The 63829-nt window shown below is 38.4% G+C and overlaps 2 protein-coding genes across 3 annotated transcripts in view; both read left to right on the forward strand.

Moving 5' to 3' along the window:
* The first annotated feature begins 374 nt into the window (after window positions 1-374).
* fgd5a (FYVE, RhoGEF and PH domain containing 5a) lies at window positions 375-48356 on the forward strand. Of its 2 annotated transcripts, none has more exons than XM_088338707.1 (21): window positions 375-600; window positions 3954-6522; window positions 14741-14855; window positions 15355-15413; window positions 16061-16091; window positions 21883-22034; window positions 22111-22267; window positions 31307-31397; window positions 31497-31547; window positions 31647-31705; window positions 33522-33593; window positions 33682-33750; window positions 40561-40644; window positions 40722-40801; window positions 40894-40990; window positions 41613-41750; window positions 41839-41941; window positions 42036-42172; window positions 43554-43682; window positions 43877-44031; window positions 46225-48356. In XM_088338707.1, exons 1-21 carry the CDS (start codon window positions 591-593, stop codon window positions 46259-46261), a joined length of 4395 nt encoding a protein of 1464 aa, XP_088194833.1. In that variant the 5' UTR covers window positions 375-590; the 3' UTR covers window positions 46262-48356. The 2 variants fall into 2 exon arrangements, with proteins under 2 accessions (XP_088194833.1, XP_088194834.1); XM_088338708.1 differs by having other exon boundaries at window positions 43554-43655.
* A 10044-nt stretch (window positions 48357-58400) lies between these two features.
* The window catches only part of LOC148364563 (protein kinase C delta type-like), a 20918-nt gene continuing 15489 nt past the window's right edge, over window positions 58401-63829 (forward strand). The window contains exon 1 of the mRNA XM_088338709.1: window positions 58401-58628. The gene's annotated coding sequence lies outside the window, so the exon portion shown is untranslated. The remainder of the gene's footprint in view (window positions 58629-63829) is intronic.

Below are 63829 nucleotides of genomic sequence, written 5' to 3' on the forward strand. Positions count from 1 at the left end.
CTCAGGTTCGACTCAAGAACTTTTCTGGTGAGCTACATCAACCGAGTTTTCAGAGTTAACGTGTATGAAATATGGAGAACACCCCCACGGTAGTTGTATTTTCCTTTAATATTCTTATGCTTAAAAGTACAATTAATTCTACATGCTAGGGAGGATGGTGCGTTGAACACGCAAAACATTAGATGATAAGTGTTCCCGTATATTCGTTCTTAACACACGTAGTCGATTTGTGTGCTGATAAAAAAACAAAAACTTAAAATACGCACAGTGTTGCGATCGCTTAGCATTTCGTGAAGTCACAGCTTCAGTCAGTCAGGAAGCTAAGGAGCACCTCCCGATCGCGCACACAGGAGCTCATTTGAGTGGAGCAGCAGAAGAGGCGCACCAGCTCAACGCACATCTCTGCGCACCCAGGCGAATCATCATCATCTGCCATTACCCAAAAAGAGACGATGTGATCAAAAACTGCCTTTGAGACTTGATTTTTCCCCCGTTCCCTTGTGCATGAGGATTAACTTTCTCGGAGGATGCAATCAGTGTGGCTAAACATGAGCGTAACTCGAGGTTGCCGTGGATGATGATGCCCCAGAATGAATACAGGTTGGTCGCTTTTTAACATACATTTTAATAGTTTGTCTACATGTTTTGCTGTCGAAAAATTTCCAAATGTGTGCAGTGCTCGTGGTTGTAAGAGTGTAGCCCCAATGGATGGATACATCCATTTTCAGATTGATTACTGAAACACAGAAACCAGTATTCCCCGCCCCAAGTGCAGAGAAAATTCAACTAATTAAATTGATTTTTTTATTTTTTTAAAAAAGCGAATCGTACACCAACACTGCAAAAAGTGATGCATTTTGACTAAAAATAAACAAATTAACATTAAATGTTAAATCTAATGTTATTGCACTATTTTCATAGCACTACTGTATTTTCTGATGCGCTTACAATTAAGGCCAGTCTACAAGCATTACCTTAGATATAATGCATACTTTTCCCAATATTCCTTTTTGATCTCTTTTTTCTTTCTTTGGAGTGTTTTGAAAAATGTAGAGTGACACCGCTAATCTTATTCAGAGCAACGTGCACTATGGTGAAGTCATTTATAATAAAGACTATTCTTATTCTAATAAAAACGATTTTAAGTCTTTTAGTAACAGTTTTTCTTCATTCAGAGCACATTCACTGTTCAAGAAAGTGAGTTTTAGAATCGAATGAAATATAATTGATTGATTAGATTAGACCTGGTACGTCAGGATAAACATGTAATTAAGTCAAGTCATGTTTGTATGAATAGCCCTAAATCACAAGGAGTCTCAAAGGGCTGCAAACTACGGACTAATATTACACCATCCCCTGATCTAAAACCTACATGAGGGAAAGGAAAAACTCAAAACCTAAGAAAAATGAAGAAACCTCTAGAAGGGGCTGCACATGAGGTAATCCCCCTTCCAGGATGACCAGGCTGCAACGGTTGTTGGAATAACAAATAATACACTGATATTGTCATCAAAATATAAGTCATTCATAAGCTATAGAATTTAAGTGTGTTTAAAGCTTAGAGTTAAACAGCTCCACTGAGGTTGCAGATCAAATCTCAGGGGGCAGAGCATTCCACAGCACCGGGGCCCGAATGGAGAACGCTCTCAAACCTGCGGATCTCTTCTTGGCCCTTGGGATAACTGGTAGACCAGCATTTTAGGAGCGAAGGTTCCGGACCAGAACATAAAGGGAAATCAAAGAGATTACCTCATGTGCGACTCCTTTTCAAGAATTCTTAATTATGTTTTTCCTTGTCGTCATGTAGGTTGTAGATCAGGGGATGTTTTAATGGTGGTCTGTGCAGCCCTTTGAAACTCTCTGTGATTAAATAAATGTAACTTGACTTTATCCAAATAAAAAAAGGAAATAAATAAATTCTAGTGGCCATTATTTACATGGCGCTTGTAGGCTGGCCTTAGTGGGTTAGAGTTTGTGCATGAGAAAATAGTGGAATGTCATTAGCAGAAAAATTGTGCAAAAATGGTTGACTTCACTAGCAGGTACAATTTGTTGTAGAATGGTTTTAAATGTTCTTGTGTTGTTATGATTGTTGAGGTCGGGCTTCGTGATGTGCAACTATTTCTTATTCCATATCCTGTGTTAGAATTGCCAAGGTCTTAGAGTCTGACACCTCTTTTGATTTTAGACCATTAGCTTTACTTGAATTCTTGTTGCATAATTCATATCCTGTTGTTTGCAGTTTGGTGCTTTGTCAGCCTGGGACCCTTGTTTTCTTTTGTTTTATTGTTCTTTGACACACTCAAAGAGCCTTTTCAGCAACTTTGTGTGTATGTGTGTGTTGTGTCCTTACGTGAGCATGTTTATGTACTTTCAGTGGAAGAATCACAAGAAGGAAGTCCATTTGTGTTGTGAAAATGTGTACTCCTAGACATTAATGGGGAATGGCTGCTTATGTCCTTCCTGTGGAAATCCTGTGTGAACCTAAAAAAAAGGCAAAGACTAAATTCCAATAAAATAATAAGTGTCTCAAATAGCTATTAGGTGCAGTAGACCCCTGGGATACAACATTAATCCGTTCCAAGGTCAGGATCGCAAAGTGAAATTGCCATATAGCGGGAGTTAGAAACATATGGTATTTAGCGATTGCTACCCCAGGTAAAAACCTTAACATTCCAAAATAGTTTATTCTAAGAAATACTTATGTGCACATTATAAATATATTATTAATAACAACTTTTTAATAATAAAATAAAATAACTTTATAACCATACATGGAAATAAAAAAATGAAATCGTATTGCCCTTTTGTGTGACGTAACTCGAGCTGGTCGTGTGGAGAAGTGGGTGGATGCAGATGGTGAAGGAGTACAGGAGATAAAAATGACACTGATTTTAAAACTTGTACTTTCTGCAATTGACCTGCCTTTAGAAGATATGCTTGTTTTTATTGCCCACCTATTTCTAATAATAGTCCCGATCGTTAATTTGTTTTGGCCATATTCTTTAGCAAGGCTAACAAATATATTTCTTGATTATTATTGTTTTTATTGTTATTATGTTTTTTCCTTCTCCCTTTAGCATGACTGCATGTCTTGGGACCCATATCTAATAAAGAAATGTACAAAAAAAAATACAGTATTGTATCACACTATCTTGCAAAGTCTTAACTGAGCAAAAAAAAGGCCTTTTTGTGAGGGAGTTTAGCCAATAGCATATTGATATCTTCATGATTCTGCGAAGCAGACCAATGGCAGGCTTTTTTTGATGTTGACAGAAAGCAGACAGCCATCTTAGAGACTTAACTCGTCCTACGTACGAGGGCTGAAAAGTTAGAATTTGATGTTTTTGGGAACACAAAATCATTTGCATTTGATGTCGGATAGTGGGGGAAAAACATCTTATTCCACATCATAGTAAAAACCTCATAAGGCCGTGTTTTCTTATCCTTAGGGTTGATGGTACAATAATTCACAAATATTGATGGACACATCAAGACCCAGTGTCTAATAGGATGTGCGTCAGGGCAGGTGCTCAATAACAGGAAGCGTCAAGGGGCGTGCACACTTTTTTGGTAACGGGTGTATCTCATGCAACTGTAAGCTTCATAAACAGAAACCTTCATTGTTAGTATCTAATTCTGTACATATTCTTGAAGATGAATTTACATGTTATATCATAAGTTCTCGTATTTACAACTATGAGGTTAAATATCTATGTCAGGCATTTGTTATTTACCAGAGAGCGAGATGTTATTGTTTCTCCTCTAGGTATGCTGTGGTTCTATTGTTTTTCCTGCTGATAATGTTCCCTGCACTATTCTGCATGTCAGTGACTAGTGGATGGCTTCCCTTTTACATTTTCCAAAGAAACAAACTAGTTTGCGTTAGTCTGCATTAGGCCCAAGAATTATTTTTATTGACTTTATTTGGCATGATTTTTACTCTTTTACAGATTTCCAGAATCCGCTGCAAGGCCCTCGACCAAAGGTCCGAAGTCATTTGGCCATCAAAGTGCAGTCGAAACTGATGCCTTGTGACCCGGCACCTGGGTTGAAACCTCCTGTTGCCCCTAAACCCAAAGGCATTTATGTGTTTTTGCCGCAGCTGGAGCAATGCTCCCGAAGGTGCCTCACTAATGGAGACCTGCTGCACTCTAGTGAGCAAACAGATTTTATAGAGAAGACTGACAAAAATCTGGACAATGAGGATGTGGTCAATGATATAAAAGGAGAAGTTAAGGGTCAAACAGAAAATGGGGATACAATTAATAATAATCCCGATGATGACATGGAGAGCATTGGATCCGAAGGCACAATTATAGCAGAGGAGGGTTCGACTGCAGACGGCACCGATGATGAGAATCCTGATAATGACATGACTCAATCCTATAACTGCCAGAGCAATGAAAATGAAGAGAAAGAAAGAAACAATCAAGCGTCAAGTGGAAAAAATAACTTTGTAGATCAAAATCTTGATCAAATGCATTCATTAAGTCTAGATGAGACAAGCTTTAATGACTGCATTTTGCACGAGGATTACAATGAGCCTGAGACTGGAAGATTTATATTTGGATTCCGCACACTTCCAACCGTAACTGAAGAGTATCCATATGATGTGATTGGCCCGAAAGATGACGCCAGTGACACAGGTGAATCTTTTGACGCGGCTGAAAGTGGAGAAGTATGGCAGCCAGAACGGGCTACCAAAGATGTGTCGGGCTGCTTCCGTTTCACTTCCAGCACTGAAGATGTGTTTGGCCCTTATTCCGTGATTGAATCTCTTCCATCAAGTAAAACGTGCACTGCCGACCCTGAATGGGGGGAGGATGACACTGATGAAAATCATCCAAATGTTCAAGAAACAACCGTGGCTCCAGATTCAGAGCCTTTTTATGTGTCATCAGAAGATGTGGACCAACTGGAAGATAAGCAAGCCCTCTCTAACGAGGCAGAAGCTGAAAACTGGGTTCAGCATGAAGACAAAGCAAAGGAGTCAGCAGACGAGTATGCAGACATTGAGGAATCTTCCTGTCCAGTAGGTGATGAATTTGAGCAGTTGGAATGTGTCTCGTCAGAAGATTATGTGGAAATAGGCGACGAGGATGAGGAAGAGGAGCCAGAAAAGAAGCAAGTCAAAGGAAAAAGTATAAAAGAGAGAACAGCTCAACGAGAACAGGCTCTGCTGAATCAAAGAAGAAGTTGCCAGCCTCGGCTCCGGTTATGCAACATCACCGTGCCGAAAGACTTAGACCTGGGCCGTACCCCGGAGCTCACCAACAGGGTGGTATTTGCCCACACCACTGAGGCATTCGAAGAAGACATAGAGGAACTGGATTGCCATATTGTGCCTTTCTTTGATGACAGCGACTCAGACAGCGAAGAGCATATTTACGAGGAGGCAGGGTTTGATTCTGAGGGGGAGAATTTTCTGAATTTAGAGAGGAAAAATATGGTGACACGTTCTCGTTCTTATTCTGGTAAAATTACAGGATACGTCCCAGAAACTGTGCCTGAAGAAACAGGGACTGAGTACCAAACGCACGACTACTGCACAGTGTCCTTGGATCAGAACAGTGAACCAGTCATGAAGTCCCAAAGCCCTGTGGACCAAAGCACGCGTCCATCTGCAAAGTCCCGCCAATTCCTTTTGTACTCGCACTCTTCAGGGAGTCCAGAATTGTCCTTGGCTGAACACACTCTCCTCGAAGAGCTGAAGATCAAAAGGAAAGATGATACACTTTCACTTCCATGTGTTATGACTTCTTCTGGAAGTTTCTCTCAACGTAGTCATCAATCATCCAGTGGTGTTTCTACGCCAACCTCTGTAGCTGACATACCTCCACCTTTTGAGCTAGCATACATAACTAAGAGACCAGTAACCAAAAGCTCCCCTTCCCTTTTGATCCAGCACGAACCTGACGACAAGCTCAAAAAGAAAAAGATCTCTTTCAAACGCTTTTTGGCTCTCAAGTTCAAAAGGAAGACGGATTCAAAAGGATTTAGTGACGGTTCAGTTCGATCATCTCGATCTTCTTCCGAGTCCAGTCATCATGGACCCGCAAGAGTCATTGACATTGACCGTAGAAGCACCTCCAGCTCACCTCAGCTCCATTCTCATATTGTAAACAAGCAGTCGCCGCCCGTGGAAATGCCATCTTCGTTTGTATTTTACAAAGATCACCAGAGGAGAAAAGGGGACCACAAAGGATATGGTAGAGGTGTATCCAGGGTTGAGTCTTTTGAGGAACGGTCACATCGCTCTGCCAGAGTGCTGCCTTTAACTAAGCCTCGCTCGATTTCGTTCCCCAGTGCAGACACCTCTGACTATGAAAACATTCCCGCTATGAGTTCAGACTATGAGAACATCCAAATTCCAGGCAGACCGACCAGATCACATACTGTGACAGAGTTTTTTGAGGATCAGAGTCGCGCAGTGGCTCCCTGCAACGAAAATGATGGATATGTGGACATGAATAGTTTTCCTGGGATTGAAAGCAAATCTGCAAAAGGAGACGCTGAAAGGTAAAATTGATTTTAAGAATTTGTCGTTTGGTTTAATCTTCTCACTATTTTTCGTCTTCTTTTTAATAATTGTCCCTATTGTCGGTTTGTTACATCCATGCAGCTTAACAAGGGATGTCATTTGTGATCTTTCTATGTATTTCTTGATAATCTTAACTTAAAGATTCAGAACCGAATAAAGAGAAAGGCATTGTGGAAGGTTTTTCAGTCAAAAGTATATTTTCATGATAGCGTAACACAAACCCATGGCGGACCACCATTTTGTAAAACTTTGACCTTAACCAACTTGCATCTGAGAGACATAACTCACAGAGCGACAAATTTTGAATTTTGTATGTTTTTGGGCACTCAAAATAATATTTTGTTGACGTCGTATATTGAGGAAAACGCCATAAAGATGGGTCCAACAAAGATGTTATTCAGCACTTAAAATGGAAAACTTTGTGGGGCCGTGACGCTGTACCCGGGGGTCTACTCTATTTGCCAAACCAAGCCAATTGAATCACTTTATTGTAATTATTAAGATGCTTACAGTAATAAACAGAGTGACTTTACACAATCATTAGACCCCTGCACGGCTACTTAATTTCAGAGATAGAAAATTCAAATATACAAATACATTCTGCTGATAACCCCTGCTCTGTTTATCAGCATAAAAAGGCAGGCGGTAACATATTACAATGCCTATTTTTATCACACGGTTCTTGAGATAACTCTTGCGAGGAACATTACAATGTTTTGTGGATTTAAAGGTCAGTGTTTGCGTGTCTGCCTCCTGCAAAGCTTTGAAATTATAGAACGTATGCAATATCTCACTGTGCAGAGAATTTCATATTATTAGCTGCAATTAAAAGTGAGTGGGAGGGAAGTGGGGGCATGGTATTAACAGTAGAAGAACACATTTCACAGAATAAATTAGATGATCAGTAGAAGGGCTGAGAAAAAGAGCACAAGTGTGAGAAAACAAAGACAATACAAAGTAAACGAACAGGCAGCCAAAACAAGAGAAACGGGAGAAAGCAGTTTGGCTGTAATTGCTCTCCTGCAACCGACAGTTATGTTTAAGTTTAGAAGTGCTTTTATTAAAGTAGCACTCTCGCGGGTGCCGCTCTCTCGTTCATTGGGCCCTCGGGGGACCACAGGCTTTACTGCCGTGTGCGATGGACTAAGATATCACCGTGGTCCGACTGTGCCAAAATTACCTCTGCCTGACCAGCAGCTTCGATAGCTATGTGGCCGCAATGTTTCCAGTGCTTAATTAAATAGTGTTTGATCTCTTGTGGGCAGTAAAAACATGGTCAATTATTGCATTTGTTCCAAAAGACTTTACGAACTGGATGCACTTTCTCATCATCGTCTTCGATTTTTTGATTTTGCAACTAATGCTATCTTAAGTACTCTATATATTGCTTAGAGACTGAAAAGCAATGGGCAGAATTAGGAAATATTCTTCTTCAACGAAGGGAAATTTGAAATATGGTAATTGTTTTTAATTTGAGTACAAATTGAAAAGTTGGAGCATTTCTGTTGCCTCATATGAGACAATCATTTATTAATTCATTGTTTGGCCTCATCCCTTTATTCATCCTTTTTCTGCTGTTCATACAAGGTCCACTATTTTATTTAAAAGGGCTAGTGCATTGGTTAGCACATTCCCCAAACACGCCAAAGATCCCCGGTTCGAGACCGGGTACAGACATACTGTATGTTGGCCTGGAGAGGGATTGGTGCCACCAGGCTGTACTTGCCCAGGACACACAACAGAAAATTGTACCCGCTCGACCCTAGTGGTTCATGGATCCAACCAACCAACCAACTTTTATACATTCACTTATACTCACTTATTGATTTTATCAAGTACCTCTTGCGAGGTAAAGAGATCATAGTATTCATTCACTGTAGTGCAAACAGCCTATCGTTTCCCTCCCTTCAACTTCACACACATCTGGAAAGCTTGGTTTTGGGAAAGTCGCTACAGTAGACCCCTGGGATAAAACATTAATTCGTTCTGAGGTGGGGGTCGTTAAGTGTAATTTCCATTTAGGGAGGGTTATAGAAACATATAGTAAATACCTACTGCTAAATCCCAGTACCACAGATTACCAGCTCGGTAGCCTAGATGGTAGGGCGCCCACTCCAAGACTGGGAGGTCGCTGGTTCAAGCCTCGGCCGAGTCATACCTAAGACTTACAACATTGGTACTCATTGCCTCCCTGCTTGGCCTTTTGGCTGAGAGTAAGAGTCCCGGCTCCTTGGCTTTGTAGCGTATTATGAACTGACCGATAACGGATAATGGATAATGAATAACGAAGATAGAACAATAACCCTTAAAAACCCCAAAACCCCCACTCGGCATTAAGGGTTGGAATTGAGGGGTTTGGTCACCTAATGACTCTCAACACAGCAGTTGGGTTTAAAATGGCGGGGCCCTGTTTGGCTGCGGCTGCATCGGCTCGTTACAGTGTGACATTTTGTTCTGTGTGCATGGTTACAAAGAATGAAGCTAAAAGTGAATTCTATTCTTCTATAAATAAAAAGCAAAATATTATCTAGTAACTACTTCTTATTTGTAATATATGTGTATATGGTTGGATGAATAAATAAAATTAATGAAATAATAAATAAAAAACGCAATATTATTTACCATTGTTATGAAGTGAATTGAAATGCATTTCTATTTACCTTTATTATGATGTGACCTGAGCTGGTACAGTGGAGTTAGTGGGTGGATGCAGAAGGTGGGATGAGACAGCTGATTACAATTGATTTTAAAACTTATACTTGTGAGGATTGTCATGCCTTTAGAAGACTTTGTTGCCTACTTATTCTTGTTAAGGTAAGAGTCATATTCCTTCCCAAAGGTAAGGATTCATGTGTCTCCTTTGTTTTTCTTTAGTATCTCAAGCTTTGTTTTCATGGTCATCATTTTCTTGCTTTTCCCTTTCGCATCACTGCATATTAAAGTATGTTCCACAAAATTCTGAAGTAAAAAAAAACAATAACAGACGGACATCTTAAAGAGGTATGAGGTCCGTGACTCGTTCAGTCGTAGGCACGAACACTGCAAGGATTGCATTTTGTATGTTCTGGGGCACGCCAAATTATTTGTCGTTGATGTCAGTTAGTGGGGAAAAAGCTTTAACAAGAGGCCCAAAAAACTCGTAAAGTAAAAAACATCATAAGGCAGGGGCGCTATATTCATTGAGTCTTGAGGGGTTGGTCACACTATCTTTGATGTGGCATCCATTGTGGTTAAACTTTAATCATCTTACAGTGGGAGTGATTGATTGAGAATATAGACAGTGTTGACATTGTGTTTGTATGCTCACAAAGAACAAATGATACATTCGGCTTTTGAGAATGACCAAAAGTTCTCCCAAAACTAAAGACATTGCAATCTTGCGGCAAGAGCCGCAAAGTGTCTCCAGCATAGCTTCAAATGTGCTGAACAGCAAATCTTTACATCATAATGAATTATACTGCTGTGACTTTATCAGGTTATTTAATAAGCTATGTTTATTTGCAAGCTATTTAAACATAAGTCTAATGATGCAAATGTGTGTGTAGAGTCGGCCAGCTCTTTCTCAAAGATGGCACCCATGCTGAGTATGCAGTCTCCTATAGCCAATTAGCAGCGTGGCGACAAATGAACAGCAGACAACATTTTGGCAAAGAAAGTGCACAATATGTGATTTCTATCAACTTTGCGACCATTCATTGTCCCTGGATGACAGTTTTAGTCAGTTCTACTTAACAAAGTAAATGTGAAGTTGCACCTTTACACTGTTATGCACTGTTAATTTTGTAATGGCATTATCTGCGTAAACACATCTTTTTTAGTGTGCAGATTCACACTGTGGCTGTCTTGGACTGTGTTTTGCTACGGGTTTAAGGAGTTCCCTTGATTGTATTGTTGTACTGGGTGGAGGCTCTCTGGTGAGGTGGCGGACAGGGTGTGTCTCTGGCAGGCACTATGCCAGGCATTCCTAGGTCATTGCCAGGTCATCCCTGGGGAGGAAATGTCCAGCCTGAAGGCTGTTTACAGGAAATGCAGGACAAGGGTCATATTGTGGCAGAAGACAGGGAAAGGACAATGCGGCTGGAGATGGAATGAATCTGTAAAATATAAATGTATTGGTGGCTTGTTGGCATGGATTAGGGATGACCAGGTAGCCCCCTAAGAGTACCTGAGTAGTCTGGGGATCGGTTCTGAGAATGGTTTAACGAGTACAAAGCAGAGAGGTCTCATGGTTCACAGATCATTTAAACGCCTGGGTCGTCAGGGCACCATTGAGGACGCAAATCTGGACAGCTTTTTCCCCTGCTGACCGTTCCTGGCCTGCCTTTGGGCCTGGGCAAAGTTGGCACCAGTCAAGAGGTCTAGGGAGTATAGAAGAGCCCTTGCAATCTTCACTGCTCTACAGGATTATTCTGTTACATTTTGGTGTGACCAAAGAAGTGGATCCAACAAAAGTAGACACAAAATACGATTTAGAAAATGATTTATTTACAAAGAAGTAGGTAGAAGAAGACTGACAGAGTTCCTTAATTTTCAAACATCAAAGAAGTCAGAGTTACATCAAGGTGGGCTCTGCGACACATGCCTGCTACAAGGTTAGCGAACACTGAATAACCCAAACAACTGAAAACAAAAACGCAAAGTGACCGAACCTATTTCAACCCTATATAATTACAATCTGGTAAATAAATAGTAATGAGATAATAAATTGTTATTTTAAAATGATCATCAAACTGGTAGCCCTTTGTGAAAATCAGTAACAAAAAGGCTGTAAAAAGTTGGTCATCCCTGGCGTACATGTTTGCAGAATCCGTGATGTAGTCATCTTCCCAAACCCCAATGATAATAGACTCTTTTTTATTATTATGTTTGTTTGTTTGTTGTTGTTATATTTTCAGTCATTTTTTGTAGGGACACACTCAACAAAACCCAAGTTATAAACTGCCAGGTTACATACAACAATGCACACAGCACGTACTTTTTAATATTTGCCACATTAATGAACTTTTTACAACCTTTTACCTGTCAGCTTTACAGGTAGCCTGAAATGTAATATGATATTCGAAACGCAATTGCCACAGGCAACACATCCCCATTACAAAAAGCAGCAAAGCAATTTAAGACTAAAGCATTCCATTTTCGCAATTCCCCCATCTGTATTCGTTTTGTGGTTTATAGTGGCAGAAAAAAATGATTCACTATTACCTCTTTCTTGCAATAGAACAATTAGAATTGGGGAGAAAAGTTTCAATTTTACAGTCTGAATCCAAGCCATCACAAAATCTAATCCTGCCTTGAATACTAAAATTTTATCTTGTAAATTGCAAAGAATATCATGTGTTTTCCGGATTAATACTGTTGAAGTGATTTTGAACTTTTTTTTCTTTTTAACAATATATATTGTTAGCCGGGCAGCACGGCAGCGCAGTGGTTAGCGCATGTGCGGCACATTTCTAAGGTCTTGGGAACCTCCTGTGCAGGTTCAAATCCAGCTACCGGACTTCCTGTGCGGAGTTTGCATGTTCTCCCCGTGCTTGCGTGGGTTTCTTCCGGGCACTCCGGTTTCCTCCCACATTCCAAAGACATGCATTTCAGGTGGATTGGCCGGTCCAAATTGTCCCTAGGTGTGAATGAGCGAGCGAGTTGTCTGTCCCTGTGTGCCCTGCGATTGGCTGGCAACCAATTCAGGGTGTCCCCCTGCCCACTGCCCGATGATTGCTGGGATGGGCTCCAGCACCCCGAGATGAGATATTGTTAGCCTTTGTAATGAGAAAAGCGATCATATTTCCCAATAATTCTTCTACCCCCAGTCTGTGAGAATCATTTTCTTGGTTTTGTTTGCTTTTTTGTTAACCATCAAAAATGGCACCAAAAATGTCCATGAGAAAAATTCCCTAAGTCAAGTTAGAAAGAAAAGCTGTTATTTTCAATACTGATAGTTTACCAACTTGGGTGCACGTGCAGATTGTGTAGCTTTCTATGGGAAGTTTATTTAGGCAAAAACTTTAATTGGAAAAAATTGAGTAAGGTACATGTTATTTGTGTGATGAATTATGGTCGATGATTATGCTCAGTTTAAGTTTTCTTCTAATGAGTGTAGAAATATTAAAAATACCTTATTTTAAGGCCGGTAAAAAACAACATGTATGATCTTAAAATAGGAAAAAAAATTATTGAAAAATGTCCTGACATTTAGATTATAACTAATGTTTTGTTGCACAAGCAAAAATGATACAAGTGTAGTAAAAGTGTATCTGGTATGTTACAATTAGTTTCTGTTGAACCCCCTTATTGCTGCTTTTAGATCATTATTCCTATTAGGGGAATATTGTCGCCTACTAAGTGGGTGTTAATGGTTTGGAGGATTTTAAGAATTACCCTAGGAAGCATTTAAAGGATTACAAGACAACTGACCTATAGCACGACCCCCTAGAGCCTTTCTCTACTACACTGAAGGATTATCACTGTAGGGCGTACACAACCCTGTCATTGAAAAGGGGATTATACTTTGCACCATGATGAATATGAGAAATGGAAAGGCTTAGCCACTATATCTATCTTCTGTTCCACTTATCCTCACTCGTGGCGCAGGTGTACTGGGGTTTTTCCCAGCTGACCGATGGTGAGAGGTGTACACCATAGTTGAGTAGTCAATGGCTTTGCATACAGACAGATGACAAATCACAATCACACTTAAAGCCCCAGTGTGTATTATTTAGGGACACTTTTTGTGTAAAACTACCGAATTCATTTCAATATGACAATATTGATTCAAGTAATAGGTAAAAACACATGTGGGTTTAAGATCAGGGATGTTGTAATTGTGGCCTGTGTAGCCACCAGAGACTCTCTGTGGTAAAGGGCTATACAAATAAATGTGACTGTCACAGACCAGAAAAGGACACAGGACTCAATAGCGCTCGCTTTCTGAGTTTTTATTTGAAAATAAGAGGGAGAGTAAGGCTTGCTTGCACGATCCGATGGCTGACGGACAACAGCGGGGCGGGAGTGACACTTCCGTGTCGGAAGAGGGGGAACAGAGACAGGCGGGTATAGCAAGTCGTTGGCCGGGACTGGAGATTAAAGGCGATATCGAGTTCGTAATCAAGATCGGTAACAGGAGGCAGGCAGAATGGGGCGTAATCAGGTCCAGAAACAGGTCAGTAACAAAGATCAGGCAGGAAAAGGCTTAGCAAAAACGGGGTCGGACGAGAAGGCTAACTGAGCAGAAGGCAACAGTTTGCAACGATCTGACAGCTTCCAAGAGGAAGCCGGGGGTTTAAAAAGGGAGTGTCCACCAATCAGCTGTCCTGGCTGTTGGCCCCAATTACGCCGCCGCAGCTGCGTTCAATCGGCAATCATGACAGTGACATGACTTTACTATTACCTCATTAACACGATTTCTGTTTTGCGATGCAACTTGAGACACACTCAGAAGAAGCTGGCATGTTTGGTCTCAATCTAGTTAGTATGTAAGCCCAAAGGACCATTTTGTGAATGAATGTACCTTGCTACGAAGGTGGTTTTAGCCCTTAACGCCACTTTTGAGCCCTGCATATATCAGGGTCACTTAGTCCGTTGATCCAGGCATCTTTCACTTTTTTTCCCACTGTTCCCTTCTCTAGCCAATATGGTTGCTGCTATTGTTATTGTTAGCGGCTCTGTAAAAAAGACTTGGTTCTTCCTTCAGTGTCGATCAGCTTCATCAGTTTCAGAGTAAAACAACCAGTGTTAATTTAACACTTGTAGATAAAAAGGCAGTAGCTATAGAGGTAGAGCCATGGAGAAATCACAAGTTTGATTCCTGGCTCTTCCTAGTTGAATGACTTCCTCTGGCCATCGGTGTGTGATTGTGTGAATGGGTAAGTGTAAATAACATTGTAAAGCGCTTCAAGGAGGTTTTCAGGGACTTGAAAAGCGCTATATAAATGCAGAGCATTTACCATAAGAACCATTCATTTTGTTCACTGAGGTAGTGTTAAAAGTTTGCTATTTACCTGTCAAAATAATACTAGTACTGAGAACACCTTAAATAACCAGTTAACATCGTAGGACCAGTAATCAACACAGCCCATCGGCTGCCTTAGGTGCATTCTAAGCTACAACGACCTTTAGTTGTGAATTATTACCCACTTTGACCCTTAAGGAGAACTGAGAGATTTTAAAGAACCTGACAAATATGTTGTACTTGTTTTCCAGTGCCTACACAGAACCTTTCCCACTTAGCTCAGTCTCTGCAGGGTCAGCCGAGGATGACCACGGACGTACCTCAGAAGAGGAAGAAGGAGCTCCTGAGCAAACCTATGATCGACAAGTGAGTTACTGCTCCATAAACAAATCAGACCACCATTTAATTTTGCGTTTTTAAACACTCAGAAACCAATAGGCAGTCTGGAAGATGGCCTCAGAGACATAACCTGCCACAAGGCACAATTATATTTAATTGAAATGTGCTTGAAATTGTTTGGGAAATGCAACCCTGAACACACATAGAGCACGGTATCCTTGCCAGAAACCTCCTAAATGGTTTGTATGTGATGTGTTGAGGCCATTTGATTAGCCTCTAAATCATTGTTATCATTACATACGCACACACACTCATACATAATGCATCAGTATTTAAAAGTGAAAGGGCCCTCATGTCTACAGTATGCAGCACTTTAATGAAATAATCACTCTCATTCTGACAGCGACCTAAAAAAACTACGCTTTTGTTTTAATCATTCCTCTTTGTTGCTGTACAATTCTCGAGAGTTGTAAGTGCACTTTGAACATTAGCCGCGGTCGTTCATCTGTCTCTCCTTTTCACCCAGATTGACGGACGATCCCGAGCGTTCTACGTGGCCAAGGAGATCGTCGATTCGGAAAGATTGTGAGTATCTCTGTGGTGTTATCACATCACGCCCAAATGAATGCATGCCAAAGGTTTTGTGTGTAAACTAATCCATCAGGCTACATGCAGAGAAACAATCTCATCCTGCTCATCCTCACTCTACTTTCTATCAAACTAATTATCTGATGCAGGTTTGCCTTCATCCATAATGCACAGATTTTGCACCTACATGGCTTTGTTGACCTAGTATGTTTCAAATCATTATTGTAATATCTCTATTAATTTTTATCAGGTGTTATAGTAGTACCATCAATCAACCAAAGCAGTATTGCCTTGGTTTTTAGGTTTAATCTGTACCATAACCACCTGTATTAAAATTGCGGAATTAATTTTAAAATTAGCCAATAATTCTCTGACAGTGTCCTTATACGAGACATATGTTTTAGTGGTTGACTGAGATTATTTTAAATTCTACTTCTAATCATTTTAACCTGGTAATAACATAATAATTACATCGTAATAACACGATAAGTTGTTATTTGACAAAGGCATATAAAACTGGTAGCCTTTAGTGCTTATCCCAGCTTCAAAAAGGTTGGTGATTGATTTCATCTTTCAACGAGCATATTCAATTTCCCAGGGGAGTTTTTCCTACTTTCATTTTTTTTACTTTCTCTCTTTTTCAGGCATGTCACTTCCCTCAAGTACCTTCAAGAGGTAAGAAGTTGTGTGTATTTCCATCCCTCCTTCTTGAAAATCCACCGATAGCAATTCAAAGCATGTGCTTCTATTTCCCAGCCTCATGTCTGAGTCTCCCCCTCCCCATTCTGCAAGGTTTTGCTGAAGTTTATCAATGTTGTTGCAGTGGTATCAACTTCCTGGTCTTGACAAAATTGTGCTCTGGTGTGGTCGGTTGTAAAGTGATGCAGTATGTTTACAGGCACCCTCTGATAGCGTCGTTGTAGATTTGCTTACTCGAGAACAGTGTTTGATAATACTGAGTGTAGTAATCGGGGATGCACAGAACGTTAGGCACCAAATTTCTTTCTGCCGAAAATAAACAAAAGTGGGGGTTTTTTTCGGAAAAATAAAACGAAAAAAGGCTTTTCAAGGAGCGATTTTGTGAAGATATCATGTCTAAAGTTTGGTGGGCAGTGTGAAGCTGGCTTTTATTCGTGTGAGAGTCTGTACACGATGCGGCTGTGTATTTTTGATTTTGCATACGAGAAAGAAGGAGATGAAGTTTAAAACAGTTATGTCTAGATTTGTCTTTATCTTTCTCTCTGTTTCCAAGTTTTTGTCAGCAGCTAGCTGGACGTTGGCTAAAACTACTGCTCTTACTAAGTTGAGGTGTTTTAATCCGTAAACACATACGTTGTGTGTGACATTCAGTCCGTTCGTTCCTTAAGTTCATTGGCTGCCTCCAAGCTATGTACAGCAAGAGTTTAATTTGGTATTTGGTAATATTTTATGTGGAAGTGTAAAAGTGTGTCTTGGTTGTTGCATTCGACTGCTTCGACTGTTGTACCATCACCATCAATATGTAGTAAAAAAAAATGAGAGAGTGCGTTTGTAGCTAAAAGCTATTTATTTTTGATTATAATCAGCCACTTTAATCAAAGTACAATTAACTTGCATGTGGTATTTGCGTTTTGGATTTCTCCACAGGTGTACTTTCGATCACGTTGTTGTCTGACAGGATTTTTAAGCACTTAAATTCCTTTATTTTTTGGTACAACGAAAATTAGTATCTATTAATGTGCTTGTAATTTATCTCCTATATTATATTTTACCTTTTTAGGAGTCAGGGAAAAATAAGCATTTAATTTAAATTTTCAACTTGTTTTCTATATTTCAATTTCAGTTCTCAGCCAATTGTTTCACATATTATGTTTCAGCCCCATATGTTCATCCTAGTGCATCCCTAGAAGAAATTGTGTCATTTGGGTGGAACTGGGAGAGTCTAGCAAGATTTGATGTAGCCTCAATTGACTTCCTCCACTTCTTTGCCCAAAGAAACATCCCTTACTTGATTGGTTTACTAGGATGACTGATAAAATCAAGGCTTTAATTTTTGGCTCTATTGCCCAGCTCTACTTTTAATCACACAATGATCTTAAAAGCTTCGTTTATAACTTAACAAACTGCGCACAGTATACATCACATTTGTCACGTTGTATTTAAATTAATTTTAATGCAATGTTTGGCCAGGGATTTGAAAGCTAGCTAAGAGTAAGACGGCCATGCATCACAGCCAACTGCTGTCACGGAGAGTGCAAACTCAATTGCTCCCTCACCAAATGTTGGACTGGTAAACAATTACTTCAGCAAATTAGTTTTGATTGCTGGCAGAAGAAAAAGGTTTTCAGCAAAACTGTGTAGGAATCACAATGGATGACTTTTAGTAAAGGTCTGACACTTGGACATTGAACTTGGGGGAGGCCATCAGTCAGCATGTACCATTTAACCTTGAACAAGGTTACCTCGAATCTCTCACATATGACCCTTTGCAGATATTTATGAAAATCATTATTCAAAAAATGCTAATATTATTCAAAGGATCTCACTAGTGACAAGTGTGCAGGGAATAGGACCCTATAGGTTAAAAACACCTTTGCTCTCAATTTTCAGTTTAAAAATTTCAACATGGTTCTTATCTGTTGTTATTACGTTTACAAGACAAAAGTGAAGCCCCATTAAAAGCTGCATTTGTCTCTAATATTGTTAAAGTTGTGATTAAAGAAAAAAGTTCTCTTAAAATGTTAGGGTTGTTTAGTATGGAGAATGGAGTCGCTTGAAGCATTCTGGTGGCTTGTTTTTTGGTGGAAGCTTGAGACCTATATGAGCTATTGTTCCATTGTCTGATAAGGAATAACAAGAACACAAAGAATTTCCAGGGCCTGTCTCCGCAAAGGAAGGGAGGCCATGCTCCTCTTTTAAAAGACTTTTCGCACAGCAATTTTAAAATCGGAGGCTATTCATGCTAAATTGTGGCTGAGTGTTGCTACTTTCTGTGCTAATGTTTGTTGTTTTATGCGATGAAACTGGGGACAGACTGGGCGGGGGTCGGTTGGGGGTGTGGTAAGGGGCAACATTTTGGATTCATGGGCTACATTGAGTAAAATAAATGGTATAACAGACCAGACGGAAAAAAAATATGTATCGATTGATTTTATTTTTTTATATCTGCAATAACAAAGTCTCCATCCTAGTGCTCAAAATGACACAAGGAAGATAACTAGAGAACTGCAAATGCCCCTTAAAGGGTTCAGGATTAATGGGCATAGGTGTGCAATAATTGGACACACCTGTGCCCAGTTCAAAACGCCAGTTAGAGCCCTCTGGTGGTAGGAGGTATACCAGATCCTAACAGCATGTCACGATTGCAATGGCGCCCAATCAGTCCCAGCCGTGTGGCGCCATGTTCTGTCACGGTTGCCACGGCGCCCAATTGGCCCCGCCCATGGACAACAGCTGAAACGCGTTGACAGATTGCTCACTGGGAGTACTTAAACGAAGTCCTTTGAGCCGTTAGTTGTCAGAGCGCCTGCAAGACTCCTGTTAAACTCTGTGTGAAATGCCTAGTTCTGTGAATTTGCCTGTGTTTGATCCTGTTTTATTTTTGGCCTGATCTGTTTGATTTTGACAACTCTTTTGTTCGGATTTCAATCAAATTCCGCGACCATCGATCCCCGGATCGAGTGTGCGTGTATTCCACCTTTCCCTAATAAACTGTGAGTACCTTACGCGATTGGGTTCTCCGTTCCTGTTTCCTGTCCTGGTTCAGGACACAGCCAGCCTTTTATTATTTAAATATGACTAATTATTGCTTAAAGCATACTAGTATACTTGTTCGTGGTCCAGTATTCTAATATCTTGAGATATGATATTTGAGTCTTTGCCATAATCAGCAATGTGGCCCGTGGGCCTTAGTTTGCCCATCCATGGTATGCGCCATGAAAAGGAAAGTGTGTGACTTTGAAACCGAGGAGAAAGAATCGGCCTGAGCTCTGAGTACGTAGCTGATCTTGTCTCTAAGAGACGTGAGAAACGTTATACGATGTGATCCATTGAGTGAGATGAACAGCATGTAGTGCAGAGTGTAAACTCATTATCTTGCAGTCAATGTGAACATTTTCACATGGTTTATGGTTTGACTTTACAGAAAACTGCAATTGATAAGCTCCGTTTGCAAAAGCTTTCATTTTACCAATATTTGATTCAGATTTGTCGCTAGTTTTAGACCATGCCCATTTATTGTCATCAAATTCTCATAGTTCTTTATATAAAAGTAAGCAATTGGATATTATTCCCAAACAACCAGGGAACGTTATGTTCCTTTCCACTGAGAAACTAAACGTACGTATCAGTGCGAAAACATTTTGTGGCACCAAGGCCATTATGCAACAACACCTGGTGGTATGTTTTATGCAGACGGTTCCTCCTTTTCCTGAATTCCTGAATTCCTGGACAAAGCCCAAAGTGAAGATAGGGCAGCAGGAAGGATGTTTAGCAAGACCTGTGCTTCTTCCTACCCAGTTCCCTTTCCACCCTTGTTTATTGGACATAACTTTTGGTAGCTGTTCTCAGTCAAACTGTTCTGTAGTATATGGCATTTCTAAAAAGGAAAAGACAGCAATGATGATAATAGTAACATTTTCCAGATTTATATTGCACTTTTCTAAAAAGTCGAGGTCGAGACTTTACTTCTAGAGGTGCAAAAACAAATCGATTAATGGATAACTAATGATTATCTAAAATATTCAGGACGGATGACAAACACATTTTGTGTATATTCAAAAACATGAGTGCTAACATCAAAACAAATACACTTTTTTTTTTACATTTCATAATTTATCAAATTAACAAGAGTCACCAACATTTTTGAAGCTTGAGCTACTTTTTTGTTACTGATTAGCACAAAGTGTTACCAGTTTTAGTATATTTTTAAAATGACAAGTTATCATGTTGTTACTATCTTGTTAATATCCTGTTATTAGCTTAATACCAGGTTGTAATTATTAGAAGTGGGGTTAGTTACCCACTAAAACTGCATGCCCTTTAGAAATCCCATTTCCTAGAGAATCACATTGACCCGTGACTGGTAAGCTTTTTTCAGAATCTGCGCACTATTCTGATTCTGGGGAGCTCCCTGTTGCCTGGGAGCACGACTTTGGTGGCTCTCTCCATCATTGGTTTATCCTACACACCTCATATACTGTAATGTCTAGATTAATAACAGCGTCTGAAACTCATGACAAAAAGTTAGTGGACACCAGCCATGAAGTTGCCTGCCCCATTTTTCACAACTTCAAACACAATAAGACGACTAATCGCAAAAAAAAAAAAAAAACATTGTTGCAAAGTATTAAGGATTGATAATCAAAATATATAACAGAACAACACATTAAAATTAAGTTTATTATAAATCTACTTATAACATTCAATGCATGTATAAGACATCACTGTTTTCCATCTGCCATCAGTATGTACCTGTATTTACTCCTCTTCATTCATGCAATGTTTGTGTTGCGTTGTCTGCTACAAGCCACGTGAACTCCTCTTTCCACGATGCTTTTATATGTACGTTTACGTTTTGTAGCGTCATACATTTTGTTAGCTTCTTTTGAATGTTTCTTTTGGGGCTGAGGTTTTGGCTTGATTACTCACCACTTTTTCTTGTGTTCTCTGTGCGTCTACTTGGAAAATGATATGCAAATGTGCGACCTTATAAGGCTCAGGAAAGGCCGGAATCGCAAAGTTATTCGATGCAGACTTTTTATTGGCTGCAGAGTATGCAAATTGCCCAACAAACCGAAATTTCCAAACCGAACGAAGATTTCAAAATCGGAACAAGCTACGATTCCATCCTGTCTAAAAAAAAGAAAGGAAAAAAAAGAAAGATTTTTTTTTTCTTGAAAAAGTTGTCGGCCACCCGGGCAGAGACGTTTTTGTAAGTTGTACGCCCGACGTAAAAGATGCACGCCCCGGGCGTCCGGGCAGGCGTTGTTTCAGACATTGTTAATAACCAAGCTTAAGGGTGAAAATGCAGTGTTAGTTGAACAAACAGGACATATTTTGTTTTTCATCAAAATTGAGCAATAGGGCTATACAAATAAATGTAACTAGACATGACTTGACCTGGAATTTGTAAAATAATTAAAGATTCTGGGGTATATACAGGCACATATGATCACAACTATTTTAATGATATTACTTGTGGTTTTCTCCGTGAATATTAAAGAGTTTTATGTTTTTAACACAAACATTGAAACAAAATGTATTATTATTATATACACTATTATATATATATATATATATATATATATATATATATATATATATATATATATATATATATATATATACACATTTTTTATCGATGTATAATTCTTTTGATGAATGGACGGCATATTTTGTCATTTTTCTCTCCCTCTTCTTTGCATTTTGTTATTGTTTTTGTCATTTTTTCCAGTCATTTTTTCATGTGCCTTTTTGTACTTTTAAGGAATTCCGGCCCGCAGTGGCTGAGGCCATGGCCGAAGACGGGAGTCCCATTCTGGACCATCAGAGGCTGCAGGAGATATTGGGTGTTCTCCCTCAGGTCTTAATTCTCCACAGCAACATACTCACCGAGCTGGAAGAGCGCATTGATCACTGGTACATTGTGCTGTTTTTATTGACAAGTGCAATAATTTCGTTTTTTAGGGTGGTTGTAATATCCTCTCGTGTTTAGGGAGGAAGGCCAAAGAGTGGTGGACGTTATTTTGTCACATCGCGAGGACTTCAAGGTGTTTGATACCTTTATCTCCGAATATGATCGCAGCATGTCTTTACTGGAGGAGAGCTGCAAGGTCAACCCAGCCTTTTCCAGCATTGTCAAGAAAATTGGGGTAAAATTAAATGAAAAAACGATGTCATGTTTTAGTGCTCATTGGTTGTATATAAGACCCCAGTATATGACATTAATCCCTTCAGATCGCAAAGTGAAATTGCCATATGGGGGGATAAAAACCTATGTAATAGATAGCAAATGTGTTCCAACCCCTGTAACCTAGATTAAAAAAAACATTAAAATACCAATCTATTATAAAGTACTACATGTAATGGAAAAAATAATATTTACTTAATCTTGGTGCGATTAAGCTGGTTGAATTGAGTAAAGGGTGGATGCAGAGAGGAAGAGGAGACAGGGTCAGTGGATTACAAATCAGATTTTAACACTTTCACTTGCAAAAATTGGCTTAGAAGATGTTCTTGCTTTAATCCCCCATGAACGTTGATACATCACAGCTATGCAACTTAGCGAGGGTAGTCATCGTGTGTCTTTTTTGTATTTTTTTTATAATGTCCAGCCTGTTTCCATGGTTATTATGTTTTTATTTCTCCCTTTAGCATTACTGCAAGCCTTCTGACCTGTAGTGAACAATACAGTACAAAAAACAGTATTCCATCACAGACTTGCAAAGACCTTAGGAGGCGCACAAGCTTCTGAACTGAATAAAATGATAAAGGCATCGTTGGAAGTATTTTAGCCAATTGCATATCGGAATTTTCAAACTAATAGCAGACTAATAGCAGGTGATTTATCCGAGGTACACCTCGAAATGGTCACCAGTCAATCACATTGTAAGTGGAGTCTTCAACTAAGTTCAAATACAAAGAATAGTTCGAGCAAAAACCCACAACTTTAGATCATACAATTTTCCAAACACCTTTTTGTCAAAGCTCATATGCAATTTTCCATGTTTGTAAAAGGACACCTTGCTTTGGATCTGTCAGTCTGCTATCTTCCTTTACATTCTTCTGACAGAATTGACCTTAACAGTCTTTGTCTCCTCTCTATGGGACTGACATTTCTTCTGTCTCGCTCATTTTCTATATCTACTCAACAATGCTATTTTTTCAGTCCATTATCTATGAATCATTTTTTTTGTCTGTTATCTGTATGGTCATTTGATAAAGAATGGGACAAAAAGGTTTCGGTAGATTGAATAATTGGTCATTTGTTCCCAGTCCATTGTATTGTAAATATTTTCCTGACTCATTTCTTAAACACATTGTGAATATAAATGTGCTCGCTACTGTTAATGGAAACATTGACAGCATTTAATAAAAAGACAGGATATTAAGATAGCGAGCCGCATCAGGTTCATTTCCATGCAGCTGTGCAGTGCTCTGCAGAATAGATTCACTGTTTCAAATGAGCCAACTGCCTTCGGCCGTTAACGTTAGTTCCTTGTATTTTGATTTACTGGATGTCAGTTGACAGTGTTTGCAAGTTTTTGTAGTTTGGTTCGAAAGTGGACAAAGCGCCAACTGTTTGAACCCATGAATAATTTAACAGCAGCTGCCCCTTGACGAAAAAACAACTTGTACCTCATTTACTACGTTTACATGCAGGCAATAGTCCGACTGGGAGCAAAAGTCGGATTTTCGGAGCAATCTGAATGAATCGCTTTCGTGGTTACAGAAAGGAATAACTACGTATACACCGGTTTGGGAGTGTTCGAATTACGAAGGGAAAGCGACATAATTTGCAAATAGATATTTCTGCAATTAACTTTTGACACAAACGAGACAACGTGTATTATTTAACGACTAGCACGGCGGGGCAGTGGTTAGCCCGTGTGCGTCACAGTTCTGAGGTCATGAGATTGAACCTCCTGTGTGGAGTTTGCATGTTCTCCCCGTGCCTGCGTGGGTTTCCTCCGGGCACTCCGGTTTCCTCCCACATTCCAAAGACATGCATGTCAGGTTAATTGGCTGGACCAAATTGTCCCAAGGTGTGAATGAGCGAGTGAATTGTCTGTCCCTGTAGGCCCTGTGACTGGCTGGCAACCAGTTCAGGGTGTCCCCTGCTCACTGTCCAAAGATAGCTGCGATGGGCTCCAGCACCCCCGCGACTCTACTGTGGATAAGCAATGCAGATAATGGATGAATGGATAGATGCCGCTGTAGTGCAAAGTGCAACCGAAAACAAGTGCTTAAAAGCATAAGGGGGAAAAAAACTACATACACTTTAAAATGTTTTGTCCAACCTTTGCCAAGGTTTTTGTTTTTTCTGGTGGCTTTGCATCAAGATGGCAATCATGTCACCTGACCTTTGGTTAGGCTCATGACATATAGAATACATAAAAATGTCTTGATGTATGAGTAATTTAAAAAATGCATAATTCAAATAATAGTTAATGCATTTGCTTATCATTTCAATATTTCTATGATATACTGGACTGTCTCAGAAAATTAGAATATTGTGATAAAGTTCTTTATTTTCTGTAATGCAATTAAAAAAACAAAAATGTCATACATTCTGGATTCATTACACATCAACTGAACTATTTCAAGCCTTTTATTATTTGAATATTGCTGATTTTGGCTTACAGCTGAAAAAAACTCAAAAATCCTATCTCAAAATATTAGAATACTTCCTCAGACCAAGTAAAAAAATAATTTTATAACAGCAAAAGTAAATCAAACATTTGAAAATGTCCATTGATGCACTCAGTACTTGGTTGGGAATCCTTTTGCACGGATTACTGCATCAATCCGGCGTGGCATGGAGGCAATCAGCCTGTGGCATTGCTGAGGTGTTATTGATGCCCAGGATGCTTCGATAGCGGCCTTCAGCTCATTTGCATTTGTAGGTCTGGTGTCTTTCATCTTCTTCTTAACTATACCCCACAAATTCTCGATGGTGTTCAGGTCAGGGGAATTAGCAGGCCAATCAAAGACAGTGATGCCATGGTCAATGCACCAGTTACTGGTGGTTTTGGCACTGTGGGCAGGTGCCAGATCATGCTGGAAAATGAAATCCTCATCTCCATAGAGCTTTTCAGCAGATGGAAGCATGTAGTGCTCTAAAATCTCTTGGTACACAGTTGCATTTACTCTGGACTTGATGAAACACAGTGGACCAACACCAGCAGCTGACATGGCTCCCCAAACCATTGCTGACTGTGGGAACTTCACACTGGATTTCAAGCAACTTGGATTTTGCTCCTCTCCAGCCTTTCTCCAGACTCTGGCGCCTTGACTTCCAAATGAATATACACATACATATATATATACATATACATATATATATACAGTATATGAATGAAGTTGTTATGACAACTAGGAGGCCTTTAATAATACACCGTCCATGAATAAAGGATATATTCATTCATGTCACTCAACCAAAAAATCAACCAAGTACTGTGTTTTTTCTCTCCACTGCTGCATCCCGTCAGTTTACAAGGTGTGCTCGTATGTGGCTTGCCAGAAGCGTAGACTTAACACTAGGTATGGGTGGATACAGCTGTGAGATCCTCTGCATGTAGACGGATACAATTTTGTCATTTTTGCCATAGGAGCAGAAAATAAAATTGAAATGTCTTAAAAAAATTAACCAATACACATGAGGCTTTTTGAGTTTGCGTGTATCTCTGTACTACATGTCCCACAGTGCTTTGGGGCATAGAAATAGACTGGGTGACGGAAACTGCTGTGCACCCACGCATTGGGATTACTTGAATACATTTACGAGTAAATGGAAAATGAAAGGACTAACTCAACCATTGCAATCGTAAATCTGATGGTCCGTCTAAGACTTATCAAATTATTGTGCTTGTTCATGTGGCTTTACATAATCGGAACAAGTCTCAATTGTCCATTTCCAATCAGTTTATTGCATACATGTAAACCTACACATGGATGCTAGGTAATCTAATTGACATAATATGAAGAGTAACATGAACAGTTAGAGATGTGGAAAAAAAGTCAGGCATTGATCCACGGAGTCTTCCAGCATGTTTTCAACACCTGGTCGGGAACTCGTCTCTCGATAATCTCCGTAAAATCCGGGCCTAATGGCCCACTTCATTTTTGCTTCATGAAGTTGAGTTACACTAATTGGCAACTGCAGTAAATGAAGTGATCCCCAGTGAAGGGTGAATGCATGAACAGATATTGTCTTATCAAAGGACAGTTTATTTTTATCGCGGTGAGAAATGATCTGTGCGGGGGCGAAGGCATGTTTTATTGCCCGCTCACACTTATTGCATTTTCCTTCAATGTATCTAAGTCGTGGGACACTGCGTTGTGAAACTGTGTTCTTTAGAGGAAGAAAATGATTGATGCAGGCTTGTGTCACAGCACCGCCTTGGGACTAGCGTTGAGAGTGGGACTCTTCTATAATGAGGGTGAAGGAGCACTGAGGAGGACCAAGGAGCAATATGGGTTATTGGGTACCATGTATAGACTCACAAGACCAATAATGCTAACATAAAAAAATAAAGTAATGTACAAATAAATAAATAACTAAATGAATGAAGGCTTATGAAATTAAATTATTAAATACATGGATACAAATAATAAAAGCCAACTTTCAAAAATGTAATGAAAAAACAAAACAAATAAATTAATGAATAAAGGAATGCTTATGTAAATAAAAAAGGGGATAGATAAATATATAGCTAAATAATTAAATGTATTCATGAACATAAAAAAAATAAACATTTAATTTTAAAAAATGATAACAATTTGACACTTAAAAATAAAAATAAAAATGAAAAATGATATGCTTGGATATAGAAAGATAAATATATCAAAATTTTTAAAAATATATGATAATATAAGCGGCATAACGGATGAGTAGTTCTGAGGTCATGGGATCAATTCCAGCTACCAGCCTTCCTGTGCGGGGTTTACATGGGTCTCCTCCCATATTCCGAAAACGTGATTTTCAGGTTGATTGGCCGGTCCAAATTGTCCGTAGGTGTGAATGAGCGAGTGAGTTGTCTGTCTCTGTGTGTCACAAATGCAATAAATACAATAAAAAAATAATATAAATTAAATGTAATCAATTAAAAAACTCATAATTAATTTCATGCTGCATAAGGAGACAGCATTCATTGTATAATGAAATAGTATTCAGATTGGGGGATGTCCCTCAAGGTTACTGTACAATACGCTTAAATCTCAATCAAAGATGTACTCAAAGTAAATTTAATGTTGTTCTTGAGAATACCGATGGTTGAAAGGTAAGACTCTGAAGTTTTGTTCCAAACTGAAACAACCACTGCAACTGCTACCAACATTGAAAAATCTGAGTTGGAACACACATACAGTAAATAGAAAGTTTTTATTCAGTAATATGGGCATCTTGGCCTGAAAACAGGTGAGACAATAGCTTTAAGCCTTACCTGGTAGCTTCTCAAATTTGATCACAATCTGAAAAACTAAACATTGTATTTTATACATTTTTCTAAGGGTAGTTCTGGGCGTTTCCAAAGGTGGCCATTTGGAGACAACACGTTTACAGTCATTAAAAGTCTGCAACAGTGTATTTTACCTCTGGCCAATTTTTTAGACATTTTGAAAGAGTTGTAAATGATTGCCGTTTCTTTCCAAAAGTCAATCAATGATTGTGCACACTTGCGCATGATGGTCATGAGTAAACGCAACCCGAGATCCGTTTATTCATGGCTCTGATTTGAAAACGTCCCGTGAATTTCATTAACATACTAATGTGTCAATCATCATTTCAACGGGTTACTACTGGCTTAAGATTTTCAAAGCTAAAAAAGGTGATCTTGGTTACAAGCTAATGCGGGCTGTGGACCGTGAAAAAAAGCCTGCTATTTGCCGAGAGTGTTGTCAATCAAAAGGAGAGAGACGAACAGCTATATTGGGAACAATCTTGATTGTCTGTTTATTTGCAAGCAGAAGTTTTGTGGTAAAACGAACAGATCACAACAAGGGACGTCCAATGATGCAGAAATGCTTTTAGGAGGATTTTTTAAATATGCTGGCATTCTCCTGTGTTTTGGAGTAAATATTTTACACGTTTGGATACTTTGGACTATCCTGGATGCAATGAAGCCATTTTTGTGGGCATTCAACTCATTTGATGACTGCCAGGGGATGAAATTGGAGAGCTTTGCCGGCTTTATAGTTTTCGGGTATCTTTTTTCAGACTGATAGTGATGTTTCTGTGATGAGTACATTTTTTAAATGGTTAGCATATCTTGAATTCCAAAAGTTTAAGCTTTATGATATTGGCATGATGTATTTCAGTGATTTGGGATATCGTAAAAAGGATATCAAAAGTCCAGCCGCCCGCCGGCAGGCTCTCAAAACAGTAAGGGGTTTTAAAGTGTCTTGGGTTGGACTATTTTCAAAACGGTAGAAGAAAATAATTCACTCAATGGGTAGTCTTGTTATTTTTTGAAGTATTTATTTCTTTTTTATATTTGTATACATCTTTATGTTTTAAACCCTGTTTTTTGTGTTTTTTATTTGGTTGTGGTTTTGCTTAATTTTTCGCTGATGTTTTTTAACTTGGTCAGATTTGGGTCTCCATAACAATTAACCTACCATAGCAAAGAGTAAGGTGAAGTCATTCAACTATCTATTCGCTAAATGTTGTTGTTTTAATGCATTTTGATCTCAATTTAAAGTGTGTTCAGCGGTTCATTGTTTTGTTGCAAGGCAAAGCTGAAAAGTAAAAGTAATCTCATTGTGGATGTGGTGACAATGATGAAGTAGCCTGAGACCCTGATCAGATCAGAGTTAGCCCTCACAGGATTAAAGCCCCTTCTTCACAGCTTGCTCCTTGTTTGTCGTGCCATCTATAAACATTGGCCACCTCGGGCCAAGCGCTGTTGTAATGGATCTGGTGCAGTTTTTTTTAACCAATCTATTTTTAGATGACCAAGCCATTCGGTTTGCACCACGACTGCCTGTTTTGACATGTCCAAGAAGGTCAAGGTAACAACTGAGAGCAGGGCAGATGAGCGATGGAGTGTGTCCCCTCCAGTAGTCAATGTAGCTGGGCAATGAGGCGAATAAAAAGTAATTAGAGCAGCAGACCCCTTTACAACTCCCCAATTAGATCAGTTTTGTGTGTGCAGACAGCAAATCGCCTGGCCATGAAAGAGTGAAAGGTGTGCTTGTTTGGCATTGGTGTCTGTGTGTCGGCATCCGGGCGTGGAGCATCACTCTTTTTCTTCCTCAGTGGCTCACTAGCCCAAACAAGCCAAGCGCTAATTATCATCTCTGGCACGCAAAAGCGAATTACTTCCTCTGAAGAAGTGTCAATTGGACAACAATTTACATAAAAAGACTTTTGAGGTGAGCAGATGCTTAGTGGAAACTAGGTTAAATATTTGTTATTTTATTCCCATTGGTAAAAACTGAGAAAAAAAACTGAGATGGATTTTTTTTTACTTTTACATTGATGATCCATACAAAAGAATCATTCCCATGTGTGCAAGTGTGTATCTATCCTTTAGGGTGTAAATACCTGTCAGAGACAATTTGATTGATTTTCCAATACTGGCTTGATTGGGTGCTTTGTTCTCAACCTTTCTTCTGCAAATGACTCATCAGACAAAAAAGAATAGGAATTTCCCCCCCCAAGGTTTCTGTCTCTCGGAAAGATGTGAAGGTCACCTTGGTTGACACAATATCCCCGATTAATTCTGACCTTGCCTTGTTTTACACTGAAAACCTTTATGCTTTTGTCGGCATTTTATCTGTATTTCTTCTTTATTATCTTACTATATAAAACTCAAATCTCAACTCAATATTTGCTACAGGTATTTATCGGAAAAACAATTTAACAATATTTAAATTTTGCATAATGCAACCAGTGATGCACAGATACATTTTAGGGGGGAAAGTGCTCTATAGAAAAAAATAATGATCATAAGCATCATAATAATAATCGTAATCATAAAAAATATGTTTATAATAAACACAATGGTCAAAGTAAGAAATTACATCTACAAAGCCACTTAACATGACAAAGAGTTGTATAACCTGGGGCAACAATGCAAAAAGGCAATAATCAAAAACTTAAAAGACAATAAAAAGGTGAATGAATAATAAAAATAGAAATTATCATAACAATAATAAAAAGCAAGCAAACATAGAGAATATATCCAGTCAATTCTCTCACATCTTGTAGAAGTAGCGCCAAATGTTGGTTCATGCGATAATTATCTTGTTGCTTGAACTATTCAGCCAACATATTTTAAAAAAATATATCCAAAAGGTACATTTTCTTATAAAGTATAAAAGATTTTTGAAAAAAACAGTTGTATTCACATTTGGTAAATGCTATTTGCCTTATTTCTAAAATTCTTGAAATAAGTCCTTAAATTGTTTTTATAATCTGCTTCTAATATTCAAAACCCAACGCAAGAGCTAACTTTCAGTAAAGACATACGACAAGCATTATAATTTATTCCTTTAATTTTCCAACGTTGGTAAGAAGACCTCAGATAATTGTTTAATCTTAATAAAATAATATAAAGAAGACAAATCTCCATAAAGACTCATTTAAGGAGTGATGCAGGAGTTCTAGCACCATCTGGGCCCCCCACTGTAGTCTACTTTCTATTTTTGTTCCCAAGTAACGTAGAATAGAATAGAATAGAATAGAATAGAATAGAATAGAATAGAATAGAATATACTTTTATTGTCATTGTTACAAAATGGGTTGAACATATTAGTGACAACGAAATTGGACGTGGCACTCCAGTTTCACAATTAACAGTGAGGATAAAAGAAAATAAAGAAGATAAAGGGACAAAGAAGATAAGGTTATAATTTACACAATATTTAGACAAGAAATGTGGGCATGTAGGATGTTACACACAGTTTTGGGATCGTATTAGTGCAATATGCGTTAGTGCAAAAATAGTAAACATTGTTCAAAGTGAGCATAGGCATGAATATAATTTTACATCTGTATGAGGTAGTGTGTTTGCAAGAGTTTCAGTATCATCCAAGACAAAATGTTTTGTTTGATAGACTCTTTATTTAACCATTTTATACAGTAAACAATTAACCAACAGTATCTTTAATTTCAATGATTTCATTCTTTCTATCATCCAAAATGACAAGCTTTAATAGACATATTTTTTTATTTTCTAATTTTGCAGAAGAAAAGTCCAGAGGATGCTGAAGTCCTACTGAAGCACCAACTGCTGCAGGTCATAGTGAGAGTACTGCAGTATCGCATGCTTCTTACAGGTAAGAAACAAACAGCTAGGCAGCAGGCAAAAAAGGGGAAGATGAGATTGTACTGGAGCACGGTTTTATCTTGGGCCCTCTGTTTTTCTACCTTTACAGATTACCTAAACAACCTCTCACCTGATTCTAAAGAATATGAGGACACACAAGGTAAGCCTGATGATGCAGTTTCTAAATATATGGTACAAGACTTTTTACGTGAGTTGCAAATTATATGAATTCAGCCTTTTTTTCTTTCTTTTTTCTCAGCTGCCTTGGTGATAGTGTCAGAGGTTTCAGACCTGGCAAATGATAATCTCAAACACGGGGTAAGATGTAACAAATGTATGTTGAATGTAAAGAATGTGTTAATACAAAAAAAACTATAGAACCTTGTTGAACCTTACTGTCAGCAGTTTTTTACACCACATTGCAGATTTTTTGTGACACATGCGGATTTAACCAAGTTTCTTGTTGAGGTACGCTATTTTTATCACAAACTGCGGGTAGACCAAATGCATGGAAGCAGGGGCCGAGGCAGTCATGCTCAAATAAGGATAGTATTTTATGATAAGACCCTGGAACAAAGCAAAAATCAAATAACAAAACTCACCAGTAGTCACAAAACAACAAACAAAATGTCCAAACGGTTGGACAAAAAACAAACCTGGTGCGAACTTGACAATGATTCGACAGCCACTATAAAGGGTTAATGTGATGAAAGTCAAGTGTGGGGTTATTAGATGCAGGTGTGCGCATTGCAGCCACTTCCCTTAGGTTTAGCGCCCTCCGGAAAAAGGCTTTAAGACAAAATTCTAAGATCTATTGAGAGAAACAAGTGTTTACAACTGTAGGATTCTTATGTAAAAGGTTGAAAAAGGTTTACAAAAGGAGGGATTTTTTTTTATTAAAAATGAAAAAAATCAAACTCAACAATTTTTTTTTTGTTTATCTTAGGCAAAATTAGGGAACACTGTGGACTGAAAAAACACACCTTCTCCAGAAATTAATGAGAGTCTTTATATATGTTTTATAGTGGGGAAAATGCTGTCACGAGGGACCAAAAACAATAACTTTAAGTCGAAACATTGTAAGCCGGGGTCACTGTATCACGGCTACTGTATTATATAGGAAAGTATTTCGTAGGTGTAGATGTTTAGATGGGCAGCACGGCGGCGCAGTGGTTAGCGCGTGTGCGGCACAGTTCTAAGGTATTAGGAACCTCCTGTGTGGGTTCAAATCCAGCTACCTGTGCGGAGTTTGTATGTTCTCCCTGTGCCTGCGTGGGTTTCCTCCAGGCACTCCGGTTTCCTCCCACATTCCAAAGACATGCATTTCAGGTGAATTGGCCGGTCCAAATTGTCCCTAGGTGTGAATAAGCGAGTGAGTTGTCTGTCCCCGTGTGCCCTGCGATTGGCTGGAAACCAGTTCAGGGTGTCCCCTGCCCACTGCCCGATGATTGCTGGGATGGGCTCCAGCACTCCCGCGACCCTACTGAGGATAAGCGGTGCAGCTAATAAGATGAGATGTTTAGCTGCTGTTGATATTCATTGATTTATTTTTATGCTATTTTTATATTTTTATTTATTTCATATAATTTTACTATTGCTATTGTCACAGTCCGTACATTCTAAATAACTGAAAAAATAAACAAAAAGTTGTATTTGTTCTCGTTAGTTATACATTCATTGAAAAAGTAATAATTTTATGGACGTAAAGCAAATAAAGTAGTAAAAACAGTGCTGGGGAAGGAGTTGTTCTATTTCTTGAAGTCCCAGGTGTGTCTTTACAAAGAGGAGCTTTGTTAAATTAGACAGGATTTACCGCCTGGCTCAATCATGAGCTTTTTTATAGAGATAAATCAAAATCCTCCCCCTGTCGTGTCTTTCTGGCTTCTCAGTGTTAAGATCGCCGTGTTCCTCATGTGTTGGCTCTCCTTCTCTGTTTGTCATACTGCACATTTACTTACACACACACACAGGCTGGGTAAACACAGGCCCCCTCTATCTCTGTACCCCCCTATTCAGTCCTCCATATCACATCCCTTTCCGCCAGCCTCCCTTTCATTCACAAACAAACAGGGGCAGTTTCATACTATTTCTCCCACATGGATACTCACGTACTCATCTCTTTTCTTGTTTCTAGGAGAACTTGCTGCGAATGGTCCACATAGAATACAGCATCAAAGGCAAGAAGGACCTCTTGAAGGCTGGCAGGGTGAGCAAATCTAGATGTGAAGCAGCAAAACACGAAGGCAGTTTGTTTCGAAAAGTGCCTCATGTGTTGACAGTGACTCTCTTGGCAGATGTTTGTCAAAGAGGGAACACTCATGAAGGTCTCGAGGAAATGCAGACAGCCCAGACATCTTTTTCTGGTAATGCTTGTCTAACTTCACCTCATGGAACCATTCAAAAGCTTAAGTTTGTCACGTAGCGGGTCGGGAATGTCTTGAAACGGGTCGGGAAGCAGGAAGTAGGAACTCATTTGCGTAGACGATCTGTCACTTTAATTGAGAAAGAAACGTTGTCCAACACACAAACGGACCAAAAACAAAACAAAGCAGGCTCAAATTCAGGCAAAACTACAGACTAGGCATTTAACGGGATTAAACAGAATTTGCAGGAATCTCTCAGAAAGTTACACCGAAGTGCAACAAAGTCCAACAAGCACAACAAGAATAAACAGGTGTCAAACAGGCATGAACAGGTTTTCAACAAGGGTAAACAACGATCTGGCAAAGGGCAGTTCCAAAAGGCACGTTTAAGTACCCAGAGTAATCAGGAAAATGCAGGTAAGCCGGTGTCAAGGGGCGGTGCCAGCTGGGCGCCATGACAACCGTGCAGGACATGACAAAGTTCAACTTAGGATTTCTAATTACCAAATTTTCTGAACTATAAGCGCACTAAATTATGAGGCGCACCTCCAAAAATGGTCTTTTATCTTACATTTTTCATATATATGGGGTACTGAACTATAAGGCAGATGGATTTAAAACTACAGTAAGAGCTACTGTAGTTATTCTTGTATAACCACATGTTATATACCTAGAGTATAAATTAATGCAATGATTAATCAGTCAAAAATGTCTCTGACTAAGATCCAAAACATTATATGTAACAGGATTCAAACCCAGGTCACAGCGGCGAGAGTGCTGAAACCTAAGCATTAAAAAACACCTTTTAGCAATATGTAGTGTGTTAATTAGTGAGATTAAGTGGTACAGATCATGTATTACAGGGCAGAGTTTGTCTGATTATCATGCTATTTTACTCATGGTGCCACAAACTAATGTTAGAAAAGCGAGATATTAATAAACACAAAAGAGCACACCTTGGGAAACAACTCTTTGATGTTTCTGATGATGAATCAGACTTTGCATTCATTTATATCTTTCAGGACTAATTTCTGATTTCCCCGTTCTCTACCATTCATTTCTGGCACTGTAATGAGTGTGATAATGACGTAATATTGAATGCCTTTTGAATGTCGCATGTATCACTTGTGGTCTAGCGGATACCTTTTGGTGCTCTCTCTGCCGCTACCCTGGTTTAATACCCATTGATTTTGGTAAGCAAAGTTTTTCAATTGAGCAATCATTGCACATATACAGTGGTATACTGTAAACCTCGTGTAATATCACACTTGAATAAATACTATGTCCATTTCCAATTTTATCTGTGTATAAAGGTGTACCGAGTTATGAGGCGGACTTTCAAGTTTCCGACCAATTTGAGGTTTTTAGGTGCGCCTTATAGTCCGGAAAATACTGTACCATTCATTGGGGTCCTAGCTTAGTTCTACAGAAATATTGCTTATTAACACCTCTTGATCATGCAAACCTGCCACTTGTACTTTTATAAGGAGCTATAGTAGTTGCATGGGTATGTGTTTCCGTTCGTTGTCGGTTGCTTGGCAACCAGTACACACAGCAGCTTTTAACAAGATGCAGTGTGTTAATTAGTAAGATTAAGTGGTCCTGCGATCAGGCCAAGCGGAGCTGGCGCTTCTCCTCAGTTTGGATTCAAGTTATTGTTGTGGTAAATGAGGTTAACAGCACAAATATTGAGCTGTTTTTTTAATTGGCATTGTTTGTTTAAATTGTTATGGAAAATACCAGTTGTGCTTATTTTCATTGTTAACATTGTGCCTCAAACAGTCACTTAGAATTCCTTTGTAAGCTCTACAAAGAATTCCATTGTATTATGTTATATTTTCGTCCTTTAATCCAAGAGTCGCAAAACTTAGGGCCCAATTTTCAGGCATGAGTGTCGTGAAAATATGCGTTTGAGAGGTCTTGATTCATTTCTGGGGTTTTCACAAACACATGCAAGCAAGGTATTTTTAAAGAGAATTTTGTTCTGTTGAAGGTGTGAACACAGTCAGTAGCTTAGAATTGACTAGAATTATCTTTATAGTCATTGATTACAATGTAGTGTACATTGTTTACAGTGAGATTTGACATGGTATTCACATATAAACATGTTGTAAGGACCTAAACAATAAAAACAAACACAAAAAACATTAAGATCGATAGCCAATAGCGGTTGTGGTGTCAGAACATATCTGTCAGCCTATACGTTTCCCCCGTATTTTATGTTTTTTGATTATTGAAAATTTTGTATGACGTATGGCAATTTAAATAAAAAGCATGGTATTTTTATCTCATATTCCTCATCCCGGTCACTGTTAGTAGACGACAACATCATTGTAGGTAATATTGTCGTAGTATTTATTCCACAACGTTTGTCGTGCTGTGAGTAAACAGGTGCATTGCGTTTGTAATGTTAATTGTCTTTTAATAAGGGGAATGGCAATCATTAATAAGTGGAGAATTTGGCGGAGTTTGACAAGTAAGTTTTAGGCTCACTTAAATTGTTTGGACATTACAAATTGTATGAGGAGATTAGCAGCAACATCGTGAAAAATTGAGAAAAAAAAACACAAATATTTTCGGAATATATATATTTTCCATACATACAGTGAAAAAGTATTTGCCCTCTTCCTGATTTCTGTGTTTTTGCAGGAATATCATGAAACCAATTTTAATTTAATAACAAAGGAATACAAAATGCAGTTTTGAAATGTTGGTTTCATTTATTAAGGCAAAAAAAAATCTAGACCAATGTGAAACAGTAACTCAAACGCTTTTGAATCATGCAGCAGGACAACGATCCGAAACACACCAGCAAGTCCACCTTTGAATTATTCCCCCAAAAAAGAAAGAAAAAAGAAGGTTCTGGGGTCAAAGTTTGTATTTAAATAAAATTGTAATGCTGCAGCGTCTGCCAGGGGGCAGCAGGTCAAAGAGGTGGTTGAAGGGGCGAGAGAAGTACTTCATAATGTTATCGTTACCACATTAGAGCAGGCAATGTCCTCAAGCCTGAGCAGAGAGAGGCTGATGATCTTCTGGGCCGTGTTGAAGACTCTTTGAGGTTCTCAGGTCTGTGAAGTTTTCATTTTGAAAGTCATTTTAGCTTGCATAATATGAACTAACTGTAGAGAAGAAGCAAAGTGGCCACATTGAAAGGGCTTACGGCCAGGGTTGTAAAATCTCCACCCGGGCACCCCACCCACCAGAAAGGGCCACCTTCTCCAATCTCCTCCCCTCTCAGGATTTGTTTTCAGGGCCCCACTTCCTTACAGGATGTTTGGTGTGGGTCACTGGATGCTGGTTTCCTGTGTATTGGGAGTGGACTGACAGCAAAGTGAAGGCCAGACAGCCTGTAGAATGCACGGGGGGAAGGTTGGAAGGGGCGTGGGGCATTAGACAAACACATCACACCAAATAGAGACACTCGCTCTATTGTTTGATAAGCAATTTGGTCTGTCTAATGCCAAGATGCAAGGCTTTTTAAAAAAATTGAAACAGGTTACCTCAATATAATTTTCTCTCTATGACAGTCTATCCATACGACTTGCAATGTGCACAATTTTTTTCTTCAAGGTGGTGTCCAAAACTTGAAAAAATATTCTACTTGCTAATGCCATCTTCTGGCTGAAATCATCATTGCAGCCTCTGTCAAGCTGCCTGTCTGGTGCATCCACGTATGAGTCTGTCTCTCTTCGATGCACTAGTTTCTGTTGGCATTTCTTATCGTCAACTGTTTTGTGTCAAAATAAGAAAATATATTCACTCAATCACTATACCAAATTCATATTATTATATTTCTTTTTTAAATGCACACCTGAAATATGGTCAGTCCCTGTGCAGTATTTTACAAGTTACCGCCAACCTAACAATTCCGAATTGATTTTACGTTGGAAACGAATTATGTATATTTTTGCTCATTTTCTGACACGTTAATAGATAGATAGATAGATAGATAGATAGATAGATAGATAGATAGATAGATAGATAGATAGATAGATAGATAGATAGATAGATTAACCGCAGCTTTTTCAGTGCCCGTCTCTCAGCTACTGTTGTCAGGCTGTCCAGCTCTGGCCAATAATAATAATGGCCAAAGAAGTCGGAAGATTATTTTATATTAACTACCGTGCTAATTTGAATTATTTTGTTTTAAAATGCTCTGAACGAAATGGGTATTTTTCGCGAGGGATGGTCAATATCACATGTTTCCCTAAACTGATCCAGTAAACACATCCTGATACCAGGCACAATACTATGACTATCCAGAAATTCTGTTCTCTCAGCAAAAAAAGTGACTGATATTGTTGTGATCTGGTGGCAGAGTCACATGCAGTATAGCAGGAAAAGAGAATGGCTTGCTCAAAAAAAGTCGTTTATCAATAAAACCCTAGTGTAGAGTAAAAACCAACATGTCGAAACAAGAAATAAGAAACAAACTTTCTGTGAACATAACAATGGTGATGACAATACAGACAATGTAAAGGTTTGAGAGGATTAGTCGGGTGGGTAAAATTGCATGCAGGCATGTGCAGTTGCGCCACTCCCCCCGTTTGGTGCCCCCTTAAGGAAGATGCCACCTTCCAGATCCAGACAGATATATTTTAGGTAATGCCATCAATACCTTTTATTTTTAGCAATTTACTATTCCACTTATTTCTAGTTTTTTATTGGCCACTAGAGGGATATCTGATCTGGTGCAAAACTGATTTGAGGGGTAAGGAATGTAAATAGGGCAGCACGGCGGCGCAGTGGTTAGCGCGTCTGCGGCACAGTTCTGAGATCATGAGATCGAACCTCCTGTGTGGAGTTTGCATGTTCTCCCTGTGCTTGCGTGGGTTTCCTCCGGGCACTCCGGTTTCCTCCCACATTCCAAAAACTTGCATGTCAGGTTAATTGGCCGGTCCAAATTGTCCCTAGGTGTGAATGAGCTAGCGAATTGTCTGTCCCTGTGTGCCCTGCGGCTGGCCGGAAACCAGTTCAGGGTATCCCCTGCCCACTGCCCAAAGATAGCTGGGATGGGCTCCAGCACCTCCGCGACCCTGCTGAGGATAAGCGGTGCAGATAATGGATTGATGGATGGGTGGATGGAATGTAAAAGATCAATGAATCTGCACAGGTCCGACTTCATTTCACTAAATCGTCAGCTAAGCTGCTGCAAGCAGTTCACAGACTTAAGTACAGATTTGCCATCAGGCATTGTTTTGCTGGAAAGGCCATAAGCCAGGGCAAACATTTCCCCTGGAGTGTTTGTTTGTTGTGGGATGTGGAAGGTGGCTGTCCCACCCATAACCCTCCTTGACAGAAATCTGGGATAGAAAAGGGAGGCCCAGGAACCCTGCACAGGGTGGAGAATTCCTGGATGCGGTCTTTATGGCCCCAGCGGATGTTTAGAACGCACATTAGGTGTGACCAATTATGTCATCTTTTTTTCAGGAGGGGGGAGAGAAATGAAATACCTCTCATGCACAACACAATGGAGCCTTGGTGTGCTCGGGGAATAACAATACACTGCTCTTCCGTGCAAATAAACGCCTTTATTGCCTTATTTTGCTGTGCGCTCGGTGTACATGGGAGCCGGCTGATGCGTGTTGTGCAAAGTTGTGTGAATGCTGGGAAAGGAAATGACTAAATCCATTTGAATTCAGCAATCGCCCAAAAATGCTTGACCCACAAAATGATGCTTTGTTTCGGGTTATCTATAAAGGCTTGTAAATTGAGCTGAATAGTGTTACTCCCATCTAGTGGTTATTTTGGAATACTGCAAGTTGGAAAACAGCATGGTGACACTTGAACAGGTTTTTAAACTCCCAGTGTGTATTACAATAAACAGTATACCGACACTTGGTGTGAACAATAATTCATTAATTTAAATATAACATGATTGATTCAATTTATAAGCAAAAAACACGTGTTATTACATCAAAATATTTTTAAAAAGACTCATTGTTCAAGAAATTTGTAATTGTAGTACAAAACTTGTGACCCTTCCTTTGAAAAAGCTGAGACTTTTGGCTTCCATTGAAGTACATATTTTCCAATGTTGCTTAACGGCCACTTACATCAGCTGAGGTTACCATTATCTGGCACTTGTCATCTTCTAGTTTTTTCCCTACTGTTTCCTTCGCTTGCCACTCGTTGTATCCCTTTATTTATATTGTTTGCTGCTTACGCTGAGTCCCGTGATATATATATCTGGCACTTCTTTCCACGGTTTCCTTCTCTAGCCAATCACGTTAACCAATTGGCTCCAGGCCATGATTTGTGTGTTTGTTGTTTGGCTATTGTTATTGTTAGCTGCTCCTGCTCTGCCTTTCAGTTACTTGGCTTCCGCAGCAGGTAGGGGGGGATTTTGTAAGGTTTATTGTTCTATATTCTTTATCAATTATCCGTTATCGGTCAAATCATAATAGCCAAGGGGCCGAATAATGCAAGCAGATGTCACTAAATTTCTTGATTCAGGGTCTCGACACTTGCAAATTATGGTTTGCTCTTATAATATTTTACTGGCCTTTTTAGTATCTTATCTGCTAGTTTATAAATGTATCCGGGGCTCGGTCTTTTGTTATCACTCGTGGGGATTAGCAGCAGCTTTTATATCCTGTGCTTGGCTAAAATGCATCCTTGCTCATGCTAGAAACCATGAAATGTAGGCTTCAGAATTCAGCAAAGTGGTATATGTCGGGCTTCCTTATTGTGTCTTCTTTGAACGCACAAGCTTAATTCTAATCCACCAAGGCCTTTATTGGTGAACTATTACACAATGTCACTTTAAATTAATGTATTTTATGTGATCTTATCTGTGTCCTTCATCAGATGAATGATATCATGTTATACACCTACCCACAACAAGATGGGAAATACAGACTGAAGAACACATTATCGCTGTCTGGAATGAAGGTACACTCATGCCAGACTTGTCAACTTTATTTGGTTATGATTGTTGACTAAAATATTTCCACAAAACGTGCATTCAGGTGAGCAAACCAGTTCTTGACAACGTGCTGAACTGCCTTAAGATCGAAGTGTCTGATATCACTATTACACTTTCTGCCAGGTAAATTAATTTCATCATCTATAACTAAAATCTTGTTGTTTTCCCTGTGTTTGGATATTCTTTGTGTTCAATTGTTTTTGGATATTTGACAGCTCGGTCGGAGAGAGGGAAGACTGGTTCCATACACTGAGTCGAGCCATTGCGGACAATGCTGCAGGCCTCTGCACTTTTGGAGGACCTAGTTATGAGGTGAGACCAAATAAGTTGTACTTGGTTGGTTATAAGAATTTAAGAAAAAAAGTAAAAAAATGTATGCTTGGTTATTTTGACTTTTTCAAATTTTATTACAAAAAATATAATTAATTTAAAGTTCAAATTCGCTCATGTTTATGCCAATGGGTTGAAAATATCTATGCCATGTTTTTTTCTAAACAAATAATAGCTATTAAGGATGTTTTTTATATCAAATGGGCAAATATATTCAAAGGAATATTGTAAAGCAAGATAAAAGTATTATTTTTGTTTTATTGGTGTTGCTGAAATGTATGACCTATTGTATCAATACCTATTGAAGTATCATGGATACAACAGGTAATTTATATAATTTATATAATCTAAGTAATACAGCGCCTGCTATAAAACTAAAGTCTGCAAGTGTCCGAGAGTTGCATCCTGCTTGAGCTAGTTACGACTTATTGTGGGTGCACCAAAGCCTCCCAATATTGCATATTCTCAATTTATTTTGCTTCTATTTCTATAAATTATCCATTATATTTCTATTTATTCCAACATATTACTTTTTGATTAGTGAAGACACTGCTCCGTATTCCCAAAAAAAACATTCAATTCTTGTGTTATTTTATTTTCACAGGTCCGTGAGAAGCTATGGATGGCCTTGGGTGAAGCTGCTCCAGTTCTGGTCCCTGTTGCTCAAGTGATGATGTGCATGAACTGCACTTCTGACTTCAGCCTCACTCTTCGACGACACCACTGCAATGCTTGTGGCAAGGTTCGCTTACCAGCACTGTGACTCTAACCAATAAGGAATTATTTATTTATACATTCAATTTTGAATAGTTTGCATTCTGTTCTCACAGGTGGTGTGCCGCACTTGTTCCAGAAATCGATACCCTCTCAAGTACCTCAAAGACCGAGTGGCCAAAGTGTGTGACCACTGCTATGTCGAACTCAGGAAACGAGGTAATGCTTACATACTGGTCTCATTCTGGATTAGAAATGTGGGGTTTTTTTTTTTGTTTATTTGTTTTTTTAAATGTATTGCATTTGATGATAGGCGGCAGTGTATCAGGGGCATGCAGCAACTCAAGTCCACCGACTCAGCGAGCCAATCGTCCCCTATCTGCTGTTTTCCAAAGCCTACACACGCCAAATCTTTGGAAGAGCAGGAAAAGTATATCATCTGTCAATCAGGTAAGATTATGTAGGTATTGTTGAAGTCAACCTGGTAAAGTTTTAGCACAGGTTTACACAAAAGTCAAGTGAAGTATTTCTAGGCTTATCAATCAAAATGTGTTCCCTGACCGGGAATCGGACCCTGGCCGCGGCGGTGAGAGCGCCGAATCCTAACCACTAGACCACCAGGGACTTGGGAGATGTGGACGATGTCAAGATATTTATGGCAGCCACGTCGGTGGCGTGTCCAGTTTGACCGTTAGGGGTCACTGATGTACTGGACTGAAATGATAACAAACACAAGCACAAACACTTAACACTACAAGTATAAAAGACAAATAAGATTCTATTGCAAAAGCTAGGGGGTATAGAAATGTATTTTAATATATTCAAATTGTTCTGTTTACCTTTATATTTGATTGAAACCATTTACTCATTCATGAAATGTTGAAAATGTTTTGGTTTTTAATGAAATGAAATTAAATGATCTGCCGTTATATAGCGCTTTTCAGGTCAATGACTTCCCAAAGCGCTTTACATTTCCCAATAGCGGCCGTGCAGCCACGTAAGGCGCTAACCTGCATTAGGGGTTCAGTGTCTTACCCAAGGACGCTTCGACATGTAACAAGGAGGAGCCAGGATACGAACTGCGATCTCTTGATCCCAAGACTTGATCTCCTGAGCCACTGCCGCCGCCGCCTCAGTTTGATTTTTGGACACAAGTGTTTCTAATTCCATTTTATTTCTTTAGCTACTTTCAAAATATCAAATAATAACATTGCTCTACCAAGCAATGTGAATACATTCTACTCACCATGCTGTTTCCAACTATGAAAAAAAATGTGTTTATTTAGACTAACATTTGATTCAAACAATATTATTTGGATTTTTTTTATTTTTGTGAACGTGGTTGCACAACTTACGTTTGGCGGGGAGAAGTGCACCCTGACTTGATGCTTTTATATATATTTTTTCAAAATCTTTGGACTATATAATCAGTTTTATTTAATGGGAACTGTTTTTATTTTAAGCATCACTAGATTATCCAGGTTTGTTTTTGTTTGATAAGTTTTCAATCCTTCTATCGCTGGCTTTGCTGACGTGAAAGTAGCGCTGCTCCTGTTACCTACTCGTAGTTTTGTCCTCCCTCCTCCAGATTTTCTATAGACAGTATTTTTAATGGCTCCACTTACTTGCTGCTCCAGTTGTTCAAAATGTTCCACATTGCAGGCCCAAGTTGCCTGGAATCCAGGATCCACTTACTCCATCTAATCTTTGAGGCCGAAACACAAAAGTACACCATTATTATCCAGTCACCCAGTTTCCTAGCTGACCCGACTTCTTCTCCCAATTTAAATTTTCCCCACTTTTTATTCTTGCCTTTTGTGTGTTTTATCAGTTGCCTCTCGGAGTGGAGGGCTCCACCATAAGTGGTGTCCTACAGCGGCGTAAGAAGAGCAAGAGGAAATGGAAACGACTTTGGTTCCTCCTCAAAGACAAGGTGCTCTACACCTTCACATCCTGTGAGGTGAGGGGGCACAGAGTCTCCCAAACCGGCCCAAACTACACGCACACACACACATCTTTGCATTTCACCTTTCTAGATTTCCTCCTCAACACTTCCTGTGACTTTTCAAGGGACTCTTTGCCCTCACTGTTCTCTCTACTTTGATGAATACGTCTAAAAAGAGATTGCGCTTACACTCTGCGACATTCCTTTAGGATAAAGTGGCTTCGGAGAGTCTACCTCTACAAGGCTTCACCGTCAAGCTGACGGAAAGGCCCGAGGGGGACGAGGGTAGCAACGTGTTCCATCTCTACCATAAGAAAACCCTATACTACACCTTCAGGGCTGAGGATCACCACACAGCACGCAGGTCGGCGTCTTTAACCCAATTTCATCCATCTTAGGGGGGCGGGGCGGGGCGCCATTTCGTTACATACTGTTGATGAAAATAGCATCAAAGTTCCCAACGGTTTACCATTACGGCTCACCTGATTTCTAAATTTGGTCGCCTAATGTTATGCTCAATTTTTAAAACCCGACCCAAGGACTAATCAATTATTTATCATCTTAGGCAATGGGAAGGTCCATAAATAGACAAATATTGACACAATGTCTGAATTAACTTCTTTTCAAATGCTCAATGTCATATGTTTTCAAAAATTATGTTCTATTCTTGTCCAAGCGTCTTAGTGTAGTATTCTGATCATTATTTCGTTTGAGAAAAATAAATCTAGCAGCAAAATTCACTTGTATCCATCTTTGAAGTGACATTTTGAGTCTTTTCAGTGATGATGACATTACAGTTGCTTAGGAAATGTAGCTTTCTGGATCATGGCACCAATTGTAAAGTTCAGCTTGAACCTCAGCCCAGTTCTTTCATCTTAAATGCTCATCACACAGAAATGAATAAACAGTAGACTGCATATTCTCATTTAACTATTGACTGAATGCCAGAAAGATTAAATACACAGTTGAGGAGTCTTTTCCAGCATGACACAGAAGAAAATTTTCTTATCTTAGGTAGTGCCTCTTATACTTAGCTGCACACCCCCGCAGGCTTTTATATAGGAATACGCCAAACAAGATAGGTCACAGCAACCTAGCAGGCAGCTGAAGTCTTATATCTAACATCAAAGAGGCATAAACTAACATGATCATTATTTAAATTGAGGAAAATGACTCTAGCAGCATAATTTACCTGTTTCTTATCCATCAATGGGGGCGGCCATTTTTGAGACTGAGTCAAGTGATAATGACATCACAGGTGCTCAGAACCGATTGTGATCCAGATTTGCTTTATTTTAGTTGTGTTACACATATATGGTGGATGGGGTCATTCCTTATCCTGCAGCGCCAAGGGGCACCATTTCCTATGGTGTATCTTGGGCAAGTACAGCCTGGTGGAGCCCATTTCTTTCCAGGCCAAATATTTCCCTCCGGTCTTAAACCAGGGACCTCATTGTGCATTATGACTTCAGAAGTGATGCACACCCGTGATTGGTTGTTAGCTGAGCTTTGGTCAACTCAGATGCGATTCTTAAATATGAAAGGAGACTGTATAAATGTAAAAAAGCAAGTTTAAAAAAAAAGAGAAGGCCTGCTTCAATATAATATATCTTACAATGGGTAAGTTTACAAGCAGGCTATAATTCAATTCGAAATAAACTATTGCCAGTGTTGTGATAATGTAAAGTCATGTTAACGTCCACAGATATCCACTTAAAGTTGTAGTTCTACTTCAAGTTTTCTGATTGCAAGTTGGGTTAGTCCTTTCATGTTCCTTTCATGTTCATGTTCCATGCATGTATGTGCAGTTTTTCATATTCAGGATATTTTTGGATGCAAACCACTGGAGGACTTGTGGTACACAGACAGATAATACACGCAAACTCACGCTTACTCCCTAAATGTATCTTTAATATTGGTTGATTTCTCCGGGATATTTCCATTTTATTTCTCCCCTTATGGCGAAAAATGCTTGCAACTGGCTGGAAACTGGTCCAGGGTGTCCCCTGCCCACTGCCAGGAGATGGCTGGGATGGACTCTAGTACCCCCACAACTCTATTGGGGATACGCGGCACTGAAAATGGAAATGGGCGGCAAAAATGCCGTATATGTATCCATCTATATATAGTGGATGCCACAGTTGTATCCATCCAAATATAGTGTACGTCCCTATGCTTTTGGCAGGACTCCTACAAACAGGGTTAGTTTTAGAAACCAGCAATGGACCTTACTTTTAGAGCAAACAAGTCCAGATTTTGATGCATAACATGAAAAATTTATCCTTTATTTAATTGTAAAATTTAAATATGGAAACGATGTACATTTGCGTTTTGACATCACTCCCGCTCTTGTGGAATACGGCATGTATCCGGGGTTATTTGTCACAAAGCATATAAATAAGTCATTCATATTGCTCCATAGCATTTAAAAGGTAGTCAGTGAGACAAAATGTTTCACCAAGGTGGCCAGTTAAAAATAACGCATAAACTCGCTCATTATTCCTAAAACGAAAACATTCACAAATCATTCTGAATCGTCCACTCTTGTGTGTTACAGGTGGATCAACGCCATTGAGGAGGCTACAGTTTTATAGCACCATCTTTCTTATGAACAGTCCACTGGATGTAATTATCTGTCTTTCCTAATTTCATCCATAACTGGAATATGGCAAAAAAATGTATCTCATCAGAAAAAAACGTTTTAGGAGGTAAATATGATCCTCGACTCTCATTCCCACTCTTTAGGAGCAGCTATGAAAACATCAAATCTAAAAAGAGAGCAACAAAGGCTTTCGCTGTCCAACTATTTAGATTCTATTTTTTTACTTTGGTAAGTGATGTGCCATTGGATTAATCCGAGTATGTATTGTAAGGTAAGCTATACATATTACTGTTGTGTTCTGTAATAATGAACATACTTTGTAGGTTTTTTTTAAATTTAAAGAAAAAATGACTCTGAAGTGGCAGTTTATTTTCTCCTGTTTGCATTTAACGATGAATGTGCCTGATACTGTTACAATGTTAAAGTATATTGTACTACTCTTGTGTCAATAATGATTGTGCTTTTCTTATAAGCTTTTATAGTTAGTACAGTTGATATCATCAAGATATTAAACTGAATTTATTACTGTGCCATTTAAGTGCTGTAAATATACTGCTGGTTTATTTTGGATCATCATTTAATTGAGTGAAAAAGGCAATGTCCCTCAAAATCGCAATATTCTTACTTTTCATGCTAAATGATGTCTCTTAACTTAAATTTTTATAATAGTGAATTCAGACTATTTGTACACTAGACCACCGGGATACGAATTTAACCCCCTGTGAGGTGGGGGTCATGATATGAATTTGCCGTATAGCAGGGGGATAGAAACATATGGTATTTAGCTAATGCCATGTTACCCAAGATAAAACCAATACAATAACAAAAAAGTATGTAGGCAGTATTACTTATAAGTAATAAAAGTGTATGTAATTAAATAATGTTACAAATAAATATACATGTAAGGGAAAAAAAATCAATATTATTTACCGTTTTGTGTGAAATAATTTAGGCTGGTACAGCAGAGTTAGTGGATGGATGCAGGGGGGGGAGGAAACAGTGTATTGAAATTAAAACTGATTTTGAAACTTCTACCCGCGAGCATTGTCATGCCCTTAGAAGCCTTTGTTACGTTAATCCCCCGTTATTCTTATAATTTTCCGGATCTTTGATTTCTTAGGGCCATATACTTTGTATTTCTTTATTACCTCAGGCCCCATTTTCATTGTAGTCATCTTCTTTCTTTTCCCACTAGCACCACTGTAGGTTATGGGATCCATAGCTAAACCAATTAAACTTTGTTAAGATTATGAAGTGAACTAAAAGAAAGTCATTGTGGGGAGAGAGTTCAGCCAATAGCAATTTGGCATCTTTATGAGGCTGTGACTCAAACCAACAGCCTAGCAGCATGTTATATGACCAAGAGCAGACAGGTATTTTAAGACATGTAAGGCACGTGATTTGCAAGAGCACAGCAAAGTTTGAATTTCGTTTTTAAGTATGCAAAATAATTTGTTGTTGATATCGTATGGTGGGGAAAATACTGTAACAATGAAGGAGAAATTATCGTATTCCAAAACCTTTTAAAGATGGGGTCGCTGTAACCCGGGGGTCTATTGTATATACTCTAGCTGGTGTATAATCAAAATTGCCACTTCTATTAAGACTTTCAAAGGTGCACATTTATTTTTTTATTAATGTTGCCTGAACAAAAGGACCACACAATTTGTCACAAAATCTGAGTAATAATATATGAAACAAATATATAAAATCTAAAGGAAATTGCAAGTGTGACCAAATTGGTTTTGACTTGACACCAGCAATAAATACAAAATTTTCAAGCTTTTTCAAAAAACATATAGTGGTCTCTGTATTAAAAAGCTTCTAATCAGCCATCATCTTTATGTTTTTTTCTTTGCATTCAATGACATACGTTTTCAAGAACACATCTAAGCTATTTATTGTCTATGAGAAAACGGTTTAAAAGAAAGAAGACTGAAATTCAGGCTAATTATTATGATTATATCCTAAACTCTACATTCAATAGTTCATTTCAGTTATTGAAATTGTAAAAAGCAACACTCACTTTTTTGGGTGTTTGAGCAAAAGTCATTATCTCTCTCTCTCTCTCTCTCTCTCTCTCTCTCTCTCTCTCCCCCCCCCTCTCTCTCTCTCTCTTGCTCTCTCACCTCTCTCTATCTCATTCTCTCTCTGTGTCTCCTTTGCAATCTATCTAAACCATAGAATGAGACTGTACCTCCTGCATAAAGTGCATTGTATATGTAAATGTTTATGTATATAGATGCATATTAAATAAAATCTGAAATGTATGTAACACTTCTTATTTTTCTACTTGTCTCTGCACATTTTATTCATGCCCATTATTGGAAACAAAACGATGAAGTATAATGTTTTGGTTAGGTGGACCCAAGTGCAGACACACAAGTTTAATAACAACAGTTTTTTTAGGGGCAGACACAGGATATATATATGTATGGATATATATATATATATATATATATATATATATATATATATATATATATATATATATATATATATATATATATATTCTTGGGAACCTGTGTGGGTTCAAATCCAGCTACCGGTTCAAATCCAGCTACCGGACTTCCTGTGCGGAGTTTGTATGTTCTCCCCGTGCTTTCGTGGGTTTTCTTCGGGCACTCCGGTTTCCTCCCACATTCCAAAGACATGCATTTTCAGGTGGATTGGCTGGTCCAAATTGTCCCTAGGTGTGTGTCCTGCGATTGGCTGGCAACCAGTTCAGGGTGTCCACTGCCCGATGATTGTTGGGATGGGCTCCAGCACCCCCGCGACCCTACTGAGGATAAGCGGTGCAGTTAATGAGATGAGATAAATGTATATACATATATATATATATATATATATATATATATATATATATATATATATATATATATATATATATATATATATATATATATATATATATATATATATATATATATATATATATAAAACAATACCTTGGCAGGAGAAACGGAACATGAAGGGCAAACAACAATCCAGCAGCTTTTGCTGTTGGCAAAGTCCTTAAATAGTGGATTTCTAGTTAGATTCAGGTGTGGGTGATGAGGAAATGGTGTGGGGTCCTCCAATTGATCTGACAGGTGGCACCCTTTGGAGTAGGGTGGCGTGCTGGATCTTAACAGTAAAGCTTTGATCTTGATTTTAGTCTACTTATAGTATTAGAAAGAAGAAAGAATAGAAAATAAAAAATGTGTGACAAACTCAATTATTACAATAGAATATTTATTGCCATTGATTACAACGCAGTGTACATTGTTTACACGTTTTGCCATAGACACCAATAAATACATGTAATGCTGAACATGAATAAATAATATAGTTTGGAATTTAAGTTGGAAGAGCGAAGACAGTAGGAAGATTGGTTGGTTGGTTAATTGGTTGGTTGTTTGTTAAGTTGGTCGGTTGGATCGCTTAACCACTAGGGTCGTAGGGGAACCATTTGCTGTGGTGTGTCTTGGGCAAGTACAGTCTGGTGGCACCCATCCCTCTCAGTTTTCATCTTTTTAGTAATCCAATAATGGCTTGCTTACCTTTGAAAAATATATGACGCCCCAATTAAATACAGTGTTCATGATCATTAATATTGCAGATCTTCCACACACGAAAAAAGACCAATGTGTTTTTTCAATCCCTTTAAATATTTATAGGCATTTTTAATAGTTTTGGTGCTACTTAACACGGAGAACAAACGTTTATCTGAGTTGGCTCTGGTTACACAGCACTCCGGTTCTGATAGTGAAAGCTTAAACGCATGAATAGTGAAGACCTAAATGCAGTCTGAAGACTGAAGTATCGTTGTCACTAGACGTAATTAAATAGCTTATTTTCCAAAGATTGGAAGAAACTGTATGGTTATTTGAGTTTATGGAATAGTTTTAAAAATGGGACAGCAAAAAAAAAATATTGTCCAACTACAAGTAACATGGTGCATTCAAAGTAGTAGGAAACAAAATTTGACGCAGTTTTCAGCATTTTTTTAAATATATTATAGTAATTCCTTGTTTATCGCAGTTAATGGGGACCAGGACCCCTGAACCCCTGTTTATAACACGCACACTGCCACTCGGCCAATCGTCGACTGGGTACAATGGATCAGGGCCGCACTGGTGCTGTTCATTTTAAGCGGATAGAATGGCAAAAATAAAAAACATGACACGAGTTTACTCTCTCGGCCTCCGCTCTCAGCTATAGTCAACCAGGGATAACGGATCGTAACTAAAACAGTGCAGTTTATTAAAGGCGGGCTATAATGGTATGTTTCAGCAGGGCGAACCAGGAAAAAAGCAATCTGCAAGCCCCTGTTCTCAGCAATAGTCGAGTGGGGATAATAGATCACGGCAACTAATGTCCACTTCATTTTGGATGAGTCATAATGACACGTCTCCCTGACTAAAGTACTTTTTGCCTGTTCCTGTTTGCAGCAATATGGGATTGGGGATAATGGATTGCAGCCACACAAGTTTAGTTTATTTAAATAACATTAATGGCAAAAAAAGGAACCGCCAGGGCCATCAAGACTGCGCTCTGCTGGTCTTGCTCACAGTAATATAGGCACAGGCCTAATAGATGGCAGATTATTTTTCAGCACACAATGCACTGACGCTTTTAAGTGTGAAGTGGTGAGGGATTACAGTACTGGTAACTAACTCTATGCCTTAGATAGTTTTGAGGGACACAATTTCAAAATATTTTCCATTTTGGTGGGCATTTTCCAAGACGGTAAACTTAGTAATCAGTTCATCACAATGACATGCACTCAAGATAGCTGACGTTATGGAATTTTCCGTATTGTCATGCTAATACGCTTTGTAGTCTGAGGCATGGTATTTCCAAAAGCAAATTATTGTTTTCAAGAGTGCTCAGTGACTGTATTGAAAAAATAAAACGATTTGTGGAATGGAAAAGCCAACTGGATTATGTTTTGGATTTAAAAAAAAAATAACAGTATGTTATAACAATGGAAAATCATTTCTCATACTGACAGATAGAGGACGACAGCGTTCCAAGACCAGACACCTTGTAGAAAATGGCGTATACATTAAAAGTACAGTAATGATTTGTTTTTTATAAAACACTTTTCCTCAACTTTAAATTGTCAAATATGATGATGGAGCAAGAAAAACATTTCATTATTCTGTGGAGCTCCTATTTTTTTATTTTCCAGATGTTTGCCTGCTTTTAGTTTTTTTTAAACTAGTTTTCGGGACTATTTCTTTTCAGTTTTAGGGAGTTTTTGGTTAATTTGCTGAAAAACTATACAGATACTTTCAGAAAACTTTATTTAAAAAATCTAATAATGAATTTAAGTTATTCAGAAACAAGCACAAAAATAATTAGACATTTGCAGAAGAAAAACAGAAAGAACTATTCAGAAAATAACAAAAGAGCAGAAAAACAGGAGAAAAAAATTAAATCAAGAAACAAATCTGATAAAACGAAGATTACACTTTGTCATGAAATTATCACTATACTACAAACGTATTCAAATCGTGGATTTTATGAGTCCGATTATTAATTTAATATCTATAAATTAGCTTTTGTTTTATTTTTGTTAAAATTAAGACTGTTTGAAAAACCGTTGAAACATTATTTATGTATATCAGGGGTCACCAGGGTGGTTCCCACGGGTGACTGGCAGCCCCCAAAGAGCACCTGAGTGCACCAGTTTAGGAACTTCAAGGGCAAACAACAATCTAAAAGCTTTTGCTGTCGGCACAGTCCTTAAATACTAGATTGCAGACTACAACCAGGTGTGGGTAATGAGGAACAGTTGTGGAATCCTAACAAACATGGTAATAAAATGCTAACATATTATTTTAAAGATAGCATATCAAATGGTAGCCATTCAGTAACAATAAGTAGCTCTCAGCGTCAAAAACGTTGTTGACCCCTGATGTACAGGTATATTGTGAGATGATACATTATTTTGGAGGGTGGAATTTATTATACATCCCACCACTAGGGGACATTGTATTTCTTTTCTGACCTGTGTCAAATGTGTTGCTATTATTATTATCTTTTAATTGTTTATTTGTTTATTTGTTTTTGGAAGAGGATGTTTTCATATGAAAACATTTTTCCCATTTGGGACCTCAAAATAATTAGATATCAGATTCAAACGTTGTTTAAAGCACATGAAGGAATTTTTAAGATTAGTTATGCTTTATCACACCTTAAAGGGACAGTGTGTGTTATTTAACGAGATGAAAAATTTATTAATTTAGGTATACAATTTTAATTTACATAATACGACCCTCTCCTGAAAGGAGCTGAAATAATTGTCTGCCATCTTGCTGCTACAGGTACCTCAAAAAGACTGGGCAAAGAAATGAGAGGTAAAATTAGGCCATTTGGTCGTTTTGAGTCTCCTTAGTTTCTATTCTCTGGTGTGCTTTTTCAGTTGAACTACTCCATACAGTGACATCTAGTGGTGAAAAACACACTGTTCCTTTAAAGAAAACCTTCTCAAATAAGATCATTTTCTGTAATTTGTCCAGAGAATGTGCTAAATTAGGAATCCTAAACATTGTTTTAGGGGCAATCTAGTGGTCAAATAATTCACACTGTCCCTTGGATAAGAAGGGTAAAATGTGCTAAATACAGAGAAAATGTTACATTTTAAAAAGTGTTATGGAAAGTGAGGGGGAAGCCTTATTAATGTTTGACTGAGCCTTTGGGATCAGTTTAACTCTGCAGGGAGAAAGAGTCCTTTCTTCTTAACGGGGAACAGAAAGCTGTTGGAAAGTTTCCATGCCCGTAATCTCCAAATCTTGCGGGCACACCTGAGAAAAGTGACTTTTCAAGAAGGACTCGCCTGCTCTTTCTTATCCTTCAATGCAGCGGTTCTTAATTGCATTTGCACAAAAGCGGATTTGCTATCGATTATAATTATTTATGGCGCCTTATTCAGGCTCCTGTGTTGGGTTACTGGTTGATCTGTCAGAAGTCAGATGCAAAAGTGAATGTTTAATGAAAGCTCATGTTGTATATGTGGACATTATTCAGACCTTCTTTATTTTAAAGTGGTTTGAGGGTAATTTAAAGCCCCAGTGTGCATTATGTAGTGTCCCTTAGTGGTGAAAAAATACTTAATTCAAATAAAACAAATTTGATTCAAATGATGAGCAAAAACATATTTACTATCTCTCTCTCTCTCTCTCTCTCTCTCTCTCTCTCTCTCTCTCTCTCTCTCTCTATATATATATATATATATATATATATATATATATATATATATATATATATATATATATATATATATATATATATATATATATATACACTGCCCTATTTACAAACGAGGTTCCGGACGATCGTTTGTAAGTTTAATTTGTTCGTAAGTTGCTTCAGTGCTACTTTTTGTATGTTTAAGGTTTATATAAGAATGTTTAAGTAACCTGTATTGCTTTGTACTAAAGATGAACATTTCATAAAATAATATGCTCTATAAAGATAAACAAAGTTATGTTTAACTTATTTTTGGAAGATGAGATTCAAAAGTCCTCCTCCGTGGTAGAGAGCGGGTGAAAAAAGCGATCCAACCATTTTCTCAACCGCATCAGGCTTTCTTATTCCACTTTAATTTTAAAAGAAACAGCTCACCTATTCTTTACACGTTACATCAACCATATTGAATGGATGCACGAGAGTTTAAACAATAAAAATGTCGAAGTTCTTAACACGCTGGAGATTCAGTGCAGTATGTTTACGCACGAACCAGGAAGAGGAAGCGGATTTCTTCTTTGCGTGGATGCGATCACAGCGCCACCACACGCCGGTAGCAGCGGAAAGAAGCACTACAGTAATGTCCTGTACTCGGAAAAAGGTGTACACAATACAAAATCTAACTCACAGCAATGTCTAGATATTTTTTGACATCCTTAAAAAAATGTTCGTATCTACTGTTTTTCATATTGCCACCTGGTCATCCAGGAAGGGGGATTACCACTTGTGTGTTCTCTTCTCAACGTTTCTTATTTTCTCATGCTGAGATTTTTGAGTTTCTCCTCCCTGCCTTTGCAGGCCCCTGTCGCAGTTATTGTTAACAGGGGATAATGAATTGCAGCAGCACGGTTGCTTTATGTTTAAGGAGGAAATAACTAAAAAATGCCACCACGCATAACACAAATTTGTTTTCTGTGCACCTGCTCTCAGTAAAATTCAAATGGGGATAACGGATTGCGGCGGCATGGATAAAGAAGGAACGGGAAAAAGGAGCTGCATGGCATGATACAAATATGCACTCTTGACACCTTTTCTCAGACGGGGGATAATGGATTGCGGCCAAAACAGTGCAGTTCATTGTAGGCGGTCCACAATGGCGCACCTCACCCACCATAACCGGAAGCAAATAAACTCTGTGGGCCCCTTCTCTAAAAAAAAGTCAACCTAGGAGAATGGATTGCGGGAAAATTAGTGCATTTCATTTTTGGAGAGCCGGAATGGCACACCTAACGACAAAAGTGCCTTTTTCCAGTCGTGCTCTGAGGAATATGGGATTAGGGAAAACAGATCACAGCTGCACGAGTGCAGTTCCTTTTATGTAAAAACAATGTCTTCTGGTCCTTGCGGGGAGCAATATGGGATAAAGTGCGGATATCTTTTTGGTGGAAAAAGTGGAAAAAAATCCACTGGGCCTGACAAAATGGGCTCTGCAAGGTCCCGCACATATCTCATCTCATCTCATTAGCTGCACCGCTTATCCTGAGTAGGGTCGCGGGGGTGCTGGAGCCCATCTCAGGAATTATCGGGTAGTGGGCAGGGGACACCCTGAACTGGTGGCCGGCCAATCGCAGAGCACACAGGAACATGGAATTAGGAAAAATAGAGTGCAGTTCATTTAAGGCACAAATACAGTGATGGCAAAAAAAGAACCACCAGGCTTGACAAAGGTAAGTATTCAATGCTAGTTTAACGTAAAAACACAAAAATATATTTTAAAAATATAAATTAATGAATTCTTACCACATTTTCAGCAAACATTGCTCATTTTACGTATACCATTTCCTGTCTTCTTAAATCATATTTTAAGATACTTAGCTTTAGAAATTTGTAATTCTATTACACAATTTCAGACACCCATTGAAGAAGCTGACATTTTTAGCCACCATCTTACTGCTACCGAAGCCCGAATGACTATTTTGTGAAGGTAGCTTGTCCTGGTGGTACTTTAAGCACATAACAGCCACATATCTTTCACAGTTGCCCTGCATGTGATGGTCACCAAGTCCCATGATTCCGGCTTTTTCAACTTTTTATCCATTGTTTCCTTCTCTAGTCACTAGACTGAAGGCTGAAGTGGAGAAAGCTGCTAACTTAAAGTAAGGCTAATGTTGGCACTGATATCTTGTGTCAAAACTCACCCATCCCATATAATTAGCATTAGCAGTCTTCTTATTATTACTGTATTTTCTGACTGAGGTTAACACATATACTAAACTTTCCAAAAAAACCCGAGTGGAAATTATTTATCACTGTGGATTTTCAGTGATGAGGAAAACAAACTGGTTGAACCTAACGCTGGAATTACCGAAGTCACGACAGGTCGTTGTGTAAACTAGCAAAGCAGAGCATCTAGGACTCATCAAAAACAAGAATGCATTCCTTTCTTTTGAGCGCAGATGCTAAGAAATGATTTGGATAAAGCAACAAGGCTTACATGTTCTTCAATGCAGGTCGAGATTTTTTTTGACACGAAAATATTTCAACTTTAGCATCAGCTACACGGCAAAATGATGATAATAATTATCAATTATAAATATTATTTACTAATTATGGGCAGTACAGTGGCGCAGTGGTTAGCGCGTGTGCGGCACAGTTCTGAGGTCATGAGATCGAACCTCCTGTGTGGAGTTTGCATGTTCTCCCCGTGCTTGCGTGGGTTTCCTCCGGGAGCTCCGGTTTCCTTCGACATTCCAAAAACATGCATGTCAGGTTAATTGGCCCGTCCAAGTTGTCCCTAGGTATGAATGGGCGAGTGAGTTGTCTGTCTCTATGTGCCCTGCGACTGGCTGGCAACCAGTTCATGGTGTCCCCTGCCCACTGCCCAAAGATAGCTGGGATGGGCTCCAGCACCCCCCGCGACCCGACTGAGCATAAGCTGTACAGATAATGGATGGATTTACTAGGTATGTTCATTTGATGTATTATTATATTTCATCAAAATATTTACATTTTGACATTATTGTGTTATAACTTGTTTTGGTAATTTCCAAGAAGGTTTTTTTAAAACAGTATATCTATTTGTTGTTCTTTTTGAAGCATGTCATCACCTTTATAAAGCAGTCGGCTGAGACTCCTGAACCATCCATCCATCCATTATCTGCACCGCTCATACTCAGTAGGGTCGCGGGGCTGCTGGAGCCCATCCTAGCTATCTTCGGGCAGTGGACAGGGGGACACCCTGAACTGGTTGCCAGCCAGTCGCAGAGCACACAGGGACAGACAATTCTCTCGCACATTCACACCTAGGGACAATTTGGACCAGCCAATTGACATGCATGTTTTTGGAATGTGGGAGGAAACCGGAGTGCCCAGAGGAATCCCATGCAAGCTTGGATAGAACATGCAAACTCCACACAGGAAGGTTCGATCTCATGACCTTAGAACTGTGCAACAAACCGCTAACTACTGCGCTGCCGTGCTGCCGACTTCTGAACCAATTTACGATATTACCTATGCGATTTTTTTCGTTTTTGTTTTTTTTATTTTTGTCTACATTTTGTGTTTTCTTACCCATTGCAAAATCTATTGAAGCCTGGTCATCCGGGAAGGGGGATTACCTCTTGTGTGGCCTCTTCTAAAGGTTTCTTATTTTCCTCATGCTCAGGCTTTTGGGTTTTTCCTTGCCCACATGTCGGTTTCAGATCAAGGGATGGTGTAATTGTGGCCTGTGCAGTCATTTGTGGTTTGTGCAGCCTTTCGAGTGTCCTTGTGATTCAGGTCCATACAAAAAAACATGACTTGACTTCACTTTGAGACATTTTGTGATGAAGGCATATACATACAAATGTGACTTGACTTGTTATATTCTTAAAGAAAACATTTGATAAGTTAAATACTTTGGGGGTGATTTTTTTAATTTTTATTCAGAAACATGGAGGAAAAAATTGTTAAAAACTGAAGAATTGTTTTTAAAATAAACACACAACCAATGCTATTTATCCAGCTATTCATTTTCTGCACAGTGTTGGTGGGGGTGCAATTTAAAATATGAAAAAACTGTACAGTAAAAATGTATACTATGAAAAATGTTAAAAGTATGAGAATTTTCCCACCATTTTTTCCAGACAAAACGTAATTAAAAACATTCAGACTAAAAAATCCTCAACAGAATATTCATATTTAAAAAAAAAGATTGATTCATTAAAATATTTTCCAAGGTGTTTGCCTTCTTGTTTGATCTTAAAACATATTATTAGAATATATTCAGAAAAACAAATGAAAAATACAACAACAAAATATTTGTAATCTGTACCTAAATTTACAATAAAAATGACAAAAATAATTGGAATAATAGGACATTTTATTTCAGACCAGAAAAAACTTCAGATAAAAACATCAAAATACCTTTAGAGTAAAAAACGAACAAAGAAGAGTTTGTTTCATAAAACATTTTATTTTGTGTTTGATTTTTTTTTCTGTATTATTTGCATCACTAAAATGTTTTTTTAATCTAATGAAACACTCTTTAAAATGAATAAAAGTGATAGAGAAAAAAACCTTAATACTGTACCTCCTAAAAAAATAATAATAAAAATAATCAGTTTCCAATGGGGATTTTTCCCAGACAAAAAAATTCTTGTTTGTATTTTTTTCTTATTGTAAAGTATTATAAAATCAAAAAATAATGAAAACAACCTAAAACTACTAAAAATACAAAAACAAAAAAAATATTCAGAAAACCGGAGATAAAAACCTTCAACAAACAAGGAGACTTATATAAACAGACAGAATATGTTCACAGAAATATCAACTTGGTTCAACTTGAAAAAATAAAAATAACTATTAATTTTCTGTCCGTGAGGCATTTTTTATTTTTAGTACAGGGCTTTATTTGGACGAGTGGCTTCGAATAACGTGTACGCGGAAAACACCTGCGTGACGTCATCACGTGGCCTGACTACATGAGAAGTGGCGCCGTGAGTGGCAGCACTCACTCAACGCCAGCGGCGGCAAACCACAATTAAAGAACCTTTCCCGCATAAAACCCAAATTCCAAAACGTTCAGCCTCCATTCGACAACTACAAGACGAGGAAAAAACTTCGTTGACTTTTCCGGGGGACAAAATAAAAAATTGTCCCGTAGGAGCTGCTCTCAGCTGACGAGATTCACCGAAGAGGAAGCGGTACGTTGTTAATGTTTATATCGGTGTATGTTCGTTGTTTTGTATTCACAATGTACAGCTACGCAATTAAATACATTTTGTTTCGTTTTGTTCGGCAGAAATACAACAGAAAACCAAACTCATTTCGGTTGTCTTTGTTTTCGAGTCACCGCTTTCCACTTCAGAGAATAACCCTCGCTATAACGCGGTTCTCTTTTCGCGGCCTTGCCACTTCACTCATTTGCAGCGTGCTTTGTGTTCTGCATTGTGATTGGCCAAACTGACTCTCTACTTTCAGATCACATTTCTGGTTACAATTATTGTTCGATAGTACAGTACTTTTATTTTGTAAAAATAATAATAACAGTAACCCTTTATACATAATACCTATAATTGTTCAACAACTGCTTGAACCCGTAAAAAGGCTGTTTTTATTTGGTTTTGTTTAAGAATTTTTTTCCCAACCACGTGTTGTTTGATTCTGGGTAGCAAAAAGTTAGGTTTTCAAAATAGAGGCTGGAAAAGGAAGTGTAGTTCCTTCAAAGTTTATATTACAGAATGCTCCGGGCACAACTGAGCTACAAAATAATGCAAGACAGAGGTGGCTTATACACAAGTCCTATAAAAAAGGGCAGTCGACAAGCTGATTGCCAATCTATTATATAGGTAAACATTAAAGGGTTTCAATACTCTGATAGAGAACTACCCAACTGACCATAGCCATGTCTTCCTCGTGGGAGTCTTGCCTAAGTCGCTTAACTTTTGCCTGAGGAAATCATTTTTTTTTTGTTAAACATTTTTATTTTTTTAATCCCCGCGGTAGCATTCAAGACTTAATCACATCTCCTCATAAGCTGAAATTGATGTATGCTGTGTCTCATTGTGTATACGGATATACGGTAATAGACCTAACAATGGAGCTCAAGGACCCTTCTGGCTATAAAACAAAACACAACTGAAGTTTCATAATTACTACTTAATATATGAAGAAGTTATATATCCCGAGAAAGGACTCTATAATGACTAAATACGGGCAGTGATATATATTTCAATATTACTACAGTTTCAGTGTACCAAAATTATGAAGTAGTATAAAATAATGTTCCACTAGACGAGCGCTAAAATTATTTCGATGTGTAGTTTGACTATGTCATGTGGCGTCCATTCGTGTTGTGTGTTGTCGCTGTGTTCATATGTAAAGTCTAGTGGATCGTTTCAATATTAACTTTCGTATCAGGTATGTTGTTGTTCATGCTAAAGAGAGAAGCAAAACCTTGATAACTATAATAAAGATATATTAAGGCCACTTGCGCATTGTCAGCCCTGCTAAGGAATATGACCATTACCAATCGTTAATCTGAACAATTATTAAACATAAGGTTTTTTAAGCAATGAACTCATCGAAGGTCATGACAATACTCACATGTAGAAGTTTTATAATCAGTTTTGATTTGAATTCGCTCTCTCCTCCCCTGTCTGCATCCACCCATTAACTCCACTGTACCAGCTGATGTGACGACATACATTCGGCAAATACAATTTCCTTTTACCAGTATATTTATTTACAATATATAATCTCCTACGTGTATATTAAATAAATAATTTAATTCTTACTCTTACACTAATTTTTTTATTTATATGTTTATATTTGGGGCACTGGGAATTCGGAAGTCATTGGCTTCTATCCTCCTGCTATACAGCAATTTTTCTTTGCAATCCCCACCTCAGAAGGCATTAATGTTATATTCAACTATATCTTAAATAGTTACTGGGCATAGTACCACCTCGCTGATCAATTTTTCTTGTCATTGTATGCTTTCGAAGGCAGCGCAATGTTTGGACGGACAAGTAATACTATTTTCCTGCAGGCAGCGCCCTGTCAATATTAGCTTTTGGTATCCTACATGGCTTTGAGGATGCTCGCTGGACATTTGTTTAGAAAGTAGCATTTCAGCAAGTCGTCTCCAGTTTTAGGAATCAAAAGTTGTACTCCAGAAACTGATTCTGGGATACATTGTTGTGCTTCGAGCACATGCTTGACAAAAGCTCCGATGTGCTGATAAAAGGTTTACTGGAAAGATGCTGCTTTTTGTAGGATTCCTGTTTTACTGGTATAGCAAGTTTGATAGCTTTTAGAACAAGAGCCGATGACAGTAGTCAAAAAGATAATCCGTGTATAGAAGTAGAATGCAGGACAGTATTTATACTGGTACGTGACAGCTATTTATAATGACTTGCTTCCTGAAGTTAAGATTACATTCAATGGTACGTCAGCATTGTGGCACCAATGGAAAAAAATGTTGCAGTAAGCTAAGTTTAATATTGTTGACCTCACGTGTTTCCCAGGGGCAAGGTGGACGTTAATCTTGCTTACGAAGGTCAGGCTTTGATTCTGTCAAGCAGCTCTCTTCCAGAATTCATTAAAGAACTCTTTGTTCCTAGTTATTAGTGTGTGGTATATGCCTCTATGCTGCAGCTAAAAAAGACTTGATGTACAAAAAGAGAACACATCTACTGAGTATTAAATATATGTGAAACAAAATGGTACTAAAAAAAATACTGTGTTTTGTGGCACTAGAAACAAAGTTTGTAGATGCCCTTTTTTTCTGACTGTTACATGCAGGTTGTATGCCTGTATTTGAATGGTGTAAAGCCAGGTAAATGCATACAAAAATCTGATTAATAGGGTTCGCACGGTTGCTTGAAATCCTTGACAATACTATCTTTTCATGCTATCTTTTTAATGTTGTGTTTTCAAGGGTTGAAAGTCGCTTCACTTTTGGGTGAAGTGCTTGTAAATGCTTGAGGTCTGCTTCAAAGTGACGCCAAAACTGCTCTCTTGTGGCTTTGCTTTGCCATTGCATTTTTTCCCCTCATATTACCTGCAGCTGGAATTAGTTTGTATGGCATTGCCTTTTGATATGTCATCGCCCCTTACGGGTCGCGCTCAAAAGGACAGGTGCATGCTACATCTGAACCGGGCACTACAAAATGTGTATAAGTGCAATCATTACATATTAATTATGGACATTTCAATGTGCCAAGCAAAAAAATAGATTTCTCAGTGGTAAATTGTAATGGGAAGAACTTCTACATATTTCATTTTTACCCATCCACCTCTGTAGGGAGAGATTTGTCTCAAAAATAAAATGTATTTGCGATTTACTCAAGCTCTAAAAATAATATATTGATAAATGTGCATGCAAGATTTAAAATTGCATGTGTAAATTGCAGATACATTTATGGCTCTGCAAAATGCATGTTTCACTCAGGATTTTGTTCTTTTAATCATACTAAAGAAATTGGAAAATTGGCTTTGGAAGTCCTTAAAAAGTCATTGAATTTGGCCATGAAAAAGATGAACAAACCCTGGGGTAAGATTTTAGTGTGACTGTTAGAATTATTCCGATTTAATCGATTGGGTTAGTCGAGGTGTCGGCTACCTTTTCGGTCTAGAGCCGCTTGTGGCACTAGCTCTTTAGTGCTGCCCTATTGGCTCCCTGGATTTTACAGAAATGTTTGAAAGTGGAAAAAGATTGCATATTTTTTATCATTTTTGTGGTTGTCTTTAGACAGGACCATTACTACACAAACAGTCTTAATGTTTTCCTATGCTTTCAAATGATTTTTGATAAATATTAAATGGTGAACTTTTATGTTTGTATCCGCTTTTGGGTTTCATTTAAAAAATAGTTTTATTCAAGGGTTTACATGCTTTTCCGGCTTAATGTGGGTTTTTTTTGTTCTTTCTTTAATACGTTTTTTAAATGGCTCTTACAACTTTTTGGGTTGCTGGCCCTTGTTTAGTCCTTTCATTTTCCTTTTACTCGTGCATGGATTACACATTCAAGTAATCTGATTGCTTGTGTGCAAGCAGAGTTGCCCTCATCTGTGATATTTTTATGGCCTAGAGCACTGTGGGACTGGTAGTACACAAACAAAAGATGCACGACTTACTCACTAAAAAGCCTCATGTGTATTGGTTGATTTCTTCGGCCAATTCCCCTTTTATTTTTTGCCCCCTTGGCAAAAATGCCAGCGTAGTAACCATCCATATGTAGTTTAAGTCAATGTCTAAGGCTGACCACGTACAAGCACAACTTTTAATTAGAAGGCATGCAGCAATGAGCAAACAAACAAGCACCATCTTTTAGTCATTTTAAAGAAACGTCTTGAATTACTGCCCTTTATTTCACCATCAATCAAATTTTCAGATTGACGGATTAAATTAAATTAATTCCATTATTTGCCCAACTCCATTTTCGTTTAAACACCTCAAAAAGGTTACTCTTCGATTTTTAGTCACTCTGATTTCTCAGCTGTATTGTTTTTAGTCCATTAAATGACATAATGTTGACATTTCTGGCAATAATTACTCGCTGGGCCAAGTCATTAACTGCAGTCGCGTGAAGGGCTGGCACGGCTTTATTCTAATTTCATGTCAACTGAACTTTGTCTTTTTTCGCTCTAGCTTTGAATTCTAGTTCCCTGTCTGGGTGCTGCATTTATGGCCTCAAAAACAAACTATCATTCTACGTCTTTGCCTTCTATGAGATAACTGTATTCAAATATAGATTTCAAATATAATTTATACTTTCATTGTTGTTGGCATAAAACAGATGCTAATGCTAACTATGTACCAAGATCCAGAGAATTAAATTTATGGAATGGCATTTAATCATTATTGAATGAGTCATTTTAACCTTTGCCCTTTCTATTATGATATTGTGTAATGTGAGAAGAGCTTATTTTTACTGAGTAATAGGGTATGTTACTATCGTACGCATGGTGTACGACAGTCACAAATTTTCTTTTTAATATTTCTTATTTTTTATTAATCTCAGCTTACAGTATTATCCCTGAGTTTAACATTCTTAGCTACTTCGACTTGCTTTTACAGCTCAATGCAAGACAATTCAAAACTAGTGTTAGTAAAAAAAAAAAGTACTGCAATCAGTAGAAGCTAATGGGTCACTGTGGTAGCTGTTTATGCCTGAGTTACGCCTCCCATCTTGCGTCAATTTTTTTTCCTCTTTTTCCAATTAAAAGAAAGCTAATGTAAACGTGTGTCTTTTAATAAATGCTAAAGGATGTAACGGATAAAAATTATTAACCCAATGCACACACATTTCTAATAATAAAAGTATTTGAAATTACCAAATGGTACCTGTTATTAGTACTGAATGCAGCCTTTTTATATTTATACCTATACCTATATCTTC

The sequence above is a fragment of the Urocampus carinirostris genome, chromosome 6 (assembly GCF_059441175.1).
Source record: "Urocampus carinirostris isolate Australia breed hairy pipefish chromosome 6, RoL_Ucar_1.0, whole genome shotgun sequence".
NCBI classification, from domain to species: domain Eukaryota; kingdom Metazoa; phylum Chordata; class Actinopteri; order Syngnathiformes; family Syngnathidae; genus Urocampus; species Urocampus carinirostris.

Bases quoted from the DNA above. Each gene is read 5' to 3' on its own strand.
- fgd5a (XM_088338707.1), top strand. The intron at 33,751-40,560 runs GTAATGCTTGTC...GTCCTTCATCAG, and splicing joins AGCCCAGACATCTTTTTCTG to ATGAATGATATCATGTTATA. The intron at 40,645-40,721 runs GTACACTCATGC...ACGTGCATTCAG, and splicing joins TATCGCTGTCTGGAATGAAG to GTGAGCAAACCAGTTCTTGA.